The following is a 67,146-nucleotide window of genomic DNA, read 5'->3' on the forward strand; positions in this document are numbered from 1 at the left end:
CTCTTTATTGAAAACACTCACACATATACTCCCCAGACATTTCAGAGCAACTCATTTTCAAATTGCTAATTAAAGCATTCTCACATAGATATTAATGGCTGGTCATGACCCTTTGGTATGCACTTACTCATGCAGATGTTAAGGTCGAACAGCTGCCACTTCTACACTCACCAGGCCAGATTCTCACATATTCAATAGTACCCTGACAAGTTGTTCTTATGAAGAGCTTTGGATACATTTTGGACTAAAGTCACATGCAAATTTAGGGGCCAAACCTGAATCACGGTTACCAACTGTGCAGATAACAGGCACAAAAAACAATTTTAAACCACATCATCCTGATTTATATCAGTCTCTGTTTTCCAGTTGTTTCAGGAGCAGAGGTCTTCCTAACTCTGGAGTAGTGAATTCAGGGTTCTCTGCCAGCACCTTTGACAATGGTGAGAGTAGTGAGGTCTTGGAAGGGTCCTCTTCACTTAGCTTGCAAGGCTAAGTAACTGTCCCACCATTTAACATAGACCCAGTCTCCAGGCTGGAATAGATGGGCAGGTGTGTCCAGTCCTAACAGTCTGAATGGCACGACAAATCTCTGGAGCTTCTGTGAAGTGGAAGTTAAAACTATTAAACACCTCTGTAAGCCAATAAGTGTCTCTGTCCCTCTGGGAGCGTCTCAGGATCCCCCGGCCAGGCCCGAGTTGGCAGACACCAGGGGAGCAACCCCGACACAGCCAACTGCGGGGAGGCACTTTCTTGTGCCCCGAGGGTGCTGAGGGCAGCTAGGCCAGTTGCCTTTGCAGCAGAGGAGACACTAGAGACATCGGTGGAAGAAAGGGGCTGACTCTTAGCAGGGGTTAATCCAAGGTTTTATTCAGGAGCTCTGGGGAGCTCCTGCACCTCAGGGGGCCTCCTGCCGAGAGCCCTAGGAGATGTGCCAAGGTTACATTTAAAGGGAGGAGGAAACCAAAAGTAGATAACATTTTACCAACCAATAAATGACCCAAACGGATGGGTACTAAGGGATAGACACTTAGGACAGCGTATAAAACAAGTCTCGGGGGGCTGACCCCTGGCGTCTGGCTAATTGCTCGACATCTTGAACTGAAGCTTCTACATGAAGGGGATGGGATGCTGAGTGATTGACAGCGAGCCAGGGTGGGGATTTGGGGATGATCTCATCAAGGGAGAGGAATTCCATAGGTAAAGGGAAAGGGGTACAGTCTGGGGTAAACTATTTGGGAAAACTACGGGGATACAAAGAACAAAACTACTTCAAAGTATTACAAAGCATAAAAACACCCTACAGCAAATAAGGAAAGACTAACTTCTACCTCATACAAATTTCTCCCATAATATACACAATTTGATGTGACCTGCCATGCAATATTTCATTGTCTCTCCACCTTGTTTCTATGCAGATTCTCAGTAAGGCTATAGGCAAGGTCTGAATATATGAGGCCCTTTATATTAGGGGGGGTTTTGATGGCATGGGTATTGAAACTAATGACAATGAAGTTGAATGTCTATGGGTAAGAAATAAAGGGAAGGCCAGCAAGGCTGACATCCTACTGGGAGTCTGTTATCAGCCACCGAACAAGAAAGAAGAGGTGGACAACTTATTCTATAAGCAGTTGGAGAATGTTCCAGGATCACCAGCCCTTGTTCTTGTAGGTGACTTTAACCTACCAGACATCTGCTGGGAACTTAGTTAATACAGCAGAAAAGAGGCAGTCCAGGAAGTTCTTAGAGTGTGTGGAGGACAACTTTTTGTTGCAGCTGGTGAGTGAGCCCACCAAGGGAGGGACTATGTTAGACCTGTTGATGGCAAATAGAGATGGGCTGGTGGGAGATGTGGTGGTTGGAGGCCATTTGGGGCATAGTGATCATGAAATTATAGTGTTCTCTATATTTGGTGAAATCAGGAGGAACATCAATAAGACTTTTACATTTGACTTCCAGAGAGCAGACTTTGGCCTATTTAGGAGACTTATTAAGACAGTTCCTTGGAAAGCAGCCCTTAAAAACAAAGGAGTTCAGGAAAGGTGGGTGTGCTTCAAAACCAAGATCTTGAGGGCACAGGAACAGACTGTCCCTGTGTGCCAAAAGATGAGTCGATGAGGCAAACATCCAGCCGGGATGGGCAACGAGGTTTTGGAGGAACTTAGGAATAAAAAGAGGATGTATCATCTTTGGAAGGAGGGTCAGGTCTCTCAGGAAGTATTTATGGGGGTTGCTAGGGCATGCAGGAAAAAAAATTAGGGAGGCCAAAGCTCAGTTTGAACCTAACCTAATTTGGCAACTTTTGAGAAGGATAATAAAAAATGTTTTTACAAATATATTAATGGAAAAAGGAAGGGTAAGACCAACCTTTGTTCTCTATTGGATGAGGGAGGGAACTTAGGAACTGCAGATGAGGAGAAGGCAGAAGTGCTTAATGCCTTCCTTGCCTCAGTCTTTACTGGGAAGATGACTTGTCCTCAAGGCAACTGTCCTCCTGGGTTGGTAGATGGTGTTAGGGAGCAGAATGGTCCCCCTGTTATCTAGGAGGAGGGAGTCAGAGACCTGCTGACCTGCTTGGATGTTCATAAATCTATATCAGATAGGATCCATCCCAGGGTAATGAGAGAGCTGGCAGATGAGCTTGCAAAGCCGCTCTCCATCATTTACCAACAGTCCTGGCTCACTGGTGAGGTTCCAGATGACTGGAAGCTGGCCAGTGTGACGCCCATTTACAAAAAGGGTGGGAAGGAGGATCCTGGTAATTATAGGCCAGTTAGCCTGACCTCAGTAACTGTTCCACAGTTTATACTGAGTGTCATCACGCAGGACTTACAGGGTGGCCAGGGTATCTGACCCCGCCCGCATGGGTTTAGGAGGGGTAGGTGGTGTTTGACAAACCTGGTCTCTTTTTATGACCAGGTCACCTGCCTGGTGGATGTGGGAAAGGCCATGGATGTTGTCTATTTGGACTTCAGCAAGGCCCTTGACACTGTCTCCCACATCACACTCCTGGAAAAGCTGGCAGCCCATGGCTTGGTCAGGAGCACTCTTTGCTGAATTAAAAACTGGCTGGATGGCCAGGCCCAGAGAATGGTGGTGAACGGTGCTGCATCCAGTTGGCGACCAGTCACTAGTGGTGTCCCTCAGGGGTCTGTGCTGGGGCCATTTCTGTTCAATATTTTTATTGACGACATGGATGAGGGTATTGAGTCTTTCATGAGTAAATTTGCAGATGACACTAAGCTAAGAGTGTGTGTCAATCTGTTGGAAGGTAGGATGGCTCTGCAGAGAGATGTGGAACGGTTGGATGGATAGGCAGAGTCCATTAAGATGTTGTTTATTAAGTCCAAGTGCCAAGTCCTGCATTTTGGCCACAAAAACCCCCTGCAACACTATAGGCTGGGGATGGTGTGGCTGGATGGTGCCCAGGTGGAAAGGGACCTGGGGGTACTGGTTGACAGCTGACTGAACATGAGCCAGCAGTGTGCCTTGGTGGCCAAGAAGGCCAACGGCATCCTGGTCTGTATAGTGTGGCCAGCAGGAGCAGGGAGGGCATTTTTGCCCTGTACTTGGCAGTGGTGAGGCTGCACCTTGAGTACTGTGTCCAGTTCTGGGCCCCTCATTTTAAGAAGGATGTTGACATGCTTGAATGTGTCCAGAGGAAGGCAACAAGGCTGGTGAGGGGCTTGGAACTCAAGCCCTATGAGGAACAACTGAGGGAGCTGGGGTTGTTTAGCCTGGAGAAAAGGAGACTCAGAGGCGACCTTATCACTCTCTGCAACTTCCTGAAAGGTGGCTGTAGTCAGGTAGGGGTTGGTGTCTTTCTCCAGGCAGCAACTGACAGAATGAGAAGACACAGTCTTAAGCTGTGCCAAACAAAATATAGGTTGGATATTAGGAAAAAGTTTTCTATGGAAAGAGTGATAATCTACTGGAATGGTCTACCCGGGGAGGTGGTGGAGTCACCATCCCTGGATGTGTTTAAAAAAAGATTGGATGTGGCAATAGGTGCCATGGTTTAGTGGAGGTGTTAGGGCATGGGTTGGACTCGATGATCTTTAAGGTCTCTTTCAACCTAGTGGTTCTGTGATTCTGTGTGATTCTGTGAACCTATGTCATGGATGCTTTTGACAAATTTTACTCATCTGTGTTTTGAGGGTTCCATTCACATGTTCAGCCTTACCACTTGTCTGGGTGTGAGAGTCTGTCCGAAATATCATCCAATCTGCCTCACAACTGTCATTGAGAGACCGCTCAGAAGACCCCCTTTGTCCCACTCCTAGTTAGAGTGGAAAGTTACCTGCCAAGCCAGGGGGCTTCATGACCTGAGAGCGTTGCTAAGTTGCTGTTTCCACAGGTGCACTCTCCTGCATGCTACACCGAGCTCAATGAGAAGAAGGGACACTGTGCCCTTTTTGCAACAATAGCCTTGGAAGCTGTCCCATCTCTTGGCCTGGCTGGACTTCTCCTGAGCTTTTGGGTGGTCTCCCACAGAAGACCCCTCTCATTCATCTACAACCACTGTGACAGACGAGATGACAGAAGCCTCTCCACCAGAGAAAACCCCGAGAAATCCCCATGTGAAAAAGGCCTCCCTCACACTTTCCAAGGAGCCCCCAGCCCGGGGGAGGTGCGCAGGGGGAGGCGAGCTGACCAAAGCAAGATGAATGATTGCAGGTGCAGGCATTGGACCACGAAAACAATGGCCCTCGCCCGCTGTGAGGTGGACTGTGTGTACCCCTTTTCCAAATACCATTCTTTTTACCAGAAGATACAATAGATTCGGTTTCGAAATAATCCCCTTCCTCCTCATCAAGAAAAGTATAAGTAGGGTCCAGAATGGACTGCATCTCCAAGATCTCCCCAGACGTGACCTGGTGAACCTCTTCGGCTGGACACCGAAGGACCTCTGCCATTCTCACGTTTGGTAGCTATATACCCTTTTCCTTTTCCTCCCTTATTTTCCTTATTCTTCCCTTTTTCCCCTAATTCCTCCCCAACGCATTTTGCTGTGGTTGTTTCAATAAAGTCCATTTGTGCTGATTAATCTGCAAAACCCCCTTGTACCGTGTCGGTTTTTTGCACCCTGAAATCAATCTAAAGAACCACTACTAAGCCCGTCTGCAGGGACGGCTCGTAACACTGGGGTATGCATGGAATTTTCAGATCCCAAACAATTCCCAACATTTGACTAACGTCCCCAATCACTGGGGGACCAACACAGTGACCGGCTAGTTAGGGGAGGATCCTGAGGAAGGAGGAACTGAAGGAATGACCCAGGGAGACTGACCAAACGGGAGAGAGAATTGCTGCTGTGAGAGATCTGCTGTGAGGTCAGTCTGGGTCTGCAGTTGGATTCTGCAGTCTGAGTCTAGCTAGGTAAAAGCCTGCAGTCAGAGTCTGCAAGGAAAGCCTACAGTGGGAGTTTGCTGTAGTTAGTGAGTAGTTGGAGTCAGGATGGTTGAGCTGTGAGGAAGAATAAACCGGGACCCTTTTCACACAGATAAACAAGAATGTGTGTCTTGGCTCATTTCTATCCCTAATGTGAGGTCTGCTGCCACAAGACCACACCTGAAAACCAGCATGAACATGTACATCACAGTGAGACAACTCATTCTTTATGAAAACACAGATCTTTTCAGGGCAAAAAAAATTATGCTGGACCCAACAAGTTTAGGCATCTGTTATAATCTCTATCTCCTTTACATATAGGTATATGAGGCCAGATTTTTCATACAATATTATTTGTATATATTTCAATCCTTCTGCAGCTTCTTTACTTCTCTAGAAGACTGTTATTATCCAAACATCTATGATAGTATAGGGATAAAATGTTTCTAAAATCATGGGATATTCAGGGGGGTTGGAAAGAAAGGTCAGGCCTGGTAGACCCTGGGAAAATGTTAGTCTTTACTGGATCATGTGAAACTGCACCTGTAAAATCATTTAATGACTATGATAAATTATATGATTGTTACATGCGATGATTGTTTGGTAATTGGATATAACTGTTGTTTAATCATAACAAGAATCATGAGAAACTATGTTGGGGGGTTTGATGGAAATTACAAAAATCCATGCTTGGATGAAATCAATGTATACAATAGAATAATATAAGTTTAATAATTAATATGTAGTTATATAGGCCATTGTGAGTCAGTGAGGAGCAGGGGGTGGAGCTTTCTGTGTTGCTGCTGAGTGGCTGATTATAAGAGGTCTCTGGGGAGCACGGTGAGCAGGAGTGGGCAAACAGGGGTGTAGCGAGTCTCTGGGGCATATACAAGGCAGTTTGCATGGGCAAACAGGGGTGTAGTGAGTCTCTGGGGCGTATACAAGGCAGTTTGCGTGGGCAAACAGGGGTGTAGTGAGTCTCTGGGGCATATACAAGGCAGTTTGCGCGGCAGTTCGCACAGGCAGGGCAAGCAGGCAGGGTTGCCAGCTTTCTTGCTAGTAAATAGTCCTCTGTGTTCCTTGAGGTCTTTCTGCTGCCCGGTTGTGTCTGAGGTGTCTGTTAGTAATGGTTTCCACATGGTCAAAAACTGTGGCTGGTATAAGTGTAAGTGATCAAGTCGAGCCCTCCAAAAAGGATGTGTCTGTACAGAGCCATCTGTGCCCAGAGTGCTTGAGCTTATCGGTGGCTTCAGGGAGTGTTGTGGAGGAGACCTGCCTGCGGTGTGAACAAGTGAACAACCTCCTTTCACTGGTGACTGAGCTTAGGGAGGAAGTTGAAAGGTTAAGGAGTATCAGGGTAAGTGAAAGGGAAATAGATTGGTGGAGCTCAGCCCTTCCATCATTAAGGGAGGCCTCTGATCAAGAGACTGAGGACTTGTATGGCTCCCACTCTCAGGCAATAGAAGGGCACCTAGTAGATGAAGAGGAGTGGAAATGGGTCCCCACTCGGGGAGGTAATAACAGAAACTCCTCCCCATCCCCATCATCCAGCCAGGTACCACTTCAGAATAGGTATGAGGTCCTGGATCTAGAGACCCAACTAGATGATTTAGGAGAAAATTGTCTGCCTAGTGAACCCCGCAATTATGATTCATCTGTAAGATGGATCACTACCTCTAACATTAAAAAGAAAAGAAGGGTAATCGTAGTAGGTGATTCCCTTCTGAAGGGAACTGAGGGCCCCATATGTCGACCAGACCCATCCCACAGGGAGGTCTGTTGCCTCCCTGGGGCCCGGGTGCAAAATATCACTGAGAGACTTCCTGGGCTGATTCAGCCCTCTGATTATTACCCACTGCTGATACTCCAGGCTGGCAGTGATGAGATTGAAAAGAGGAGTGTCAAGACAATTAGAAAGGACTTCAGGGTATTGGGTCAGGTCATTGGTAGGGCAGGAGCACAGGTAGTATTCTGCTCAGTTCCTTTGGTGGCGGAGGAAAATGATGAAAGAAACAGGAGAATCCGTATCATCAACAAGTCGCTTAAGGGTTGGTGTCATCGGCAAAATTTTGGATTCTTTGATCATGGGGAAGCTTTTACAGCATCCGCTCTGCTAGAATCAGATGGGGTACATCTCTCTGTTAAGGGCAAAAGGTTTTTAGCTCATGAACTGGCAGACCTCATTGAGAGGGCTTTAAACAAGGTTTGAAGGGGGAAGGGGAAGCAGCTGAGCTATCTGGAAGCAGGCCCAAGGGTTGCAAGGCTAAGTTAGGGGTGAAGTCAGTAGCCCAGCTGAGGTGCGTGTATACCAATGCACACAGCTTGGGCAACAAACAAGAAGAGCTGGAGGCCATGGTGCAACTGCAGAGCTATGATGCAGTTGACATCACGGAAACATGGTGAGATGACTCACATAGCTGGAGTACTGCACTGGATGGATACAAGCTCTTCAGAAGAGATAGGAAAGGAAGAAGAGGAGGAGGGGTGGCCCTTTATATTAAGCAGACTTTTGATGCCATAGAAATTGAAACTAATGCCAATGAAGTTGAATGTCTATGGGTAAGAATTAAGGGAAAGGCCAGCAAGGCTGACACCCTACTGGGAGTCTGTTATCGTCCACCCAACCAGGAAGAAGCGGTAGATGACTTACTCTATAAGCAGCTAGGTAATGTTTCAAGATCATCAGCCCTTGTTCTTGTGGGTGACTTCAACCTACCAGATATCTGCTGGGAACTTAATACAGCAGTAAAGAGGTAGTCCAGGAAATTCTTAGAATGTATGGAGGACAACTTTTTGTCGCAGCTGGTGGGTGAACCCACCAGGGGAGGGGCTGTGTTAGATCTGCTGTTTGCAAATAGAGATGGGCTGGTGGGAGATGTGGTGGTTGGAGGTCGCTTGGGGCAGAGTGATCATGAAATAATAGAGTTCTCAATATTTGGTGAAGTCAGGAGGAGCACCTGTAAGACTCTTAAATTGAACTTCCAGAGGACAGACTTTGGCCTGTTTAGGAGACTTATTCAGAGCGTCCCTTGGGAAACAGCCCTTAAAAACAAAGGAGTTCAGGAAAGGTGGGCATGCCTCAAAACAGAGATCTTGAGGGCACAGGAACAGACTGTCCCTGTGTGCCAAAAGATCAGTCAGTGGGGTAAACGTCCAGCCTGGCTGGGCAAGGAGGTTTTGGAAGAACTTAGGAATAAAAAGAGGATGTATCAGTGTTGGAAGGAGGGTCAGGTCTCTAAGGAAGTATTTAAGAAGGCTGCTGGAGCATGCAGAAAAAAATTAGGGAGGCCAAAGCTCATTTTGAACTTAGAATGGCGACTTCTGTAAAGGATAATAAAAAACGTCTTTACAAATACATTAATGCTAGAAGGAAGGGTAAGACCAGCCTTTGTTCTTTGTTGGACAAGGGAGGGAACTTAGGAACTGCAGATGAGGAGAAGGCAGAAGTGCTTAATGCCTACTTTGCCTCAGTTTTTAGTGGGAAGATGACCTGCCCTCAAGACACCTGCCCGCTTGGAGTGGGTGATGGTGTCAGGGAGCAGAATGGTCCCCCCATTATCCAAGAGGAGGCAGTCAAAGAACTACTGAAATGCTTGAATATTCATAAATCTATGGGACCAGATGGGATCCACCCCAAGGTAATGAGAGAGCTGGCAAATGAGCTTGCAAAGCCACTCTCCATCATTTACCAACAGTCCTGGTGCACTGGTGAGGTTCCAGATGACTGGAAGCTGGCCAATGTGATACCCATTCAGAAAAAGGGTGCAAAGGAGGATCCTGGTAATTATAGACGAGTCAGCCTGACTTCAGTACCTGGCAAAATAATGGAACAGTTTATATTAAGTGCCATCACACAGAATTTACAGGATGGCCAGGGTATCAGACCCAGTCAGCATGGGTTTAGGAGGGGTAGGTCATGTTTAACCAACCTGATCACCTTTTATGACCAGGTAACCCGCCTAGTGGATGCAGGGAAGGCTGTAGACGTTGTTTATTTGGATATCAGCAAGGCCTTTGACACTGTCTCCCACAGCATACTCCTAGATAAGCTGGAAGCCCATGGCTTGGACAGGAGCACTCTTTGCTGGGTTAAAAACTGGCTGGATGGCCGGGCCCAGAGAGTGGTGGTGAATGGTGCTGCATCCAGCTGGCGGCCAGTCACTAGTGGTGTCCCTCAGGGGTCTGTGCTAGGGCCAGTTCTGTTTAATATTGTTATTGATGATATGGATGAGTGTTTAGAGTCTTTCATTAGCAAATTTGCAGATGACACTAAGCTGGGAGTGTGTGTCGATCTGTTAGAGGGACAGAGGGCTTTGCAGTGGGACCTGGAATGGTTGGATTGATGGGCAGAATCTAACGGGATGAAGTTCAATAAGTCCAAGTGCCGAGGCCTGCACTCTGGCCACAATGACCCCCTGCAACGTTATAGGCTGGGGACGGTGTGGCTGGACAGTGCTCAGGAGAAAGGGGACTTGGGGGTGCTGGTTGACAGTCGACTGAACATGAGCCAGCAGTGTGCCTTGGTGGCCAAGAAGGCCAATGGCATCCTGGCTAGTATCAGGAATAGTGTGGCCAGCAGGAGCAGGGAGGTCATTCTTCCCCTGTACTCGGTACTGGTGAGGCCACACCTTGAGTATTGTGTCCAGTTCTGGGCCCCTCAGTTGAGGAGGGACGTCGAGATGCTTGAGCGTGTCCAGAGCAGAGCAACGAGGCTGGTGAGGGGCTTGGAACACAAGCCGTATGAAGAACGACTGAGGGAGCTGGGGTTGTTTAGCCTGGAGAAAAGGAGACTCAGAGGTGACCTTATCACTCTCTTCAACTTCCTGAAGGGTGGTTGTGGTGAGCTGGGGGTTAGTCTCTTTCTCCGGGCAACAACAGACAGAATAAGAGGACGCAGTCTCAAGCTGTGTCAAGGGAGATACTGGCTAGAATTAAGGAGGAAGTTTTTCACAGAAAGAGTGGTCAGATCTGCCCAGGGAGGTGGTGGAGTCACCATCCCTGGATGTGTTTAAAAAAAGACTGGGTGTGGTGCTTGGTGCCATGTTCTAGTTGAGGTGTTGGAGCGTGGGTTGGACTCGATGATCTTAAAGGTCTCTTCCAACCTAGAAATTCTGTGATTCTGTGATTCTATGTAACAATAAGGGTATAAAAATGTGTTCATCCTGAACCCATGTCGGAGTCATATTTGGGTCTGTACCCCTGACACCCAGAGCTCTTCAATAAAAGCACCTGCATATAATCATTCAGTGATTATGTGTTTCTGAACGCTAACATGTGGATCTGGTCTTTTCTCTATAATCTAATGGGCAATATATTATGGACTGTACATGTCTGATGTTGTGTGCACTGTATTGAAGGTAAAAGTGAAAAGGAGTTATATCTCTATTAGCCAGGAATCTTGTGGTCCCTTGAACTTTGAAAAGAGCTGTGCTTTAGTTAGCTAAGGATATTATGCTTTTTGGACTTTGTTTTGTTAGCTGTTCTCAGTTTAAATCTATGTTTGACTTAGTGTCAATAGAATAAGATAGAAACCTTGAGAAAATTAAGGAGTAACTGAGTCTGCACCTGTAGGGAGTAACTCCAGAGGCCTATACACCCCAGAAAACTTAATCAATAAAAGATTGTTTAGCTAGTGGAGAAAATTCACTAAAGTATTGTTTAGCTAAGAGGAGGTATGGGTTATATTTTAACTTAAGATAAATTTTCTTAGTAGTAACTTAGAACAATAAGATAAAAAGTAGAAGTCAGCAGAAATGAGTTATGCATGTGCTGGGAGCTGAGTGTCATCCAGAGGACAAGGTAATGAAGACGATTTTGAGGAAGAAAGGAAGCCCCCCTCGAAATGATATCAAGAAAAGGACACTAGATGACAATCTTGCTCCTTGAAAGAGCAGCAAGACCAACTCAGAGAAGCCATTCATGACATAACAGACTGGGGCGGGACTGGGAGTGGTCTATGAAAAATCCTGAATGTTACAATGTATTTAAGCCCCTGGAAATCGAGTCTTGTCAGATGTGTTTAAGGTGAAAATTTCCCAGCATATCTCCAGCTCTGTCAGTGCTACAATAAAGGAATGTTTGATCTAATGGTCTCTTGCTGTTGGATTTAAATTCTTTATTTCAAAAGAGCAAAAGATACTGCTTATGTTCTTTATACCTGATTATGTTTTATGTTTCTCATGATGAAGAGCAGTACCAGCATATTGTAAAGGCTTTTTAAAAAACTACTCACCTCATGATCTAAACTACTTGCAATAACAGATAATCTGATTAAAGTCTCCTCTATCATAAGTAGATAAATTTATATTGCTTACTGACAAATGAGAGTGCATCTCCGGACTTAGAATAATGTTTATCTATTGGTCTCTTTCACAGCTCAATAACACATTAAAAAAGCATTTTAAATTCATCTGCCTTTTGTACTTCAGAGGAGCGAGGGAAGAGAAGGAAAAAATGAAAACATTTCCAGTTTTCATGTAAGCTAACAGTTCAAAAGGGGTCTATTACATTACACTTGGCTCTGATGGAACTTCTCGAGAACATGTCATATGTAATGCCAAGTTCTTTTAAGCAGTTTGAAAGGGTTTATTATTACAAAGTGCAACAAATCTTGGTAAACCTACCACTCAAGAAGAGGAACGGTAGAACAGATGTGTTTAGAATCCAAAAGCTCAAAGCTGCTCATTTCTATTTACAAGGCACCTTTAATCTTTTCAACCAACCTTTCAAACTATATTTAACCCAGAGTCTTTTGTATTTAGTGAGATAGAAAGATGGAAATGTAATGAGACAACTCACCCACTTTTCTATTATGGCAATTAGTCTTATGGTAAATGTAACTAAAGACAAGCTAAAATAACTAAATGCTGCTGGGCAGTAAAAGTACAGTGCACAGATATACGATATTTTAGTTGATGCCCATTGCAGCACTGTCTGGAGGATGTACGTAAACATACATGCTGTCGTGGTTTGACACTGTCAAAGGCTAGGCATCCACGAAAAACTATTCCCTTTTTTTCCTCTGCTATAGCTGAGCAGAGGAGGGGAAAAAAATGAAGTGCTCATGAGTTGAGATAAGGATTAGGAGAAAACACTCTAAGGGCAAAACAGGCTTAAACTTAAAGGTGTAAAGTAAATTTATTATTAACAGTCAGAGGAGGACAATGAGGAATAAAATAAGCCTTTAAAACACCTTTCCCCATCCCCTCCCTCCTTCCCACCGACAGCACAGGGAGACAGGGCGTGGGAGTTTTGGTCAGTTTTTCCCTTGAAATCTTTCTTCAGTTCACTTAGGGAGAGGAGTCTTTTCTGCTATGCCATGGGGTCATTCTCACAGGAGGCAGTTCTCTGTGAACTTCTCCAACATGGTTTTAATTTCACAAGTAGCAGTCCTGCCCAACCTGCTGTAACTTGAGTCCCTCCCATGGGCAAAACCGTCTTCCCAAAACTGTTGTGCATGGGTCATTAGTTCATGGGGTGTAGTCTTTTAAGGATAAGCTGTTCTAGTTTGGAAGCAAGGGCCCTCTTTATCTCTGGAAGCAAGGGCCTTCTCTCTCTGTTCAGGTCTTCCACTAGATTACAGTTTTTTTAGCATCCACCTGCTCCAGCAGAAGCACCTTTTCTCATGGGCTGCAAGTGGATCTTTGTATCCCCCATGAACTTCATGGATTACAGGGAGATTGTTTTATTATAGTCCTCGCTATGGCTTGCAGAGAAATCTCGACTCTGACACTTGGAGCACCTCCTTCCCCTCTTTCTTTTCACTGATCTTGATGTTGCTATGTTGGTTTTCTCCACGTCCTCACTTCCTCCTCTTTCTACAATTAGGAAGGAAAAAACCTGCTGCTCATAAGTACTATTGCCAACCAATTCCACCAGTTCAAAGATTTCCAAAAGATCTCGCAGTGCCGATAAATTGATTTCATCTAGGTTCCATGTCAGGGAATCGCTTGCTATGCTTTCACCACTGGCCATGTGCCCCCCCCCCCTCCCCCCATGGTGGTGGCAGCCACCGTCGCGCTGGTGCCATTCAACACTTCTCTTCATGCGGGGCACCAACAAGGAGAAGCTGCTTCCACCACCCTTGCTCTTCTGCCCACAGCACAGCTGGCTAAAAATGGCCAAGCAAGTAAAGTTTGCTGTGGGCTGTGCTGAGATGGTGGTGGCCACGCAGATGAGGAGCCATTGCTGCTGCCCCTGCCTTTCTGCCTGTGAAACAGCTGGCTAGAGGCGGCCAGGCAGGAAAAGCTGAGATGGTGGCAGCCACATGGCCCCTTGCGGCACCGGGATGGCCCCAACCTTGGCGCCTCACCACCCCTTAGAAGAGCTGTGCACAGTTTTGATTTCCTTTTTAAATATGTCATCACAGAGGTGTTACTTGTCACTGAAGGTATAGGGGACAGTAAAGAAAGCGACATATGGACTCCATCATTCAGAAGGCATAAAAGGCAAAAAGCCTCTCCTTTATTCAGATGTCTTCTTTTATATCTTCCTTAGCTACAGGTGGACCTAATTGGTCATTTAATTAATATATTTCACATGATTGACTAATTACCAAGACACCCATTTGGTAAATAACCTTACTGTAAACATCACATAAGACACGTTAACGTGGTCATAGCTGCAGAGATTAAGGATTGTTTATAATTCTCTTCTCTGAGCTTCTCACAGCTTTTCCCAGAACGATCCCTGGGAAACTATCTGTTTTTCTCTGTGACCAGAAAGCTGCTACCACAGTTACTAACTTCTCTAATTGGGCCAGCAGCATGTCCATCTTCAGAGCCATTGGAGATTGACTCTGTCGAACATAGTGGAAGTTTCTAGCAGCTTTTCACAGAAGCCACCTCTGTGGCTTCCCCCCCACCACCACAAAAAAATCAGGCTATGTTAAATCAACACACATGCACATATCCAGGATATTTTTGAAGGATCTTTCCTGTCATCCCCACTCTCCCTTTTCATCTGTCTACCAGAAAACATCTGTAATGACAAAACTATCATGTTAAAAGTGGCCACGATGCCACTGATACTGATAAAGCAATCAGCAATAGAGTTTCAAAATGTTACAATCCTTAATTTTCAGATGGTCATGTAATGGTTATGACAGTAACATTTATTAAACTCTATGTTTTGGGTTAGGTTTTTCCTGGGTTTTTTTTGTTGTTTGGGTTGTGGGGTTTTTTTGGAGGAGGGGTGTTTGGGGTTTTTTAAGAGTTTCTGACTTCCAAAATTGAAACAGAAGCAGTTTAAGAAAGAAAATTAAACCCAAATATTCTAAGCATAATTCTTCAGCAAAACATGAGAGGGCTAGCAAATTCAGGAGATAAGTAATCAGAGCAAAAAAGGTTTTTCATAAAAGCCATTATGTTATTTAAAATTTAATATTTCCATTTATCTCTCTGACCAATACATGTGATGTAAATGGTTCAGAAATATTAATTCAGTGTTTTTAGATGTTATATTGCTGTAGTTATCAAAGTTACAGACTGTATGGATATAACAGAGTACCCTCATGCAAATGCTGGCAGTAAGCAGGAAAGTTGGAATGTTCCTTTAGGCAAATGAGTTGAGTGTTGGTGAAAAGTTACAAATCTTCTCAATTAGTTTTAAACAACAAAGTCTAGAAAATGGGAGTGTGAAGCATCTTTCTACCATTTCAGCATTGATGGATTAAACCAGGATGGTAGCAAGAACTGGTTGCTGCGTTATTGTGTCTAGCATGGTAACCTAATTTCAGCACATTATGTAGGTATCTACTTCCTTTGCACAAACCAAGATGAGTTACTCAAATCTGGATGACCTTATGGAAATAAGCATCATATAGTTGTTGCTCTCAACAGCTTATGTACACCTATTCTCATCTTAATGATGTAAATCAGCACTTGGAAAGATCACCTGCTGATGGGAAGTAGAGAGTAAAATCTTTTGTTTTCCTTTGCTTCTGTGCATGACCTTTGCTTTTCCTTTATTAACCTGCCTTTATCTTGGCCTGTAAGTTTTTTCATCTTATTTTCTTCCCCCCATCCCATCCTGCTGAGGAGAGGCATGATAGAGTGCCTTGGTGAGCACCCAGCATTCAGTCAAGGTCAACCCACCATATGGTGCATATAGGAGTAGTCAAATTTTCAAGTCAGCTCTATTCTTCATTAGTTTATACTAAAAATATAAACAAGTTCTGAATAGCCAGCCTAAAAACAGGTGAAAATGGTTAAAGCAATTTGTTAACTTCAAAGATAATTAAACAAGAAAAAATTACCAGAAAAGTTGTAATTGCAAACTCATTTGTAAAAGAAATTGATGCTGTGATGATTTTTTGCCTTTTTATATACCTTTTATGTATCCTTAGTATTCTTAGCATACATACTTGTAATTCTTTAACCTGATATCTTAGCTTAAGTCCCGGTATTCTGCTGGGCACAAAGACCAAATATCCTAAAGGCCTCACAGTTGGGGGACGGAAAGCCTTACACTATTGTGAGAAACCAAGGGTCTCTTAAGAACATATTTTGTAAGCTAGGCTCAAGCCCCATCTGGGGGTAATACTTTAGAATAGAGAGCTGTCACGCCATTCCTTTAAGCAACTCATTGGGGAATCTTTGTCAGATATGCCAATTCGCAAGGTCTATAAAATTGTATACATGGTATAACGGGTGTGTGCCACCTTGACAAGTTTTGCACCTAAGGATCTGTAAGAGCTGTAACAAGAGATGCAGGGCTTCAGGTGGCTCTTCAAAATGTAGTTTACTGTATCCAAGATGTTACAGCAGTCCAGGGTCATGAGTGACAGAGCCTGCGCCTACAGCTATCAGCTCCAGCTGTAGACAAGCCTGAAGACCCTTTAGTTTTGGTTATATTGCATTTTATACTTTGCTGAGCATCTTAATACATAAGAACCAATCTATACCTTTACTTTTACCTATGGCCTGTCACAACTGCTCTCATTACCATATTATGGGTAATACTATCCAATCAAATGCGTTAGTATGTTACAGTTTAGGCTTAAAGTTGTTTTTCAGTTTTCTTGCAGTGGAAAATTCTTAGACTTTTTTTTCTGCTCGCCACATGGATGTCTTTTGTTTGCCTGTGGTATCATTCTGCTTGGTAAAAACATCTTTTTGTTTGTGGACAGCTTATCCTTTGGTCTAAGTCATAAAACTTCTTTCCAACTCCACATAACCTTTGCCTTCTTAGTTGTCCAGCAAGACTGGCTCAGCAAACCTCAATCTACACTTCTATTATTCTTCTATATCAAAACTTGCTTTCATCTCTATTGCATTCTCCAATTCTACATTCAGAGTTGTTTCTGCCAAGCATATGTATCTATTAAATGTTCTTATCAAATGTCCTAGATTGCAAGGCAATGTATATTCTATTTGCCATCTGTTAGAGGTGTGGCAGTTATCTTCCCTTAATTGGGCAGTTTTCTTTATCTCTTCCACAAACCAATCCTCCCTCCAGGGAGACATATGCTGTTAATAGGCCATTGAATGTCACTGCATGACTGATAAAAATTACAGCATCCCATTGTGAGATGCTCCGCCCAGAGGGAGGAGCCAAGCATTCCTAAATGGATTTTTTCGACACCAGCATAGCCTTTCCACTCGATTCCCAGAGGAGCAGCTGCCTCTTCCACTGGATCTTCAGAGGAAGACTACACCCTTCTACAGGATCACTGCTTCAACAGAAACACATCTGCTACTCCAGGAGGACTGCAGCCACCATTTCCATTGGACTGTTACCAACAGCCTGACCCACAGGGTGTCACGTGGTATTCTGACCCTGTCAGTGTTGTTGTTTTACTGCATTGTTTCTATTATTTTTTATTTTTCTTCCCTAAAAAATAACTGTTATTCCTGCTCCTATATCTTTGCCTTAGAGCCCCCCCTTAATTTCAAATTTATAGCAATTCGGAGGGAGGGGGTTTACATTTTCCATTTTAGGGGAGACTCCTGCCTTCCTTAGCACACACCTGTCTTTTCAAACCAAGACATCAAACTTTCATCCTTCCCAACAAGGATCCTTATTAAATACCAAGGTAAAAACCCTTTTATCTCTTAGCCATGTCTGGCTCATAATTCTAGGACCAAGAAAAAAAGCATCAGTTTCTGGTGACCCAGATGGGACAGGAAGGACTCCCAAAACCTACAGTTATTGGATTGAGAAACATCCTTGTTTCACCCTCCCTCTGCTGGCACACTATAGGGGCTGCTGAGGCAGCGGTCCAGGACTGCGTGATCAGGGGCTCCAGGACCTAACACTGGAGTATGGAAAGGAGGTGAGATAAAAGGGAATGGTATTGTGCTAGCATTATTTAGGGGAGTTCTCCAAGGAAGTGTCAGGAAAGGAGTGTGGCCAGGGAGCCCCATAAAAGGGGGGATTTAATCCCTGATCCCGCAATGAAGCTGTGGAGATGGGGGGGATGCCCTCCATTCAATCCACAGAGCCTGAAGGCAGCAACTGTGCAGCTGCAGAGTGGTTCAGAGGCTTAAGGTGCTAATTGAATTGCTGAGAGGTCAGTGGTTTGGATCCTGGTGAGGGAAGGCTTTTTTTCATGCACGAGTGCACTTTCACTTTCTTTATAGTCCACTTCTTGTGCTGGAAGTTATGGCTAAGTACTGTGGCCTGTACTGTAGATAGTTTGCCTGGGCAGTGGGAATTCCAGGTTTGGCTCCCAGATTGAGCTCTGGGGCTAATAACTCATTTTCCAGTGGGTTTTTCCTGTTTATAAATAAGACATGGGGTGCGCATCTTCGGCTGAAAGTGCACAGATGCCCCATGATTCCCAGTTAGATTTAACATTGGCAGTTTCTAATGGAGAGAAGAGCCCCCCTAGACACAGGAGAATTGATTGGGCTTTTCACGTGCGTCTAGCCAATTTTAGAACTTAGAGGGGGGAAAGGTGGCCTTGCTTCGGCAGTCTAGAGAATGAATTAATCACAGGGTTATTATTAGAACTTCAGTCCCTGGGCAGATTTGATGAGTTGAAATATGCAGAACTTTTTTTATATTTCTAAATAGGGACTAGGCATACAAACTGGAAAAAAGCTGTCTGGAAATGGTTTTATGAGGGAGGAAAAGGGAGAGAGCTAGGGTGAAACAGCTGTTGGCTGATCCAGTTGGGACAGGGGAGACGAACACGATGGACTTGGATATGGTGGCACCCATGTTACGCTGCGGGGGGGGGGGGGGGGTCACCCCTCTTGCCACTACAAGTGCCACACATACCACTGGGGGTGGGGGACGGCAGAGGAAACCCAGTGGTGGCAGGAAAACAGCCAGGCAGAATCTCAGCAGCCTGAGCCATGGCCCAGCCCAGCCCACCCCAGAGCTGCTCCTGGGGCCCAGCAGACTCTGACTCAGCCTGCCTGGTGGCAGGGTGGGACTTAGTGGTGACAAGATGTTAGCAGCCACAGCCCGGCCTAGCCTCCGCTGGGGCCCCATGGCCTCCCCTCCCCCACCCAGCCACCACGCTGGCGGCGGGGGGGGGGGGGGGGGGAGGGGGGGGGAGAGGAGGGGAATCTTCTCTCTTCAAAAGCCAGAAGCAAGAGAGAGCTTTTCCTGCTCCTCTTTTCTTAAATAGATGGATTCGTAGGGTGATTCTAGCTGGTTATTGGTTCTGTCAGTCACAGAGGAAGTTGTACTACTTCTACAGGGAAGGTCACTTTATTTTCCTTACCAAAAAGACTAAATTGAGGCAAACCCAGGACAGGAAACCAGATAGCCAAGGAATTGGAGGATTGGAGAAGGCAAGAACCAGGAGGGGTTATTCTTCAATATGTTGATGACATCTTAATAGAAGCCAAAACATGAGATGACTGCATTCAACTCACTAAGTCTGTTGAACTTTTTGGGCCTAAGTGGATATAGAGTCTCAAAAGAGAAGACACAGATTACCAGGGAAACAGTAGTCTACTTGGGGCCAGAAACTGTCCATGGACATCGAAAACTCAGCAGAGAATAGAAAGAAGCCATCAGCTGTCTTCCAGAGCCCCACACTTTGAGAGAGATGCAAGCCTTCCTGGAAATAGTAGGTTGGTGTCGCTTATGGATATCAAACTATGGACTACTGGTAAAACCTCTGTATGGAGCCCTTAAAGCAGCCAAAAAGGGAATCATCATGTGGACAGAGAACACAAGGTTTTCATTTCAACAACTGAAACATTCCTTGATGTCAGCTAGAGCTTTGGGGCTGCCGGACTTAACCAAGCCTTTTGAACTCTTTACGTATGAGTGACTAGGTGTTGCTCTGGGGGTACTGCTGCAGCACCTTGGAGACCAGCAAAGGGCTGTGGCCTACTTTTTAAAAGTGCTAAATAATGTTAGTCAAGGACGGCCTGGGTATTTGAAAGCTGTGGCGACAACTGTCATCCTAATACAGAAGGCCTGTAAATTCACCCTTGGGCAGCATATTGTTGTGTCTGCCCCAAGCAGTAATAACTGTACTAGAACAGAAGGGGAGACATTGGCTATGCCCTAGCAGAATGCTTAAATGTCAATCTGTGTTGTTGGAACAGAATGATGTTACCCTAAAAACAACTGTCTTGGTTTGAGAAGACAGGTGTCTGCTAAGGAAGGCAGGACCCTCTCTTGAAATGGAAAATGTAAAACCCTTCCCTCCTAATTATTGTAATTTTGAAATTAAGGGGCTCTCAGGCAAAGATATAGAAGTAGGAATAACAGTTCTTTACCAGGAAAAATAAAAATAAAAATGCAGTAATACGAAACAACATTGACAGAGTCAGAATACAACCTGACACCCTGTTGGTCAGGGTGTTGGTAGCAGTCAGATTAAATGGTGACTGCAGTCCTACTGCAGTGACAAATGTGGTTCTGTTGAAGCAGTGATCTTGTAGAAGGGTGTAGTTTTCCTCTGAAGGTCCAGTGATGGTGCAGATGGGCCTGGTCTTCCTCTGGGAATCCAGTGGAAAAGAAAGCTGCTCCTCTGGGAATCCAGTGGGAAAAGGCTGCCTGTGGTGTTCCAAATTTCAGATTATATCCAGGTAGGAATGCTTGGCTCCTCCCCCTGGGCAGAGCATTTCACAATGGGATGATGTAATTTTATCAGTCATGCAGTGAGACTTGATGGCCCATTAACAGAAGATAAATGCCCCACCTATAATAGATGGCAATAGAATACACACCCCCAGCCACATCTTGCATTTGCAACCCAAGACAGCAACATCTGTGGTTAACCCTGCAATGTTTTTGTCATCCACATTACTTGACAACATGCCTGAGCATGACTGTTTACAGACAATAGAGGAGACTTATTCCAGCAGACCAGACCTGAAGAACGTGCCTTTGGAAAACCCAGACTAAAAATTGTATACCAATGGAAGCAGCTTCATGAAAAATGGTAAGAGAACACAGGCTACACCATCACCACCACAGATAAAGTCATTGAGGCAAAAGCCTTGCCATCAGATGTATCTTCACAGAAAGCCAAACTCATTGCGCTGACAAGAGCTCTAGAAATGAGCGAGGGAAAGATGGTGAACTTCTGGACTGACTCCAAATATGCCTTCAGTGTTGTTCATGCCCACTGAGCTATTTGGAAGGAATGTGGCCTGCTAACTGCTAAAGGTAATGAGGTTAAGCATGCTGAACACATTCTTGCACTCCTGCAGAGTATTTGCAAGCCTACAGAAGTAGCTGTCATGCACTGAAGAGGTAATGAAATGGAGAAAACAACCCCCAGACTGGGAGATTGCTTTGCTGATGAAACAGCAAGAGGAGTTGCAGAAAAGGGCATTCTTGCAGTGGTACCACAGAAAAAAAAAAGATTTGGCAGAGTTTACCCCAAAATATGATCAGAGGGACCACAAATAATAAAGTTTCCTAAGGCTGAGATTAAAGAAGGTGGGTGGGCTGTTACCCTGGTAGGACAGGTTCTAGTTCCATCCCTGCTCCTTCAAGAAATAGGGCAGCAGAATGTCCTGATTTGGCACAGCCTGGTTTTTGGTAGCGGGGGGGGGGGGGGCACAGGATAGCTTCTGTGAGAAGCTGCTAGAAGCTCCCACCATGTCCAATAGAACCAATCTCCTAATGGCTCTGAAGATGGACGTCCTGCTGGCTAAATTAGAGAAGTTGGTAAGGCCTCTGTGATGATATATTTAAGAAGAAAATCAAAAAAGCACACATGCAGGATTTTTCCCAGAGGAGTTGAGAGGTTGCGTGGCTGCCACTGTGGCTGCCACCATCTCAGCCCAGCCTGCACTGAGCTTTGTCTGCCTCTAGCTAGCCGTGCCACGGGCAGAAGGGCAGGGGTGATGGTGACAGCTTCTCCTTCCCAGAAGGATGCATGAAGAGAGGCATTAGATAGCAGCAGCACTGCAGTGGCCGCCACTTCCTTCATGGCCAATGGCAAAAACATGGCGGGCAACTCTCCAATGTGGAACCTGGACAAGATCAACCTCTTGGTGCTGAGGGATTCTGCACGAATCTTTGAACTAGTGGAACTTGTTAGCAATGGTACCTACAAGCAACAGTTTTTCTTCTAGTCAGGTAAGAGGAGGAAGTGAGGACACGTGAGGGATAACAACATGGTGGCACCAAGGTCAGTGGAAAAGAAAGAGGATGAGGAGGTGCTCCAAGTGTCAGAGCCAAGAGTCTTCTGCAAGCCAAAGAGTGGACTATGGTGAAACAAACTGTCCCCCTGTAATGCATGAAGTCTATGGGGGATGCAGAGAGCCATTTGCAGCCCATGAGAAAAGTGCTCACACTGGAGCGAGTGGATGCCAGAGAAATCTGTAATCTAGTGGGAGACCTGAATAGAGGAAGAGGACATCTGCTTCCAGAAATAGAGAGAAAAGTGTTGCAGTACAAGCTGACTTGTACAGAACATTAATTTGGCTATGGATGAGAAATCCAGCCCAGCTCCATGAACCAGCCTCTGGGTTGACTGACAGAGGTTTCAGCCAATAACAACTGTCCTAAAATGCAAGCATTTGAATGGTCCAGAGTCTGAGAGGCGTAGAGACTAGACCAATGACTGTGTAGCACTGGGAGTTTTTGAATTGCCTATAAAAGCTGTTCAGGAAAAATAAAACAGGCTAGTTGACTGATGAAGCTACGGGGGTCTGTACACCAACATACCAAAAAGGCCCTTACTTCCAAACTAGAGCAGCCTAGCCTTTCAAGACTGCATCTCATGGACAAGTGACCCATACCAGAACAGTTTTGGGAAGACTGTTTGCCTGCCCGTGGAAGGGACCTCATGTCATAGCAGAGAAAAGACTCCTCTCCCTGAGTGAAGAGAAAAAGATCTTTAATGACAAACTGACTAAGATCCCCATACCCTGTCTCCCTGTGCTGTCTGTGGGGAAGAGAGAGGGGCTGGGGGAAAAAAAGGTGTTTTAAAAGATTATTTTACTTCTCATTATCCTTCTCTGACTCTGTTAATAATAAATTTACTTTATAACTTTCAATTTGAACCTGTTTTCTCCCAGTCCTTATCTCAACTCATGAGCCCTTTGTTAATTTTTTTCCCCTCTCCTCTGCTCAACTGTAGCGGAAAAAGGTAAGCAAACGACTTTTGTGGGTGCCTGGCATTTGGCCAATGTCAAACCACAACACAGGAGCATGAGAGTACCCACTGGGGAACACAAAATCTTTTAAAACATCTGAGGAAGGTAGCAATAGGGAGAGGGATGACTGATATCGTACAATCTATAACAAGCAAGTGTGAAACCTGTTGTAGAAACAACCCTGACACTAGCAAGAGAGTTGTGTTAGTGGTAACAAAAACAGGTGATCTCCCGGGAGAATTTTGGCAAATAAATTTTGCTGAGATGCCACGTAAGGAGGAATACAGTTATGTACTGGTACTGGTTGATATCTTCAGTGGATGGCCTGCAGCTTTCCCCTGTCTCACCAACACAGCAAAGGAGGTGGTAAAAGCTTTGCCCAATCATATAATTCCAAGGTTTGGGGTCCCTTTGGGAATGTCATCAGATAGGGGACCACATTCTGTTGCGATGGGGATTGGAGAAGTTAGCAGGATTCTGGGACTCACCTGGGACCTGCACACACCATACAGCCCCCAGGCAAGTAGCAAAGTTGAATGCATGAATAGAACCCTTAAAACCCAGATTAGTAAGATCTGTCAAGAAACACCCATGACATGAGTTCAGGCCTTGCCTATAGCCTTACTGAGAATCTGCATGCAACCAAGGCAGAGAGACAACATAAGTGCCTATGAAATATTATATGGCAGGCCATATCAGGTTCCACATATCCTGGGTGAAATTCATATGAAGGGTAGAAATGATTGACAAAAGTACATAATTGTTGCAGGCAAGTAAAATACATTATAAAAGAAAGGCCTTATAAAATATGAATTAGGCCATGTTAGCTAAGTTAACAATAGCTTGCAAATTCCCATGCAAAACAATCTTAGGTATGAAAAGTTCATTAACAGAACAACCTATTCTTGGGAGAGAAAAATGAGTCTGAACCTGCATAAACAGTAGATCTGTTCCATGAGAACCCACAAAGGAAAATGGTAGACACCTGAATCTTAACTCATACACACAAATCACCTTCTGACCAATGAATGAAGTAGTAAGAAAACTACTAGCCAACTGGTGTTGCACACAAGGTCTGTGAGAACTGTATAAAATGAGTTATGAGAATAAAGAATGGGCTTTTTCTGCATGAAGAAAATGAAGTCCCAGTTGATTTATTACAACACTTAATGGCTTTAAGTTCCACTTTGCAGAAGCTTCAGAGATTCGTCGTGTTATCCAAACCCATAGGGTTGGAATCACCTGCTCATCTGTTCCAGCCTGGAGAATGGGTCTATATCAAGTGGTGGGACAGTGACCCCTTGCAAGCTAAGTGGAAGGGACCATTCCAAGTTTTGCTGACCACCCTTACTGTGGTCAAAGTTGCTGGCAAGGTACTGTGGATCCACTACTCCAGAGTAAGGAAGGCTTCTGCTCCTGAAACCACCGAGAAAACAGACTGATACAAATCAGGATGTTGTGGTTTATACTGTTCTTTTAATGTCTGTTTTCTGCACAATTGGTAACCATGACTCAGGGTTGGCCCCACAATTTGCATGGGACTTTAATGCAAAATGTATCCAAAGTTCTCAGTAAAAACAATTGCTGGATTTTCACCCAGTTACCACCTCTAGATGGGGGTGGTAACTGACCATTGATTGGTATTTTAATGGAAGAGAACCTTACTCAAAGGTGGGAATCAATCAATAGTACTGTAAAAAATTACCAGATAATATTGGCTTTCGCATTTATGTATTAGCTTATGCTTGTTGTTAATGATTATAAGTATTTAGATATAGTACAAATTCTAACTCTTTTTAGCTGCTTGTTAATATAATCCATCATCTTAAGTATGCACTGTATTGCTCATAGAAATAGTAGTGTAATGAATATACTATCTATGTATCACTTAGAGAAATCATAGTGTGATGAACATATTGTACTACAGACATTAGCAAAACATAAGATGTGAAAAGGCTTTTGTGTAACTAAGAAGAACAGTGTAAGGCCATCCACTGACTGACCTGTCCAAGTGATAAGATAACCATGACACAAACCAGAGCACCGGAGGACAATTAGAGAATACCATGTTAAATTTAAGGAGGGCATACAAAATGCTTATCAGAGGATGTGAAACAGCAGGATAGAGAGACAAGAAGAAATGAAATATATTGACCTGACACACAGGATGCCATGCAGGTAAGCTGGAGTGTGAAGAAGCCAAACAAAGGAGTTCCCAAAACATCAGAAAGTTCACAAGAATGTTTGACTAATGTATGAAACACATGAATATGCATGTATCTCAGCAATGTAACCTATAAAGATAACACTGTCTGTATGTACTGGTGTGTTCTTTGGCTGTTAGCCAGGAGCACCCCAGCACTGAATTTTTGTCTCTTGTTTTATCCCTTATTAAACTTTACAAAAATTCTTTATCTTGAACTCTGCTTTTTACAGTAACCTTCTGCCTCCTATACCCCTGAGCGGTCTAATAGAATGTGGGAATTATACAGTTCCCTCCGCAGTTATAAATGTAACAAGAAAGGCCATTCTTCCTTCATATTGCCATAAGACCAGCTTTAGGAAAATAATAAGCCCAAAAGTTGTGACAAAGATGAAATTGACAGGATGGAGACTAGCTCCACCACTTGGGACAGGGTTGTATTGGATGTATGTATGTGACGATAAAGCCTGGAAAGTCCTGCCCATAAATAAAGATCAGGCTTGTGCCCTTGGGGCTGTGGTTCCAAATATAACAATATTTGATCATATTGAAAAAACAGACGGGAGGAAGAAAAGATCTCTTTATCCCCTCATTGAACATCCCACACTTTTCCACAGTATAGTCAGAGCTCTTACGGAGTAGTTGAACTGGAGAGGGCAGTTGTAAACATCTCAGCCGTCATTAAACATATTGTACAGCATACTGCATATGCAATTTCAGCCTTATAGGAGGAAGTCAACAGTCTGTCTCATGCAGTTATGCAGAACAGGATAGATCTCAATTTCATACTTGCCGCACTGTATTGCTCATAGAAATAGTAGTGTAATTAATATAATATCTATGTATCACTTATGGAAATAATAGTGTGATGGATGTATTGTGATATAGACCTTAGCAAAGCATAAGTAAAAAAAGGGCTTTTGTGTAACTAAAAACAGTGTAAGGCCATCCACTGACCAACCTGTCCAAGTGATAACTGACACAAACCAGAGCACCAGAGGACAATTAAATACCATGTTAAACTTAAGGAGGACATACTAAATCCTTATCAAAGGATGTGAAACAGGAAGATAGAGACATAAGAAGAACACCAAGCCCGTGGCGAAGCCTCTTCAACCCCCCTGATAACCATTGTCTGTATATACTGGTGTGTTCTTTGGCTATTGGCCAAGAGCACCCCAGCACTAGAAATATTGTCCTTTTTTTTTATCCTATTATTATTAAACTTTTTAAAAATTCTAAGTAGTGAATTCTGTTTTTTATAGTCCCGCAAACGAGCTTGTCATTGAGATGACCTCATGTTTTGCTGCCTCCCTGACGGAGCAGGCGCTGCCACAGCCAGCCACCCCCGTCGTGCTTCCCAAGCATAGCCGCTGCCAGCCTGCACTCAGCCAAGCCCGCAGTTGCAGCCACAGCCGTCGTCTGCAGCACGAGCCCGCTTGCACCTAACTGCAACCGCTGCCGTGTTTCCTGCGCTGCCCACCTGCACGAACTTGCCATAGCACCAGCCCGTAGTGACCAGCCTGTCACCGCTGCCTGCACTCAGTTGTGCCCGCAGCTGGGGCGCCCCAACCCTGAGAACCTGCAGCTGTTCCAGGATTGAGCCCTTGGCCACGACAGCCTGCTCTCCGCCAAGAGAAGGAGCACACATAGCCTGCTATTGTTTGGAAATCGCGCCCAGCCTGCCACGGGAGCTATGCAAATGCACCTCGGTTCACAGCACGCACACTCAGTCTGCCAAGCTGACACTGACAGAGCACAAGGGTTCTTGTGGTAACGCTGTCCCTGTGTTCTATTCCTTTCTCCCTCTCTCCCCTCTCTGCTCCTTTTCCTATCCCCCTTTAGGAGGAACACTTACCCTTTTTTATCAATAAAGGGTTCTCAGATATATTGCCACGTTTGCGCTTTACTTTCGTCCAAGAAATCTATCAAAAAGAACTCTTCCCGACTCCCCTTTTTATAGCGGTACAGGACATTAAATTAGTGTCAGAACTGGGATTTTTTCTGATGAAAAATATTATATCTGCTTTGAATCATTTAGTGTGTGAGTTTTAGGGAGAGATTTACTTGGGCATTAAAAGAACGGTGTGACCCTCCCTGAAGTCTAGTGCCTGTAAATGAGTCACTGTGTTCTCTCAGAGAGTGCTTTTTGGATACTTTGAAGTTTTTTACAGTGTGACCATCTCTGAGAGGCATTCCACACCCTTTATGTAATTCTTTGTGTAATTGCCTTTGTGCCTGACAGTGTGTTCTCTTGGGTGGTGTTTTTAGGGGCACTTGGAAACTTTACAGCAAGACCCTACTCGAGAAAACATTTTGCCCCCTTTTGCAGCTTGTTAGGTTGCTTCTGATGATGCCTTAAGTTTTAGCTTTCATATTTTTCAGATTCTGTACTGCCTTAGTGTGTGACTCTGAACTTCATATAAAGCTCTACCCAAGATGGACAGCTGAAACACTCTCTCCAGCACTGGGACTGCCAGATTTAACTATACCTTTTGAACTTTTCACATATGAAAGACTGAATGTCACTTTGTGGGTACTAGCACAGCGCCTCAGGAACCAACAGAGGGCTGTGGCCTGCTTTTCTAAACAGCTAGACAGTGTTGCCCAAGGCTGGCCAGGGTGCCTGAAGGCTGTGGCAACCACTGTCATCTTGATCCAGGAGGTCCAAAAATTCACTCTTGGGCGACACATTGTAGTGTATGTACCCCATGCAGTCACAGCTATACTTGAACAAAAGGGGGAACATTGGCTGTCCGGCAACCGGATGCTTAAACACCAGTCACTGTTATTAGAGCAGGATGATGTTACCCTGAAAACAACTTCTGTTGTTAACCCTGCCATGTTTCTGTCCTCCACCTTAATTGATGATGTGCCTGAGCATGACTGTTTGCAGACAATTGAAGAGGTCTATTCCAGCTGACCAGACCTGAAAGACGTGCCCCTGGAAAATCCAGACTGGGAACTTTTTACACATGGGAGCAGCTTCATGAAAAATGGCAAAAGAATGATGGGCTCTGCAGTGACCACGCAGGATAAGGTGATCCAGGCAAAGGCCCTGCCAGCAGATGTGTCATCACAGAAAGCTGAACAGATTGCACTGACAAGAGCCCTAGAGCTGAGCGAAGGAAAAAAGGTAAATATATGGACTGACTCTAAATATGCATTTAGTGTTGTCCACGCCATCTGTGTGAAATACAAAGCTGTGTTTCGCATCAGGTACATACAGGCAACATGTGTATTTGATTGTAATATGTGTGGAAACCGACCATGGGACAGTTATAACGATGAATTCTAATAATAACTGAGAAAAATAAAGCATGGAAGAAGGCCTTTGAACCTATCTTTTGTTTGCAATTAACCTTTATAAGCCTTAAGTTGATTTAGGAGCATTTGAATAAAGCTTTAAGGATGTTGCTTTTTGACAGGAACTTTCTGCTTGTAGTTAAGCCTTAAACAGTTTTGCACTAATAACCTTTTGAAGTATAATGTTAGAATATTGCTTGTAGTAAGGATCTTTTGAAACTATAGCTTTAGAATATATAAAAAGGAAACATTCAGCTTGAGAAAGGAAGATGGACATCAACTTAAGAACTAATAGTGTTGACCAAGGGAAGCTGGACATCACTGTTATGAGATTTACAGTCCTTGCAATCAAAAGGTGGACCCACATCTGGAAGCTGGACTTCACCAGATGAAATACTCCTGCCTTCTTTCGGAAACTGGACCACCACCACCTGGGATACTACTGTTGGGATGTACATCCTGAGAAAAACTAAATCACAATAGTGTATAGAATTGTGACGTAAAAATTTGGAATAGAAACTGCTGATGAGTAAAAATTGGGAATAGAAACTGCTGAGAAAGCTTATGAGTACCCCTATAAATACCTGTAAGCCCCAACTATCGGTGTGCAGTTGGAGGGAAAACTTCCCCCACTGTACTCAGCGCTGTATTGCTCATACTTTACCATATTAATTAATAAATTGATTGTTGCTTGAATATTGGCCTAGTCAAGCTTCTTATTTATAACATGTAGAAGGAGAGAGGACTTCTGAATGCTCAAGGTAATCAAATCAAACATTCTGAACAATGTTTCACTAAGGTAGAAAAATCATAAAGAAAGGCTTCATAAAATCAAGCCTGCTCTCCTGGAATCAGTGGCTGGCCTTGTCAAAGCTAGCATTTTGTAGGTTCCCATGTGAAAGCAATCCTGTTGTGAGCAATTTGTTAATATAACAAGTTATTCCTGGGTAAAAAGAAACTTGCACCTGTATAAACTGTTTTTACACTGTTAGATAGGAAAATGAAAACTATCTTTCACAAACATCTTCCCTGCACATATACACGGAGAGTTTGAGTGACCAATCAATACAGAAAAACAACTTATTACTAACCAATAAAAGTAATTGGCAAGAAAACTACTAACCAATTGGAGTCTCACACGAGGTCTGTAAAACTGTATAAAAAGGAGTTATGTGAATTAATAATGGTCTTTTTCCACTGTGAAGAAAATGGAGTCCCGTGTGATTTATTCCCATAGAACAAATACTTGTCCTCTTAGAGAGCATTAAAAAACCCTGCAGAAGTAGCTATCATGCATTGTAGAGGTCACCAAAAAGAGAAAACCACTCCCAAATTGGGAAATTGCTTTGCTGATAAAGCAGCAAGAGGAATGCCAGAAAAAAGGTATTCTCCCAGTAATTCCACAAAAAGATTGATTTGTCAGGGTTCACCCCAAAATATGAACAAGCAGACCACAAACTAATTAAGTTTCTTAAAGCTGAGATCACAGAAAGTGGATGAGCTGTTACACTGGCAAATCAGGTGGTAGTCCCATCCCTGATCGTTCAGGAGAGAGCTCAGAGTGAGACAGAGTGGAAATTATCCAGAGTAGAAATCCATTTTGATTTAGGTAAAATGTATATCTTTGAATTAGAGATAAGGGGGGTGGGGGCTTGAACTTTGAAGTCTGTGGCTTGCAAACATAGCTGTTTGGTCTGACTGCCTGTTCTCGCAAAAACCTATGCTCAAACTGCTTCAGCCGAAGGACAAACAGACAAGGAGACTGCGGGAGGCAGGGCAGGGTGATCCAGGAGTTCCTTCTGTACTTTCTGATAAAAAAGTAGCTGCAAGGGTGTCCTGGTTTAGGGCAAATTTGGGAGAAAACCTCCAAAAGGGGGCTCCTCCAGAAAGCAAACCCACATGGCCCCTCCCCCCAACCGGTTTGGGAAGGATTCTTCAGAGAGAAGTGGAAAGAACCTGTTTATTTGACAAGCACAGCACCCCCCAGTGTTGCAGTGTGTTTTTATTTTGCAGGTTTATTGTTCGATTTGTGCTTTGGTAGTCCTTTTGGGTTTTTTTCTCCCCCTGTTTTAGAGGGACACAGATCTGCCTTTGTTATTCAATTGAGCCAGGTGTGGGTTTATCTGTTGTTACTTAGCTACTTTCCTGCCAAGTTTCAAACCCCTTCCTCCCACATCCAGTTGTTAACCCCTCCTGTCCCAAGCAGTTTTCCTCCCTTGTATTCCCTGCCTTGTGTTCCACCCCCAGTTTTCCGGATTAGTTGAACATTGTATCCTCCCTTGAGACCTGCCCCCCTTTATAAGCTGTTGTTTGCCCCCACTTTGTTGCCTGGGACCCCGGCACTCGGGGAGTTTAACATCAAATAAAGTAACCCAGTGCCCTCCAGGCCCGTGCTGCGGCCCTTTTTTGTTCCGCGTTGTGCCTCCACTGGTAGCTGGGATTCTGCGGAGCTCCGAAAAAGGGGGACTGTCGCCCCCCCACTGTCACCATCTGTCTGGGACGTGCAACACCCCAGCATACAAAATGAACAATACCGGATGACAAAACTCTTTCACCGCTCTGGAGAGATTACAAATTCAGAGAGTCTCTCCTGGGAATGGTTGCTCTGTTATCAGTCCCTCTGGCACTGGGAATGGCTGCTGCAGGCTACAAAGTGCAAACTCTCAGTGTTTCCCAGGTCCCAGTCTGGAGCAGGTTTGAATGGTTCCAAGAAAAGGGAAAGAAAAACAGTCCAGGTGTGAAAAATGCAAATTCTATGATTGGCTTTTCACAAATATTAAAATGAAAATGGTATGTGTTGTGTTAGAAAGTAACACTGTATTAATTCTCTTAAGTAGTGTGAAAAATGCCAATCACTTGTTTTTAAAATTTTAAAGGTTTAATAGTAATAAAATGGTTATAAAAATAGTAATACAATGAGAGTAATATTAATTTGGACAATTTGAATTAATACAATATGAAACAATAGAAACAAAGAGTTACAGACATCCAGGTACCTTTTTCTGGGCAGCACAAGCCCAGAAAAGGACACCCGTTAACAAAGGATTAACCCTTAAAAAAACAGCCTGTTGCATATTCATACACCTCATACATGATGCATCAATTCCATTCAAACACAGGATTCTGTCTGGTCATTGTCAACTTCTTCCTCTGAATTCTAACAGTGCCTTCGAGGTGGGAAGAAGTTAGTTTCTTCTGATAAGAGGGCAATAAATTCTTTTTCTATGAAAGATTTAGGTGTCCTGTGGCTGCTATCTCGCTGCGAGTCCTTTCTTTAAAAAACGTATCCTACATAGCATAGTTTCTATTTTACCATTTTTTATAACCTAAAACTATATTTACCACACTACTTGTGAAAAATGTGTATTTGATTTGTATTTGTATGTGTATTTTATCTGTATTTGAATGGAATTTATGCATCATGTATGAAGTGTATGAATATGCAACAGGCTATTGCTTTTAAGGGTTAATCCTTTGTTAACGGGTGTCTTTTTTCGGGCTTGTGCTGCCCAGAAAAAGGTACCTGGACTTCCCTAACTCTTTGTTTCTATTGTTTTCTATTGTCCTAACTCAAATTGTCCAAATTAATATTACTCTAATTGTATTACTATTTTTATAACCATTTTATTACTATTAAACTTTTAAAATTTTAAAAACAAGTGATTGACGTTTTTCACACATGGAAAATTTGGACTGCCTAACTAAACTAACAAGCAAAAGCAAGAGCAAAAGCAGGAGCAAGAGCAAAAGCGAAAGCAAGAGGAAAAAGCAAAAGGAACCCTATGTACTGCGCCGTCTGTGTCCCACCAACTGTGGGGGAGTGAGCAGGCTGATAACAAAACAAAACTTTGCTTTTCAGAGCCAGTCTTGAAGGCACAGAACACAATACCCAGCATAAACAGAACAGACGACTGGGGATACAAGCATCATAAGGTCACCCTAGGAAAAAGGGTAACTAGCTGCAAGTGTAACTAGCTGCAGGTGTAACGTGAAATCAGTAAAATGAATATGTATGAACCTATTGTGAAATTCCATGCATATGGTTTAGTAAGGGAGATTAAAAAAGGATCTGGAGTTCCCAGAGGTAAGCATGTCTTTTAAGTGGAGCGATCCTCACATGTGTCCAGCGCTGTAATAAACATACTGGCTTTACAACTTTTACAAAGTTATGGAGTTTGTTTTCTTTTTCCACAATTCATTATGGTGAGCCGGCCAGGAGATTTTCTGTCCTGGCAGGGGCAGAGGGGAGAACGGACCCTATTGGCGCACCCCTGGGATGTTCCTTAGAGGGGCTCCGCTTTGTCTCAGCTTGCCTCCAGCGGAGACAGACAACGACCTGCTGGTGCGCAGATAAATGGTATGTATCGAGGGGCCCTGGGGGAGAGAGAGAGTGATAGGACTGCTGGGTAAGTCACTCAGAGATGTCTGAGTGGGCAGCCTCATTCCTGTGCCTGCAGGCAGCGATTGGCTGATAGAGTGGCTGGAGACAGGTTCATTGTTCGATAGGGCGACCGCTAGCGACTCTGGGGGTGAGTCGAGTGCACCCAAAGTTTGTGTGCTAGTGGTGTCCAGACATTGTATGGTTAATGTATTGTGTGGTTAATGTTAATGTGTTTGTAATCTTGTGAGTGCTGTGGTGTATGAAAGAGAGAGAGAGCGAGTGAGTGTACCCCATGGCATGAGGCGGGGATGTTCTACCCGCGTCTGAAGTGGCCAGGTGAGGCCCGGGGCACCAGCTGAGGCAGGCTGTGGGGGCAGGGAGCGGAGAAGTGGAACAAGTGGAGAAACGTGGGTGAGGACATTTATTGTGTTTAAAGGTGGTGATTTGTGTAGACTGTGCACATTTTAACCCTGGCAAGACGAACTCAGGGGGTTCCTCTGCCCCAGTAGTTTGGACTTGATCCCTGGAATTTTACTGTGTGCTGTTATTTTGATTGTGTCCAGAGTGTGTGAAGACCAGAGGAAGCTGATGTGGGTAGATGCTGAAGTATTGTATGTTGTGTTGTGTTGAGAAAAGCGGGCACTCTAAGAGATACCCCTTTCCCAGTAAGTTTGTGTGGTTCCTCCCCCGCACTGTGGTAATTTGATTCTTGGGATTGTAGGGTTGTGTTTGTGGAGATTTTAGGATTTTGTTTGCAACAAGTTGTCCTAGGGTGACTGTTACCCCCATTCATGTGTGTAATTTATGCTGGATATTATGTTCTGTGCCTTTAAGACTGGCAGAGTGAAAGTTTTGTTTTGGGCCTCTTATCAGCCACTCAGCGGGACATACAGATAGCACCAGTACATAGTGCTGCTTTTTTTGCTTTTTGCGCTGCGTTTTGCTTTTGCTCTTGCTTCTGCTTTGCTTTTGCTTGCTCTTGCTCTTTTCCCTCTTCTCATTAGTTAATTTAGCTAAACAGTCCAAATTCCTTCCTGGACTGTTTCACCTCTCCTGTTTGGACCTACTGACCTGCTCCGGACTGGGACTTGGGAAATACCGAGAGAGAGTTTACACCTTGTGACTGCAGCAGCTGCCTAAGCGCGGGAGGGACTGATAACAGCGACCACCCCCAGGAGAGACTTTCTGAATTTGCCATCTTTTTCAGAGCGGTGAAAGAGTGGTGTCATCCGGTATTTTTCATTTTGTGTGTTGGGGGGTGCTGTGTTTGTCAAATAAACAGGTTCTTTCCACTTCTCTCCGAGGAATTCTTCCCGAACCAGTTGGGGGGAGGGGCCATTTGGGTTTGTTTTCTGGAGAAGCCCTTTTTGGGGATTCTCTCCCAAATTTGCCCTAAACCAGGACAAATTTTGGCGCCCAGAGCGCGGGGCTCGAGAGAGAGTCTAAAAACCCTGTTTTGAGTGCATTTTGATTGCCATTACTCTGTGTCAGTATAAAGCAGTTAATAGCCATGCTTTTTGAATTCATAATGTCTATTGGAGTAAAGGCTTGCATGCATTTCTGGTCCCTAGGGTTTTTTGAGATTTAATACCTCTATGGTCCCTTGGTTTATTTTCTTATCCAGAAATAGCTGTGGTATTGTCCCTAATACGTAGCTTTTACAGCAGAGGGGCAGTGACCAGAATAGCTATCCTGCTGGGATTGGTGGTAATAGCTTGTAAGAAGTTTATAAACATGTTGGGGTCTGCTCCAGTTGTGAATGGTTCATGGTTATGGTTATGCATCCAGTTTGTTAGAAGAGGAGCAGGGGATGAGGCTTTTCAGCCTTTGCTTTCCTTCTTCTCCTCTGAATCTGTTACATCACTATTGGAGAATGTTCAGTTTCCCCTGAATGTTAAAGAGACCATCTTTCTGGTATTCAATCTGGTAAGCTTCTTCTACACAGTCTGCTGCATCTCTAGAATGAGGGCTGAGATTTCTAGACAGGCTGATGAGACCCCTGACTCAGGAGTAGACCCAGGTGTGGAAAATCCTAAGTGGTGTGGGAAATGGGAGAATATGGGCCAAATCCTGAAGGAATTTTCTGACCCTATAGTCTGGGATTTTCTCCATGAACAAATTCAGAACCCAGCTGAGGTGGGGAAATACCTGAAAGAGAAGTACCAGGATGACCCTAAGGAGAAAAAGATCATTGCAGTGAGCTGGGCCTTGGCATATGCTTATCGCACATTTCTAGATACTGTCGGGCAGCAGACAGAGGCAGGGGGGCAGGGAGATAAATCAGCAGCTATCCCAGTCACTCAGGCTGCAGCCAACATCCCAGGCTCAAAGCCAGCAGCCGAGCTAGATAGCGAGCCTAAGCCAGCAGCTAAACCAGTGGTTGTTGCTACTAGCTCTAGAAGTGGAAAATGCACAGACAAGACTAATCGAACAGTGGATGATGATGATGATGCAGGAGAAGGATCCTCAGCGCCTCCTGATGTAAAATCAGAAGTCAAAGAAGCAGGTGCAAGATCAGAAGCCAATATGGAGACCTTTTCCCTGAAGGACCTCCGTGGCCTAAGGAAGGATTACACCCGGCGACCTGATGAATCCATAATTAGTTGGTTAGTCCGTCTCTGGGATGCTGCAGGTGAGGACACAATTCTGGATGGCACTGAAGAGAGGCATTTGGGATCCCTGTCACATGATCCTGTCATCGACCAAGGAATGATGAGGGGGGTTAATCCTCACAGCTTCTGGGCACGGGTCTTGGATAGTGTTGCACAAAGATACCTGTGTGCAGATGGTCTTTATATGCAGCAAACCCAGGGGAAGACCATAGAGCAAGGGATCCAACGCTTGAGAGAAATGGCAGTGGCAGAGATTGTCTTCTCAGGTGACGTAACAACTAGGAACCCAGACTTGGTACCATGCACGTCTGTGATGTGGCGGAAACTTGTACCACTCAGGCCACATGAATATGCTTCTGCCTTAGCCATAATGAAGCGGGATGAGAGGGATGAGACCATGCTGGATATGGCAAAGAAGCTCCGAGCATATGCAGACGCTGTGCATGGCCCAACACATGCCAGATTTGCAGCAGTGGAAACACGTCTGCAGAAGTTAGAGGACAAGATAGAGGAGAATCACAAGAAGCTCAGAGAGGAGATTAAGGAAGACCTTCTCCAAATCTCAGCAGTACAGATCAGAGGTCCTAGTGCCCAATACAGACGTTCCCCAGATGGAGAGAGAAGGTACACCCCACGAGCTGAGCTGTGGTTCTTCCTGCATGATAGTGGAGAGAACATGAGGAGATGGGATGGGAAATCTACTGCTGCTCTGGCACGACGGGTGTGTGAATTGAAGGAAGACAGGACTCAGAGAGGGAGTTCCACCAAAAGGAAACCAGCTCCAGTTGCCCATAGCCGAACTGCCAGATATGATGATGATGACGACATGTCTGACCCCCTTGAAGGAACATCCAAGACATATGCCCAATGAAAGAAGGATGACCAGGCTTAGAAGGGCCCTGCCTCTAGCCAGGTAGAGGCTAGGGAAAATCGTGTTTTGTGGTCTGTGTGGATTCGTTGGCCTAGCACATCGGAACCACAGGAGTATAAAGCTTTGGTTGACACTGGTGCTCAATGTACATTAATCCCTTCGAGACATGTGGGGACAGAGTCTGTTTCTATTGCTGGTGTGACAGGGGGATCCCAGGATTTCACTTTGGTGGAAGCGGATGTAAGCCTGACGGGAAATGAGTGGAAGAAACACCCTATTGTGACTGGCCCAGATGCCCCATGTATTTTGGGCATAGATTACCTTTGAAGTGGGTATTTCAAGGACCCAAAAGGACTCAGGTGGGCATTTGGGAGACCCGCTGTAGTGACAGAGGGCATCCAGCAATTGAGCACCTTGCCTGGACTGTCTGAGAATCCATCTGCAGTAGGACTTCTGAAGGTGGAAGAGCAACAGGTGCCAATTGCCACTTCCACAGTGCATCGACGGCAGTATAGAACCACTCAAGATGCTGTGTTCCCCATCCATAAGATGATCCAAGAGCTGGAGAGCAAAGGTGTTTTGCGGAGAAAATCAAAAACTCTACAACTTTGTAAAAGTTGTAAAGCCGGTATATTTATTGCAGCGCTGGACGCATGCCGGGATTACTCCCCGTAAAAGGCATGCGTGCTTCTGGGATCTTCAGGTCTCTTTTTATCTTTCTCTCCAAATACATATGCATACAATTTCACAATAGGTTCATACATATTCATTTTACAGACTTTGCGTGACAATTAGCGCTAGTTCTTTTGTTATCAGAAAGAATTCCTAGGTCAAGTTGACTTGTCTCCCCCCCCTTATCTCTGTCTTTCACTGAAGCAATTTCTCTGAGCTCAGACTAAACAGCTAAGATTCCAAGGCTTAACTAAAAGATGTACATTTAACTTAAATCATAATGGATTTCCACTCTGGAACCTGGAAAATTTCAACTCTGTCTCATTCCCCCCTTTCCTAGAAAATAAGTAAATTCTTTTACTTAATGCAGACTCTTATGACAATAGGTGTCTCTCAATGCTTTGTCATGTACATTTGATAGGGATGTTAACATAGCTACTCATTGTAGTATTCTCTAATTCTAAATTAGCAAGATCAGTTATAAATATATACAAAACAATTTTGCAAGCGAAAGTATGAACTACTTTCGACTGCAATATACTCATTTTTGCTCATGTAAGCTTTAGTCTCAGTTCATTGTCCCTTGATGTCACTCTCTAAGGGGGTTTCTGGGGCCTTCTTCACTCGAGAGTGATGGATCTAGGCATTCTGGTCTTTGATCTTGATTGCGGTGAAGGTGGTGAGAAGCACCTGGAACGGTCTCTCTCACTGTGGTTCTAAAGTTTTCTCTGTAAGAGATTTAACATATACATAATCTCTAGGCTGTATGTTATGTACTGGCTCATCTAGCTCTCTGCTCCGTGCTCCAGCCACATGTTTTTCAATTTCTCTGAGCTGTTTCATTTTGGAAATGAAATGTGATCTTCTATCTGAGGATATTGTGGCTGGAACTCTGAAGCGTGGTATTATTTTTTGTAGTAACACTTTGGTCGCCTCTTGAGCTTTGACAGTTCTGGTGGGGAATGCTTCTGGCTACTCTGAAAATCTATCTGTTAATACTAATAAATACTGATACCCCCCTTTCCTTGGGAGTTCTGAAAAGTCAATTTGCCACTGCTGTCCAGGCCTATGGCTTCTCTTAATCTGACCAAGTTTCGGCTTGGGAGCATTTTTGGGGTTAGTCTGGAGGCAAAGATCACACTGTCGGGTCACTTGAGTAATAGTGGCATATAAATTCTTAGCAACTATTCTTTTAATCAAGTAGGTGTATAGGGCATTTATTCTCCATTGTGCTTTCTGGTGCTCTTCTTTTACTAGTGACTACAATAAATGGGAAGGGATTACCAGCTTCTTTTCAATGGTAGCCCACTCTTCTTGGTTATACATCCTTTTTTGATTTTCAATTAATTTTCTATTTTTCTTATTATATTCTGGCTTACTTTCAAGGGAAATTTGACTATCTGGAATTAGGGCTCTTTCAATAGTTACTTCACTTTTTGCTGCTTCTTTTGCCTCTCTATCTGCCAGCTCATTTTTTTCTTCTAATTATGAGCTCACTCTTTGGTGTGCCTTGATATGCATAATTGCTACTTTTTCAGGCAGCTGAACTGCTTCTAACAGCTGGATTATCTCTTGTGCATGTTTGATGTTCTTTCTTTGTGAGGTCAGAAGTCTCCTCTCTTTCTAGATGGTTCTATGTGCATGCACGACTCTGAATGCATACTTCGAGTCTGTGTAGATGTTTACTTCTTTCTTTTTGCTATTTCTAAGGCACGGGTCAGGGCAATTATCTTGGCTTTCTGCGCAGAGGTGCCTGTTGGTAAGGGTCCGGATTCTATTACTTCTTTGTAGGTGGTCACTGCATACTCAGCATGTCGCTTTCTATTGGCAATGTAGCTACTCTTGTCAGTGAACCATGTCTCTGCATCGTCTAAAGGAGTGTCCTTTAAGTCTGGGCAGCTGGAGTAAGTAGCTTCAATGGTCTCTAGGCAATCGTGGTGCACCGCTTTTCTTTGATTTCTACTGAGAAAGGAAGCTGGGTTGACAATATTAGTCACCACTATTTCTACATCATCTTGCTCTACCATGATGGCTTGGTATTTCAGGAACTTCTGTGGTGAAAGCTAATGGCCACTCTTTACTTCTAGTACTGTGGACACTGTATGGGATACTAGCACAGTCATTCTTTGTCTCAGGGTAAACTTGCATGCTTCTTGAATATTCAGCACGACTACTGCTACAGCTCTGAGGCAACTTGGCCATCTTTTGGCTGTTGCATCTAGTTGCTTGGAGAAGTAAGCAGCTGCCCTCTGGTATGGACTTAAGTCTTGGGCCAGTATTCTCAAGGCAATTTTCTGTTTTTCATGGGAAAATAGAAAGAATGGTTTACTTACATCTGGAAGTCTCAGGGCTGGAGCTGACATGAGGGCACTCTTTAGCTGGTGAAAGGCCTGTGTGGCTTTTTTCGTCCACTGGAGGTCTCTGTTTCTATTGGCAATAAGAGCATAGAGGGGTTTGACGAGCAGTCTATAATTATAAACTCACAGCCGGCACTACTCTGCCATGCCCAAGAAGGTTCGGAGTTCTTTTATTGTCTGGGGTTTTGGGGTTTGGCATATGGCTTCTTTGCGAGTTTGCCTTAGAGTTCGTTGCTCAGCACTCATCTCATACTCCAGGTAGATTACTTTCGGTTTCACTACTTGTGCTTTTTTCTTTGATACTCTGTATCTTTGGAGTCTTAGGAGATTCAAAGGGCTTACTGTCTAGGCCACATATGCTTCTTTCATCTGAGTGGCTACTAGAGGGTCATCTACGTACTGCAACAGCTTTCTTTTTCCTTGTGGAGCTTTCTAGGACTCTAGATCTTTTGCAAGTTGCTCCTAAACCGAATGGGGGAATTTCGAAGCCTTGAGGCACATGGACTATGTGAGCTGGGTTTTGCACTGCTTTCAGGGCTTTCTCATTTGAATGCAAAAATTTTCTGGCTGGTTTTGTGGATAGGGAGGCAAAAGAAGGCATCTTTCAGATTTAAAACAGTAAATCAGGTTAGCTCAGGTGTTAAACAAGTTAGTAAAGTATATAGATTTACTACTACAGGGTATAAATTATTTGTTATCTTATTGACAGCCCTCAATCCAGTGCTATTGGTTTTTGGGCTGATTTCTTCCTTATCTTCTTTTCAGGGGGTACTGCTTAATTCTCACTGGTTGTGTTCTTTTCTTATGCTTTTTTACTATGGGGGGGGGGGTGTATTCTTCACCCTCTCTGGTACAGCAGAAGCTTATACTTCTGAAAATACTTGTTCTAATATCTCTTTACTAATTTCTTTCTTAATTTCAATGGCTGTTAATGTTAAGCTTAACATCTTTATATCATTTGCTTCTGGAGTAACCCCCCCCCATTTGGGAATGTTTAGAGAATTGGGCATATGCAAAAGCTTCTAAGTACACATGTTACTTCAAAGATTTGCAAAAGTATCCCTTCCCAGACTGGTCAGTTGTTCTCCACATTATAACATAATGGTTCTCCACAGGTACTAAAGCTTTATTTAAAACTGAATATATGGCTCCTGTATCAACTAAAATTCCACTCTTTTCTTTTTTTCTGGTCTCACTGCCTCTCGAAGAGGGGTTTGTTACTTCCTAGTTCTGGATGAACTGCCAGGAGGGGGATGGGTGCGAATGGGTATACCTTTGGAGCCTGAGCCCTCTTCCCTTTTGGGGAAGTCTTCTTTATCTTCTATTACTTTAGGAGGAGTCTTTAATAAATTATATGTACTTATTTTGCAAGTTGTAATCGGTTTGCATTTCACTATGATAAACTGTCTCTGACTTCATACATTGCTATCTTATGCTGCATGCTGAACAACACGTTTGATTTGCTTTCTCTTTGCTTTGTTTGCTTTTTCAAGGGCTAACACCAGTAGGTCAGAGGGAGCTCTGAACTTACAGTTACTCTGCCATTTTGGGTGAATTCTTAAAATAAAACTACATTAACATATGGGACTTTATTTCATTTCATTTTTTATTTTAAAACAGCATTAACTAAAATAAGGTATTATAAATCTTTTTTTTCTGAGCTGCCCCTACTGGCAGCTTTCTCTCAGTGAGCCCCTCCCAAAGGGGTTAGTTCAGGAACTTCTTTGCTCTGGTTAGTTCTCATTTTTTCTTTCTCTTTATACTATCTTGTTTCTACCCAAGCTTCACAGTGTCTTCTTTTCTCAGTTTTTTCTACACACAGATTTTCAGGTGGCAGGCATTAGATGTGATCTTCTACACATAAGCTTTACAATCTCAATTTCTGAATTGGCTTGATCAGGAACTTTAAATTTATACTTAAGGCACAGAAACTCTGCACACAACGTGCTAGCTTCTCAATGCACTAAAAGCTCTGAGGAATTGCTTGCAGGCTATTTTGTTTATCACTTCGGCGTTAATCACTTAACCTCTACAGGCGGGCTGTTTTCAGTTCAAACTGACTATATTACTAACTGAAGTCTTGTAAACTCATTAATTTCTTCTATCTAAACTCTGTTTTAGAAAATTTCAGTCTTTTCTAGTTCTCTTCTCGCACAATCTAATTCAAGCATTTTTACTGACACTCACTTTACTGCCTTGCAATAGGCTGTGCTTGTTACAGCAAAAACTTTGATATGCCCACAAACACAGACACACACTGCTCCCCCCCTTATCTCAAATTCACAAGTCAGGGCTGGAATTGCTGTGTGGGGGGTATTCTTGGAATTCCTTTAGTTCGTTTTACCACAGTTAAACATAAATCATTATACTCTAGTTCTTCTGTGTAAAATGCTACATTTGTTGCAAACAAAATCTTAAAATCTCTACAAACACCACTATACAATTCGAGCATCAAATTACCGCAATGTGGGAGAAGAACTACACAAATTCACCGGGAAAGGACATATCTCTCAAAGTGCCCACTTTTCTCAACACAACACAGAATACAATACACTTCAGCATTTACTCACACGAGCTTCCTCTGGTCTTCACACACTCTGGACACAATCAAAATAACAGCACACAGCAAAATTTGAGAGATAAAGTCTTACTGCTAGGGCAGAGGAACTCTCTGAGCTCATACTCACGGTTAAAATGTGCCCAATCTACACAAATTACTACTTTTAAACCCAGTACACATTTTGATTAACGTTTCTCTACTTGTTCTACTTCTCTGCAGAGCACTCTCTGCTCCCACAGCCTGCCCCGGCCGGTGCCTCAGGCTTCGCGCAGCTCTTTCAGTTGCGGGTAGAAACTCCCCCGCACTGTAGATATACTCTCTTTGTACATCATGCACTCACACAATTACAAACACACACCATGCATTAACTACACAACAATACAGTGTCCGGACGCTACACACATGCACGAGTTCACTCGAACTCACCCCCAGGATTGCTAGTGGCCGCTCTATCGGACAGTGAACTCCCGCCTCTCAGTCGCTCTATTGACCGGTCTGCCTGCAGGCACAGGCTGAGCACTCAGACCTCTCTGAGTGACTTATTCAGCCTTCCTATCTCCCGGGGGCCTTCTTAATACATACCGAATCCTCCGCACGCCAGCAGGTCCTTGTCTGTCTCCGCAGAAGGCAAAGTGAGACAGCGGAGCTCCTCCGGGGAGATTCCGGGGCGCGCCTAGGAGGTCCCTCTATCCCTCCTGCCCTGCGGAGACAGAGACGGAATCCCCTGCCTGCCTCACCAGAATGTTTTGCGGAGAAAATCAAAAACTCCACAACTTTGTAAAAGTTGTAAACTTGGTATGTTTATTGCAGGGCTGGACGTATGCGGGGATTACTCCCCTTAAAAGGCATGCGTGCTTCTGGGATCTTCAGGTCCCTTTTTATCTTTCTCCCCAAATACATATGCATACAATTTCACAATAGGTTCATACATATTCATTTTACAGACTTTGCGTGACATTTAGCGCTAGTTCTTTTGTTATCAGAAAGAATTCCTAGGTCAAGTTGACTTGTCTCCCCCCCCTTATCTCTGTCTTTCACTGAAGCAATTTCTCTGAGCTCAGATTAAACAGCTAAGATTCCAAGGCCTAACTAAAAGATGTACATTTAACCTAAATCAAAATGGATTTCCACTCTGGAACCTGGAAAATTTCAACTCTGTCTCAAAGGGGTGGTCAGCAAGACCCACACACCCTTCAACAGCCCCATTTGGCCTGTGCGTAAATCTGAAGGAGAATGGAGATTGACTGTGGACTACCGTGCATTGAATGAAGTGACTCCACCACTGAGCGCTGCCGTGCCAGACATATTAGAGCTCCAGTACAAGTTAGAGTCCAAGGCAGCAAAGTGATATGCCACTATTGACATCGCCAATGCATTTTTCTCCATTCCTCTGGCAGCAGAATGCAGGCCTCAGTTTGCTTTCACCTGGACGGGAGTGCAGTATACCTGGAACCAATTGCCCCAGGGGTGGAAGCACAGTCCCACTATCTGCCATGGACTGATCCAGACTGCACTGGAAAAGGGTGAGGCTCCAGAACACCAACAGTATATTGATGACATCATTGTGTGGGGGAACACAGCTGCAGAAGTGTTTGAGAAAGGACAGAAAATCATTTAAATCCTCCTGGGAGCTGGTTTCACCATTAAAAGGAGCAAAGTAAAAGGACCAGCTCGTGAGATTCAGTTCCTAGGAGTGAAGTGGCAGGATGGACGGCGTCAGATTCCTACTGATGTCATTAACAAGATCACAGCAATGTTTCCACCAACCAATAAGGAGACACAAGCTTTCCCAGGTGCCATAGGCTTTTGGAGAATGCACCTTCCTGAGTACAGTCAGATCGTAAGCCCTCTTTACCTGGTCACCTGCAAGAAGAACAATTTCCACTGGGGCCCTGAGCAACAACAAGCTTTCGCCCAGATCAAGCAGGAAATTGCCCATGCAGTAGCCCTTGGTCCGGTCAGGACAGGACCAGATGTGAAGAACATGCTCTATTCTGCAGCCGGGAACCATGGCTTGTCCTGGAGCCTTTGGCAGAAGGTGCCTGGGGAGACTTGTGGTCGACCACCAGGATTTTGGAGTCCAAGCTACAGAGGGTCCGAAGCCAACTATACTCCAACCAAGAAAGAAATCTTGGCTGCCTGTGAAGGAGTACAAGCTGCCTTAGAGGTGATTGGCACGGAAGCACAACTCCTCCTGGCACCCCGACTGCCGGTGCTGGGGTGGATGTTCAAAGGCAAGGTTCCTTCCACTCACCATGCCACTGACACTACATGGAGCAAGTGGATTGCCCTTATCACTCAGCAGGCCCGTATAGGTAAACTGAATCACCCGGGGATTTTGGAGGTAATTACAAATTGGCCCGAAGGTGAGAATTTCGGTGTCACAGATGAAGAACCAGAACCAGTGACACGGGCTGAAGAGGCTCCTCCATATAACCAACTGCCACCAGAGGAAACACGCTACGCTCTTTTCACGGATGGTTCCTGTCGCATCGTAGGGATGAACTGGAAGTGGAAAGCAGCCATATGGAGCCCCACATGACAGGTCACTCAAGCCACCGAAGGAGAAGGTGGATCGAGCCAACTCACTGAACTCAAAGCTGTTCAGCTGGCCCTGGACATTGCTGAGAGAGAGAAATGGCCAAAGCTCTACCTTTACACTGATTCATGGATAGTAGCTAATGCTCTGTGGGGATGGCTGGAGAGGTAGAAAAAGGCCAATTGGCAGCATAGGGAAAAACCAATGTGGGCTGCTGATAAGTGGAAAGACATTTCTACCAGGGTAGGGAAGCTACCTGCGAAGGTCGGCCATGTAGATGCCCATGTCCCCGAGAGCAGAGCTAATGAGGAGCACCAACACAATGAGCAGGTAGACCAGGCTGCAAAGATAGGGGTGTCAAAGATAGACCTAGATTGGCAACACAAGGGAGAGTTATTCCTAGCTTGGTGGGCCCATGATGCCTCAGGTCATCAGGGCAGGGATGCCACCTATAAGTGGGCACGAGACCAAGGGGTGGATCTAACCATGGACAGTATTTCTCAGGTTATCCATGACTGTGAGACGTGTGCTGCCATCAAGCAAGCCAAGCGAGTGAAGCCCCTGTGGTATGGTGGGCGGTGGTCCAAGTACAAGTATGGGGAGGCCTGGCAGATTGACTACATCACACTGCCCCAGACAAGCCAAGGCAAGCACTATGTGCTGACCATGGTAGAAGCCACCACTGGATAGTTGGAAACCTACCGTGTGTCTCATGCCACTGCCCGAAACACCACCCTAGGCCTTGAAAAGCAAGTCCTGTGGAGACATGGAACCCCTGAGTGGATTGAGTCAGACAATGGGACTCATTTCAAGAACAGCCTTGGGGGTTGTCTTTGCTCAGGGACCTGGTTGCACATGGTGGATAATGCAAAGAGATGGAACGACACGATGTGTACCTCAGGGAGATCGGATTGTGAGGTGAGAATGATATGCAAATATCATTGTTTGCTATGTTATTGCCATTGTCTGTACACTAAACCATATAGACATGAGATAGGAGGAAATTGTTTGACGATATGGGATAAGGGGTGGAATGTCCTAGGTTGACTGTTATCCCCATTCGTGTGTGTAATTTATGCTGGATATTATGTTCTGTGCCTTTAAGACTGGCAGAGTGAAAGTTTTGTTTTGGGCCTCTTATCAGCCACTCAGCGGGACATACAGATAGCACCAGTACATAGTGCTGCTTTTTTTGCTTTTTGCGCTGCGTTTTGCTTTTGCTCTTGCTTCTGCTTTGCTTCTGCTTTGCTTTTGCTTGCTCTTGCTCTTTTCCCTCTTCTCATTAGTTAATTTAGCTAAACAGTCCAAATTCCTTCCTGGACTGTTTCACCTCTCCTGTTTGGACCTACTGACCTGCTCCGGACTGGGACTTGGGAAATACCGAGAGAGAGTTTACACCTTGTGACTGCAGCAGCTGCCTAAGCGCGGGAGGGACTGATAACAGCGACCACCCCCAGGAGAGACTTTCTGAATTTGCCATCTTTTTCAGAGCGGTGAAAGAGTGGTGTCATCCGGTATTTTTCATTTTGTGTGTTGGGGGGTGCTGTGTTTGTCAAATAAACAGGTTCTTTCCACTTCTCTCCGAGGAATTCTTCCCGAACCAGTTGGGGGGAGGGGCCGTGTGGGTTTGTTTTCTGGAGAAGCCCTTTTTGGGGATTCTCTCCCAAATTTGCCCTAAACCAGGACACAAGTGTAGCATTTTACGCAGAAAAACTGCAGTATGGTGATTTATGTCTAACTGTGGTAAAATGAATTAAAGGAATTCCAGGAATTCCCCTCCCACAGCAACTTAAGCCCTGACTCTCTTGAATTTGAGATAGGAGGTGGGGTAGGGTGGGGGGGGTCCTGTTTTTGTAGGCATATCAGAGTTTTTGCTGTAACAAGCACAGCCTTTTGCAAGGCAGAAAAGTGAGTGTCAGTGGAAACAATGCTCTAATTAGATTGTGCAGGAAGAGAACTGGAAAAGACTGAGATTTTGTAAAACAGAGTTTAGGTGGAGGAGACCAAGACAGGCATTTTGTCATTTGCGTTATTCTAAGGAAACAAAGGCTACTCAGAGAGGTATAAGGATTTTAGTAGCAACCTTTTGTGAGAAGCAAAGAAGTAAGAGGGTGTTTGAATTATTAGAAAAGAGAGTTTCAAGTAATTTAAGAAACCCAACAGAAATAATTAAAGCTGAGTGTGATCAGCCTATTTTGTACCCCAGGACTTTGAATTGAGGCAAAGAGTTGGGATGGGGTAGAAAGATGGGAACTAAAAGAGTAGAGTTTTTAGTAGACATGGGAGCAGCATACTCAGTGTTAAATAAAGCCTTGATGCCTATAACAGATGATTATGTTATGGTAAGGAGGCAACTGGCCAATCTGAAAAAGCATACTTTGCAAGCCATCAAAATATTAATAGGTTTTTGTATATGCCCAACTCTCCAAAGGTCCTGTTGGGTAGGGACTTGTGGGAGCAGCTGGAAGCAAAGATCAGATTTAAAGATGTGGAGATTATTCTGGAGTTAAAGGATCAACATTATGTAGACATACTAGGCTTAACTGTAACAATTAGTGCAACTGAAATTGAAAATAAGGATGAAATTAACAAGAAAATAATGGATCCAGTATTTCCTGGAGTATGGGCTTCTAACATACCAGGGAGGGCATCGAATGCACCTTCTGTGCAAGTTAAGGAAAACAACCAGTTAGGGTCAGGCCGTAAAAGCCTGATCTGCACCTGGTGGTGGCAAACTCATACATCTTGCTAACATGTTTAGCACCTGAGCTAACCTGGTTTACCATTTCAGTTCTGAAAGATGCCTTCTTTTGCCTCCCTATCCATGAAGCCAGACAGAAAATTTTTGCATTCAAATGGGAAAGCCCTAAAAGTGGGAACAAAACCCAGCTCACATGGATTGTGTGCTTCAAGGCCTTCAAGGCTTCAAAATTCCCCCACTCTGTTTGGGGAACAACTTGCAAAAGATCCAGAGTCCTGGGAAGCTCCACAGGAAGAAGGAAGAAGCCTTTTAAATTTCCTAGGACTCCAAGGATACAGAGTATTAAAGAAAAAGGCACAGGTAGTGACCTGGGGAACAAGGTTACTGCTGGGCGACAGACTTTAGGGCAGGCACGCAAGGAAGCCATATGCCAAATCCCGAAACCCCAGACGATAAAGGAACTCCAAACCTTCTTAGGCATGGCAGGGTGGTACTGGCTGTGGGTTTATAATAAGGGACTGTTGGTCAGATAGAGATCTCCAGTGGACAAAGGAAGCCACATGGACCTTTCACCAGCTAAAGAGTGCCCTCATGTCAGCTCCAGCTTTGGGACTTCTGGATGTAAGTAAACTATTCTTTCTATTTGGGTCCATATCGGAGAGCAGTTGCTTACTTTTCCAAGCAACTAGATGCAACGCCCAAAGGATGGCCAGGTTGCCTCACAGCTGTAGCCGCAGTCAAGCAGAATGTGCAGAATATTCAAGAGGCGCGCAAGTTTACCCTGGGACAGAAAATGACTGTGCTAGTGTCCCACACAGTGTCTGCAGTACTGGAAATGAAGGGTGGCCACTGGCTTTCACCACAGAGGTTCCTAGAATACAAGGCAATCATGATGGAAGAACTAATATTGACAACCCAGCTTCTTTTCTCAGTGGAAATCAATTAGAAGCAGTACACCACGATTGCCTGGAGACCGTTGAAGCTACCTACTCCAGCCGCCCAGACCTAAAAGGACACTCCTTTGGACGATGCAGAGACCTGGTTCGCTGATGGGAGTAGCTATGTTGCCAGTGGAAAGCGACATGCTGTATACGCAGTGACTACATGCAGAGAGGTAATAGAATCCGGACCTTTACCAACAGGCACCTCTGCGCAGAAGGCCGAGATAATTGCACTGACTCGTGCCTTAGAAATGGCAAAAGGAAAGAGAATAAACATCTATACAGACTCGAGGTATGCATTTGGAGTTGTGCATGCACATGGAGCCATCTGGAAAGAGAGGGGACTGTGGACTTCACAAGGAAAGAACATCAAATATGTGCAAGAGATAATCCAGGTGCTGGAAGCAGTTCAGCTGCCTGAAAAGGTAGCAGTTATGCATATTAAGGCACACCAGAGAGTGAGCTCATAATTGGAAGAAGGAAATGAGCTGGCGGATAGAGAGGCAAAGGAAGCAGCAAAAGGTGAGGTAACTATTGAAAGAGCCCTAATTCCAGATGGACAAATTTCCCTTGAAGGCAAGCCAGAATATAATAAGAAAGGTAGAAAACTAATCAAAGCTCAAAAATGGACATGCAACCAAGAAAGGTAGGCTACCATTGAAGGGAAGCTGGTAATCCCTTCCCGTTTGTTATGGTCACTAGTAAGGGAGGAGAACCAAAAAAACACACTGGGGAATAGATGCCCTTAACACCTATTTGATTGTAACAATCATTTCCAGGTATGTATATGCTACTATTACTCAAGTGACTCGACAGTGTGATCTTTGCCTCCAGACTAACCCCAAAAATACCCCCAGACCAAAACTTAGTCAGACTGGGAGGAGCCATGGGCCTGAACAGCAGTGGCAAATTGACTTTTCAGAACTCCCAAGGAAAGGCAGGTACCAGTATTTACTAGTATTGACAGATACATTTTTCAGGGTGGCCAAAGCGTTCCCCACCAGAACTGTCAAGGCTTGAGAGGTGAGCAGGGTATTATTACAAGAAACAATACCACACTTCGGAGTTCCAGCCACAGTATCCTAGGATAGAGGATCACATTTCATTTCCAAAATAGTGCAACAGATTAGTAGCCACCTGGGCATAGATTGGGAACTTCACCCTCCATACAGCCCCCAATCGAGCGGCCAAGTGGAGAAAATTAATTATTTGATTAAGCAGCAGATTGTAAGACTGGGGCAAGAAGTTAATCTACCCTGGCCCCAAGCTCTTCCACTGGCACTGTTGTGAATTCAAACTAATTCTAGAACTAAAGAAAGGCTGAGTCCCTTTGAAATGCTTTATGGAAGACCATATGGAATACAAAAGGGAATGGCCACCCATATTGCAAGGTAACATTGGCCACCTACACAGTGGCTTTAAGCAAACAGCTCAGAGAAATTGAGAAACGTGGCTGGAACTCAGAGCAGAGAGCTAGATGGACCAGTACATAACATACAGCCTGAGGATTATGTATATGTTAAGTCTCTTACAGAAAAGACTTTGGAACCACAGCGGGAAGGACGATTCCAGGTGCTTACCACCTTCACCGCAATCATGATCAAGGAGCAGAATGCCTGGATCCACCACTCTCGAGTGAAGAAGGCCCCAGAAGGCCCTTGGAGAGTGACACCAGGAGACAATGAACTGAGACTAAAACTTACTCAGGCAAAGTGAGTATATTGTGGCCGGGGGTAGTTTGTAATTTCATTTACAGAATTGTTTTGTATATAATTATAATTGGAGTCTTAGAATTAGAGAGTACCTCTATCCAAAGTGATACTGAATGGCCTTGGTCCCAGGCTTTTAATCAGTATACTGGATCCATGGGAGAACCTTCTGAGATAAAAGATTTAAACCTATCCACTGTAGTAATCCACGGGAATCAGGTATATGAGGAGCAGGAGTGGCAGGAACGAGAACTATGGACAGTTAAAGGGAATTGCTAATGCAAATTAACATCTCAAAAATCCAACCAGCCTGCTCCTCTTTCCTAAGAACATCCTTTGAGGACTGGACAACATGGTTACAAAGACAAGTACACCTCAGGAGTAGAATAAGAAGGGATCTAACTGGGATATTAGGGACAGGATTGGGAGTTTTAAATGGAATTGATTCAGAAATACTAATGAACAAGCTGGTCACTGCAGCAGATGGTCTAGCAAAATTGAAACAGCCTTTACAGTCATCTCTATTGACATTAGGAACTAGCCAGTGGCAGATTTCAAAAGTACTGCCAAAGTGGGAGAAGGCCAGGGACCAAGACCACAAGTTAAGAGTAGAAGCGCTTAGTACAGTTCAAGATAATGTGTCTTTAGCTTTCAGTTGTATACAAGCACAGTTATGGATGCAGGCAACAGCAGCTTTGATCATATGGGAAGGGGGTGAAGGTGATTTTCCAGCTGAAATTCAGAGGGTTTTCTGGGATACTGCGTTTGATTTTGAAAGGAAGTTTTAATCCTGGTGGACTATGGTATATTTCACCTATGATCCTGCTTCTAATGTGGCCACTGCCTTTGTGCTTACTATACATAATGCCACTGTTTACGTTATCCACCCCATCATTGCACTAGGATTAAATAATGAGAAAACGGTGCTCTACCCTTCAGAACATAGAGTGTAGGCACGAAAGGTGAATGAAAAATGGCAAACAGTAAACTTAGAATTATGTGCTACTAGGGAACAACTAGGATTCATTTGTGAAAGCAATACTATTAATGCTCAAGATGTGTGTCTTGACAATGAACAAAGTATTTGCCACTTAGAGATTCATCCAGTCACTGATCAGAAAACTGTACTTGTATATCCTGGTAAAGGTTGCGTATGCTTGAGATGTTCTTGTGCTAATGTAAAAATTGATAACAACAATGTTATTTTGCCTGGTAGAAATCATTCTAATTTTTGTATTTGTAATTTTGTTAAGATTATCTGGTGTGATTTTTTTGTATTTGGCCCCAGTGACATCCCACCAGCTGATTAAAACCAATTACACAATGCATCACAGACTATCACTTACTCTTATTGGAATGGACCTCACATTGGTAAAACAATTACCTATTAGAGATCTTGATGAAAATCCAAAAATAGCAGATTAAAAATCCTAATTACTGTCCGACATGATACAAAAGAAATAACCTGAATTCTCAAAAAAAATAAAACAAAATGCAGATCATCACTGGTGGTCTGTAATCTTTGGGTGGTCACTAACTGCAAATGGGATCTGTAATAAGTTGTCACCCCATTGTAGTTTTGTTAATATTAGTTGGAGCAAGTTTAGGGTTATCCTTTATATTGCTAATTTGGAATTGGAGAATACTGCAACGAGTGGCTATGTTAACCTCCTTATCAAATGTACATGGTAAAGCATTAAGAGACACTTATCATAGGGATTTGCATTAACTAAAAGAATTTACTTATTTTTTTAGGAAAGGGAGAGAATGAGACAGAGTGGAAATTATCCAGAGTAGAAATCCATTTTGATTTAGGTAAAATGTACATCTTTGAATTAGAGATAAGGGGGGGGGGCTTGAACTTTGAAGTCTATGGCTTGAAAACATAGCTGTTTGGTCTGACTGCCTGTTCTCGCAAAAACCTATGCTCAAAGAAACTGCTTCAGCCGAAGGATAAACAGACGAAGAGACTGCATGAGGCAGGGCAGGGTGACCCAGGAATTCTTTCTGTACTTTCTGATAAAAAACTAGCTGCAAGTGTAACACAAAATCAGTAAAATGTGTATGTATGAACCTATTGTGAAATTCCATGCATATGGATTAGTAAGGGAGATAAAAAAGGGATCTGGAGTTCCCAGAGGTAAGCATGTCTTTTAAGAGGAGTGATCCCCACATGCGTTCAGCGCTATAATAGACATACCAGCTTTACAACTTTTACAAAGTTATGGAGTTTGTTTTCATTTTCCGCAATTCAAGAGAGAACATGAAAACACACATTTTGGGGCTGAAAATCTTTTGAAACATCTAAAAAAGGCAGCAATAGGAAAGGGAATGACTGATATTGTACAATCAGCACAATATCAGTAAAAAAAATCTGCTGTAAAAACAACTCTTACACAAAGAAAAGAGTTCTGCTAGGAGTAACAAATGTAGGGGATCTTCCTGGAGATTACTGTCAAATAGATTTTGTGGAGTTACCACGCAAAGAGTGATACTGGTACATATTGATATTAATTGACACCTTCAGTGGATGGCCGGAAGCCTACCCCTGTTGCACTAACACAGCCAAGGAAGTAGTAAAAATTTTGCTCAATCATATAATTCCATGGTTTGGGGTACCCTTGGGGATGTCATCCAACACCACACTTTGTTGCAACTGTGGTTAAGGAAGTTAGCTGGATTTTGGGAATGACTTGGGATCTGCAAACACCTTATAGACCCCAAGCGAGTGATAAAGTTGAACATAGGAATGGAACCCTTAAAACACAAATTAGTAAAATTTGTCAGGAAACATCCATGACATAGGTTCAAGCATTGCCTATAGCTTTACTGAGAATCTGCATACAACCAAGGCGGAGGGATAACATCAGTCCCTATGAAATACTGTATGGCAGACCGTATCAGATTCCTCACATTCCAGGTGAAATTCACATGAAGGGGAAACTTGATTTGCAGAAATATCTAATGGCTTTGGGTTCCACTTTGCAGAAGGTCCAGAATTACATGGTGCTATCCAGACCCATAGGACTGGACACACCTGCACATCCCTTCCAACCTCGAGATTAAATCTGTATTAAGTGGTGGGACAGTGATCCTCTACAAGCCAAGTGGAGAGGACCATTCCAGATTCTGATGGCCACCCTCACCACAGTCAAAGTTGCTGGCAGAGGACCCTGGATTCACTACTCCAGAGTTAAGAAAGCTTCTGCTCCTGAAACAACTGTAAAAACAGACTGATGCAGATGAAAACGTTTTAACTGATTCCTCTTCTGTGCCCAAAGAACTGTTCGCAATAATCATTATTCTTCTTTGCATGATACCCAACTGTGCATTACTGTTGTTAGATGTTTATTATTATTTATTATTAATATTATTATATATTTATCTATTATTACACATTTACTGTTAGATATTTACTGTTATTAGATATTTATTCAGTATTAGATGTTTATTTACTATTATTTATCTGTTATTATATGTTTATTATTACATGTTTATATTGATCATTGGTTACTATTGTTAGATACTTATCTTTTTTTAAATACCTATTATTAGTAGATATTTAGAATGGAGATTTGGCAAGTTGAAGTCCTTGTCAAGCCTCTAAGGGGGGAAATGATGCCTCAGGTTTTAGCTTTTATATTTTTCAGCTTCTGTACTGCTTTAGTGTGTAGTTCTGAGCTTCATATTAGGGGATAATAAGCTCTCTCCACAGAATAGGCAGACAAAACAATTCCTTCTCTAGCTGGGGACTAAGAACAAATGATCCAAATTTCAGGCCAAAGAGTGTAAACAATGTGGACTGAAGATAGAAAACCAAGAAGGATCGGACTTCATAAGCGAAAGCTATAGTTGGACAATTAACTCCAATATGCTAATGGACCAGAACTTATAAAAGTGTGAGACCCTGTGACCAGTCGTCCATTTTGTGACCAATTTGGGTTCATTTTAGGTGCAGCCCTGACTGGGCTCTTGTACTGCCCAAGGTGTATCCATTGAGGCCTTCTAATAAACACCTACTTTATTCTTTAACTCCATTTAGTCTCTGTTCTAGGTCAGCCTTCACTCTGAACTCTCCAAAGGCACTGTTGGGTAGGGATTTGTTGGAGCAGCTGGAAGCAAAGATCACATTTAAGAATGGGCAGATTATTTTGGAGGTAAAAATCAACAATATGTGGAGATGCTAAGCTTAATGTTAACAACTGGTAAAACCAAAACTGAGGATGAAGAAGAGATTAACAAGAAAATAATAGATCAGCTATTTCCTGGGATATGGGTCTCTAACATACCAGGAAGAGCAAAGAATGCACCTTCTGTGCAAGTCAAACTTAAGGAAGGAAAACAACCAGTTAGGATCAAACAGTACCCTTTGAAAAAGGAAGATAGAGAAGGGATTAGGCTGGAAATGGAGAACTTTCTGCAGCTGGGACTATTAAAAGAGTGTCAATCTGATTTTAATACTCCCATTTTACCTGTTAAAAATGTGATCATATTGAGTAGTACAGGACCTACCTAAGAGCTGTTAACAAGATTACTGAGTATCTGCACCCAGTGGTGGCAAACCTATACTTGCTGACATGTTTGACACCTGAACTAACCTGGTTTACCATTTTACATATGAAAAATGCCTTCTTTTGCCTCTGTCTCCGTGAAGCCAGCCAGAAAATTTTTGCCTTCGAATGGGAGAATCCCAAGAGTGCACATTACGACTCAGCTCACATGGACAGTATTGCCCTAAGGTTTTAAAAACAGCCCCATGATATTTGGAGAACAACTTGCAAGAGATCTAGAGTCCTGGGATGCTCCATCAGAAGGACAGCTGTTGCAGTATGTAGACAACCTCCTGATACCTACCTGAAACCAAGAGGCATGCGTAGACTGGATGGTAAGCCTCCTGAACTTTTGGGGTTTACAAGGGTACAGAGTATCTCAGAAAAAGGCTCAGGTGGTAAAGCAAACAGTCATCTACCTGGGTTATGAGGTCAATGCTGGACAAAGGACTCTAGGGCGAGACTGCAAAGAAGCAATATGTCAGACCCCCAAAACCCCAGACACTAAAAGAACTGAGGACCTTTTTGGGGATGACCGGGTGGTGTAGGCTGTGGATTTACAATTATGGACTGTTGGTTAAACCCCTGTATGCCCTGATCATGGAGGGAAACAGAGATCTCCAATGGACAAAAGAAGCTACGCACGCCTTCGACCAGTTAAAGAAGACCCTCATGTCAGCTCCAGCTCTAGGACTCCCGGATGCGAGTAAACCATTTTTTCTGTTTTCTCATGAGAAGCAGGGGATTGCCCTGGGGATACTAGCACAAGAGCACAAGACTTGGGCCCGTATCAGAGAGCAGTTGCCTACTTTTCCAAGCAATTGGATGTGGCAGCTAAAGGATGGCCAGAGTGTCTCAGAGCTGTTGCTGCAGTGGTGCTGAATATCCAAGAAGCATGCAAGTTCACCCTGGGCCAGAAGATGACTGTGCTAGTGTCCCATACAGTGTCTGCAGTGCTGGAAGTAAAAGGCGGACACTGGCTTTCCCCACAAAGGTTCCTGAAGTACCAAGCCATAATGGTGGAATAAGAGGATGTAGAAATTGTAGTCACTAACCTTGTGAACCCAGCTTCTTTTCTCAGAGGGATACAGAAGAACCAGTGATCCATGATTGCCTGGAAACTATCAAGGCCACCTAATCCAGTCATCCAGATTTGAAGGACACCCCCCTTGATAATACAGAGACCTGGTTCACTGATGGGAGCAGTTGTCATCAGTGGAAAGAGATATGCTGGGTATGCTGTCACCACTTGCAGAGAGGTAATAGAGTCTGGACTGCTACCAACAAACACTTCTGCACAACAGGCTGAAATAATTGCTTTAACCTGTGCTTTAGAATTGGCAAAAGGAAGATAGATCAACATTTATACAGACTCAAGGTATGCATTTGGGGTTGTGCATGCAAGCGGAGCGATTTGGAAAGAACAGACTGCTGAATTCACAAGGGAAAAGTATTAAACATGCACAAGAGATAATAAAGAATGAGAAAGCAAGCTATAACCAGGAAGGGTGGGCTGTTATAAAGGAAGGAAAAAGAAAACTTGTTATTCCCTCTCATTTACTATGGTCACTTGTAAAAGAGGAACATCAGAAAACACGAAAACACACTGGGGAGTTGATGCTTTGTATAACTATTTAAAAGACAGGATTCTAGCCAGAAATTTACAAAGTACAATTATTCAAGTGACCCGAAATTGTGATCTTTGCCTCCAGACTAACCCCAAAAATATCCCCAAACCAAAGCTTGGACAAATTAGGAAAGGCTATAGGCCTGGACGACAAGGGCAAATTGATTTTTCAGAACTCCCCAGAAAAGGGGGTATTGATATTTATAAGTATTAACAGATACCTTTTCAGGATGGCCAGAAGGCTTTCCTACCAGAACTGGCAAAGTGTGAGAGGTAACCAAAGCATTGTTGCAAGAAATAATGCCATACTTTGGAGTCCCAGACACACTATCCTCAGATAGAAGACCACACTTTATTTCAAAAATTGTGCAGCAAATTAGCCGCCACTTAGGCATAGACTGGGAGCTTCACACTCCATATCACCCTCAGTCAAGTGGCCAAGTGAAGAAAATGAATTATTTGACCAAGCAACAAATTATAAGGTTAGGGGGCAAGAAGCAAAATGACCTTGGCCCCAGGCTCTTCCATTAGCATTACTGTGAATTCGGTCTAAACCTAGGACAAAAGAGAAATTAAGTCCTTTTGAGATACTGTATGGAAGGCCATATGGGGTGCAAGATGGAACACCTACCCAAGTAGGGGAAGAAACCCTACACAGATACATGGTGGCCCTAAACAAACAACTCAGAGAAATCGAAAATCATGTGTCTGGGTCTTGAAGCAGAGAATTAGATGGGCCAGTAGATGACGTACAGCCTGGAGATTATGTGTATGTTAAGTCTTTTGCAGAAAAAACTTTGGAGCCACAGTGGGAAGGACCATTCCAGGTGCTCCTCCCCACCTTTATTGCAATCAAAGTCAAGGAACAAAATACCTGGATTCACCATAGTGAGTGAAAAAGGCTCCTGAAGAACCTTGGAGAGTGACACCAGGTGATAATGAACTGAAACTAAAGCTTACTCAAGCAAAATGAGTGTATTGCGGTTGGGAACATTAGTTTTGTTTATAGCTGTAACAATAATTCAGGAAAGTACTTCTACTCAGAACAACGTTGAATGGCCTTGGTTCAAAGCTTTTAATTGGGTCACTGGCTATATGGGAGGTTATTCTGTTATCAAAGATCTGAACCTATCAACTGTAGTCATGCACGGGGACTGGGTGTATGAAAAGCATGAGTGGCAGTATGAAAAGTCAAGGTGGCAGGTAGGATGGACACTTCGAAGAATTATAGGAGAGGTCATGAAAGTAGGATGCTGAATGATCAATGGGACTACCCATGAGAAAGCAAGAGAAATTTATGTTTCATCTGCACCGGCAGATGGAATATGTAACAATGATCCCAACAAACTGGAGTGTTGGCATAATTTTACCCTAACACAAACTGCTACAGTAGTGTACATTTGGGGCCAGAGTAGTATGGGACTTTCATTCAAATTTACAATAGATGCCATGCCTACCACAACCACAACAACCAAATTGGCCACAAGCACCCAAGCCTCAACCATGCCACCTAAGCTTGAAACCAAAGTCTATGAAATTGGACTGTACGTAATCAGAAACGTGGGACAGCAACAATTATTGTTTAACCCAGAATGGTCCCTCAAGCGTGTTGAACTGTTGATGTAGATGAACATTTCAAAGATTCAGTCAGCTTGTTCTCCTTTTCTAAAAACATCCTTTGAAGTTTGGACAACATGATTGCAGAAGCAAGCTCATTTTAGAGGCAGAATACGAAGGGATTTGACTGGAATGATAGGTACAGGGCTAGGGGTTTTGAACAGAATTGATTCAGAAATATTAATGAACAAACTGGCCACTGCAACTAGTGATTTGGCAAAAATAAGGCAGCCTTTGCAATCATCTTTGTTGGCATTAGGAGCTAACCAATGGCAAGTTTTGAAAGTCCTACCAAATTTAAAGGAAGCTGAAGACCAAGATCACAAATTAATAGTAAAGGCACTTAGTATGGCTCAAGATAATGTATCTTTAGGTCTTAGTTGTATACAAGCACAGTTGTGGATGCAGTCAACAGTCTTTAGTTATAAGAGAAGGAAGTGAAGGCATTTTCCCAATTGAAATCCGAAAAGTTGTTTGGGATAATGCCTCGAGTTCAGTAAGAAGACTGCAGTCTTGGTGGACCATGGTAAATTTTACTTATGACCCCATTACTAACGTAGCCAGTGCCTTTGTACTTACCATATGTACGGCTACAATCAATGTTATCCACCCTATCATTGCATTAGGATTAAATTGTGAGAAGGCAGTACTTTACCCCTCTGAACATCGGGTATGGGCCAGGATGGTAGAGAAGAAATGGCAAACTGTAAACGTAGAATCCTGTATTACTCGAGAACAGTAGGGATTCGTCTGTGAAAGTAATACCATTGATGTTCAAGACATATGTTTAGATACTGAACAGGGTGTATGCCACTTTGAGATCCATCCAGACACCATTCAGAAAACTGTGCTTATATACATTGGTCGGGGCTGTGTATGCTTGAAAACTGCCTGTGCCTCAGTAAAAATAGAAAATGAAGACAGATACTTGCCTGTAAAAAATCACTCCAACTTTTGCATTAACATTGTAGGGTGCGATTTTATATACTCAGTACCAGTTGTCTCCCACCAATTGATAAAGGCCAACTACACAACGTATTACCATTTATCACCTGCACATATTGGCATGAACCTTACCTTGGTAAAGCAGTTAATAAAACATCAAGATCTGAGTAAGATCTTGAGAGAAATTAAAGAGAATGGAGAAAAGGTTTTAATAACTGTTCATCATGATGCAAAGGAAATTAGCAGGGTTTTGCAGTGAATAAAACAAGAAGCAAGTCATCATTGGTGGGATGTACTTTTTGGATGGTCACTGAAAGCAGCAGGCATACTTAATACCCTAATCCATCCAATTATCGTTTTGCTCATTCGAGTTGGCATAAGCTTAATTTTGTCCATTGCAATACTTATGCAGAATTGGAGGATACTACAACTGTCGATGGCTGCAGGGATTGCGACCCCGACTTGTGTTAAAAGTCTCTGTTTCAGCCCGCGTGTTCAAAGGATGAGTCAAAGCTCTTCAGTTTTTCGGTCTCAAGGTTGTTTATTGTATCTTATCTATAAAATTTTCTCTCTGCCCAGCCGAGGTCCGTTCAGCAGGACAGACAGAGGCACTCTGCCTGCCCCCAGGGCAGTGTTATCTTTATATACTACAAACTACATATAACATGTTTACAATTACTTTCCAATACCTATCACCTATGTTAAACAGTGAGCTTCTACTCTAAACCAATCTGAAAGTGCCAACATCACCAGTGAAGATGGAGGTAGAGAAGAAGAAGAAGAAAGGCTAGACATGCCCAAAACCCTCCATCTTGTCCCCAAAAACCCCTATACCAAAAATCCTAAAACCTACATTTACACCCTGTGATTACTTTATTCTTACACTATTTAAACTGCCGTGGCTTTTATCTCTTCATGTAAAGGTGGCAATTTGCTCCAGGGTTCGTAATCAAACCCACTGGTGTTCTGGGCTGTGTGCCAGGGTCTCTGAGCCCCCTGGCAGAGGTCCCGGCAACTCCGGACTCCCAAAGGGATGTCCTGAGTTCTGACATACGAGTAGCAGTTTTGACTTCATTGTCAAGAGCATATGGTATAGCCTTGAAAGATACTTACCATATGACTTGGTTAGATGAGGAAGAATCTTTGTATTAGTAAAAGAATTTACTAACCCTATAGAAAAAGGGGGAAAATTAATCAAGGGTTTAAAGAAATTGAAAGAGTTAAGAGTTTAGCTAGATTTAGTTAGGAGGATAGAAACAATTTATAATGATTAAAAGTATACCAAGAAGAATAGAAGTAATGAGGAATAGTTAATTATTAGCAGATGGAGTAGTTAAGGCTAGGGTAATATATCACTGGTTTGTCTTTACTGTGTTTGAAGAAGCAGGATAAGAATGCAGATTTAATTGTGAAAAAGAAGAGGACTGTGACTACACCTGTGCCCCAAAGCCAACTAAGACCAAGTTGGGGAGCTTGGACTATAGCCCAGGGGTCAGAAAGCCTGCCAACACACAAAGGTAAAAAAGTCACCTTCAGGAAGACGCTTATTACTTCAACTTCAAAGGACCACTCGCCATTTCAAAACCCACTGACCCATTTGAAGTGAAGGATTGCTCAAGCGTGAAGGAACTTTGAACTCATTATAATAGATTTTAATACAAAGCAGATGTAGGCGGGGTTATGTAATGAATATGTATAAGCGTTCTGTGAAATTATATGAATATGTAAGACTTTTTTTGATAAATAAGGGAGCTGGGGGCTTTGTGATTCTACATATGTCTTTGGGAGGTTATTCCCCAAGTGTCCAGCGCTGTCAATAAACATATCACTTTCTGACTTTAATTGGTTGTAGAATTCTATTGCGCACTTCAATTCAGCCAAATAAACATGAAGAAAATGTTTGAGTTGTTTGTGAATACACAGTCTAGTCACAATGACTTGACAACTTGTGTATCATATGAAATCTGTTTCGATGTGTAGATGAATCTTGTTTCTTGTGAGTATCTTAAATGTAAAGATTCAGATATCTTAAACCTTTTAGGATTTATCAAGTTTTTACTTAAATATTAGTGAAGAAATGTATTATATTCTTAGTATCATTTAAAACTGCACACTTACTGACTTCTAGCTTCAACCCAAGTATCTCAACTATGAGTGAAATGTTGCAGCTAAGGAGACCAAACTGAGTGCTGCCGTGGCAACTTTCCAGACACCTGGAGGCTGCAACCAATTTGCATTTTGATTTACATAAACCCCAATGTCTCCACCTCCTCTTTCCTGACAAATATAGCATTTCTTTTGCTTAAATGCTTGGTTTAGGGCAAATTTGGGATAAAACTTCTAAAGGGGTTTCCTCTAGAAAGCAAATTCAAGTGGCTCTTCCCCCAACCGGTTCGGGAAAAAAATATTTCTTTGGAGAAAAGTGGCAAAAAACTGTTTATTTAATAGGCAAAGCATTCACTAGCACAAAAAAAATGGACAATATTAAAGAATGAAACTTCCTGCTGCTCTAAAAGAGATGACAAACTCAGAAAGTCCCCTTCGTGGGCTGTAGCTCAGCTTACTCAGTCTCTTATCAGTTCTTCTGGTGCTGGAAATGTTGCGGCTCAGGCCTGGCCTGGTGGGCCACAGGTGCAAGCTGCTGGTGCTCTTCTGGGTATTCAGTCCAGAGCAGGTTTAAATAGGTCTAAAGAAAAACTACAGTCCAGGGAACTTTTCTGCCTCAGCTAGCTAAAAACTAACTAAAAGTAAAGGAGAGATCTGTCTAGCTATCTGTCCATCCATCTGCAGACAACACAGGAGCAGGCATGTGGAGGAGTGAGTGCAGTTTTTGATAAGAAACTGCATGCTTCTTCCCCCCCTCCCCCCTCACTCTCAGAACCAATCTTAAAGGTGCAAAACTTATTTCTGGGCTAAACAGATGAATAGGGATATGAGCATCATAAAGTCACCCCAGGACATTCCACCCCTTATCCCCGTATGGTCAGCTTACTACTAAAACTAATATATATTCTAACTCTACAAACACATACATTTTACATACAGTATGCAGCTATATATAGACAATGGCAGTAACATTTAGCAAACTGTGATATTTACACATAGTTTTTACTTAACAATTAGATCTCCCTGAGGTACACATGTCCACCATGTGCAACCTGGTCCCTGAGCAAAGACAACTCTACAGATGGGTTTGTTGGTACTTGAGACAGAATTGATCTAAACTGTTTTTCTTAACAAACCTCTGACATATACTATTGGGACTTTGTCTACCGTATGCAGGGGCTTTGACTGGGCAGGGCCTGCTTGGTTGGTAGAACCTTGGGTGTTAACTAACCAGGTGGCCTTTGTTGGATGCTTTTCCTAATTTTTGAAAGATCCCCTACCCAATGATTTTAAGGTGGTTTTTAATAGTCTATTGTGCTTTTCTACTTTGCCTACAGCTGGTGCATGGTAGGAGATATGGTACACCCACTTAATGCTATGTTCCGTAGCCCAGGTGTTGATAAGGCTGTTCTTGAAATGAGTCCCATTGTTTGACTCAATCTTCTCAGGGGTACCATGTCTCCAAAGGACTTGCTTTTTAAGGCTTAGGATGGTGTTATGGGCTGTAGCATGAGGCACAGGGTAGATCTCCAATTATCCTGTGGTGGCTTCTACTATTGTGAGTACATAGCACTTACTTTGGCGTGTCTGGGGCAGTGTAATGTAATCAATCTGTTAGGCCTTTTCATACTTATATTTGGACTACCACTTGCCATATTATAGGGGTTTTACCTGCTTGGCTTGCTTGATGGCAGCACACATCTTACAGTTATGGATAACTTGGGAAATACTGTCCATGGTTAGATTTACCTTTCGATCTTGTGCCTACTTATAGGTGGCATCTCTACCCTGTTGACTTGAGGCATTTTGGGCCTATTGAGCTAGGAATAACTCTTCTTTGTGTTGCCAATCTAGTCTATCTTTGACACCTCTATCTTTGCAGCCTGATCTACCTGCTGATTGTTTTGGTGCTCTTCATTGGCTCTACTTTTGGGGACATGGGCATCTACATGGCGGACTTTCACAGGTAGTTTTTCTACTTTGGTAGCGATGTCTTTCCACTTATCAGCAGCCTAATTTGGTTTTTCTCTTCACTGCCAATTAGCCTTTTTCCACTTCTCTAATCATCTCTACAGAGCATTGGCCATTATGAATCAGTGTAGAGGTAGAGCTTTGGCTACTTCTCTCTTTCGGCAATGTTTAGGGCCAGTTGAACAGATTTGAGTTTAACCAGTTGCCTTGATATTCCTTCTCCTTTGGTAGCTTCTGCAACCTGTTGTGTGGGGTTCTATATGGCTGCTTTCCTCTTTTGTTTCATCCTTAAATGTGGCAAGAACTATCAGTAAAAAGAGCGTAACGTGTTTTTTCTGTTGGCAGTTGGTTGTATGGTGGAGCTTCTTTAGCATGTGTTCCTTCTTGTTCTTCTTTGTCAGGGAGACTAAATTTTCACTTTCAGGCTAATTTGTAATTATCTCCAAAATCCTAGGGTGATTTAGTTTTTCAATATGGGGGCGTTGTGTGATGAGGGCAACTTATTTGCTCCATGTGGCATTGGTGGCATGGTGGGTAGAGGGAACCTTTGCTTTGAACATCTACCCTAGCACCGGTAGTTGGGGTGCTAGGAGGAGTTGTGTTTTAGTGCGGATTACTTCTGAGGCAGCTTGGACTCCTTCATAGGCTGCCAAGATTTCTTTCTCTGTTGGAGTATAGTTGGCTTCAGACCCTCTGTAGCTTTGACTCTAAAATCTTAGTGGGCAGTCTTGAGTCTCACCAGGCACCTTCTGCCAAAGGCTCCAGGACAGACCACGGCTCCCAGCTGCAGAGTAGAGCATGTTTTTCACATCTGGTCCTGTCCTGACTGGGCCAAGGGCTACTGCATGAGCAATCTCCTGCTTAATCTGGGCAAAGAATTGTTGTTGTTTTGGGCCTCAGTGGAAATTGTTCTTCTTGAGGGTGACTAGGTAGAGAGGGCTTACAATTTGGCTGTACTCAGAAATATGCATACTCCAAAAGCCTATGGCACTTAGGAAAGCTTGTGTTTCCTTCTTATTGGTTGGTGGAGACATTGCTGTGATTTTGTTGATGACATCAGTGGGAATCTGACGCTGTCCATCTTGCCACTTTACTCCCAGGGACTGGATTTCTTGAGCAGGTCTCTTAACTGTTCTTCTTGATGGCAAAACTGGCTTTTAGGAGATTATTTTTTTCTCCTTTCTCAGACACTTCTGCTGTCATGTTTCCCCACACAATGATGTCATCAATGTATTGTGGATGTTCTGGAGCCTCACCTTTTTTTAGTGCAGTCTGGATCAGCCCACGGCAGATGGTAGGACTGTGCTTCCACCCCTGGGGCAGTCGGTTCTAGATGTACTGTACTCCCTTTCATGTGAAGGCAAATTGAGGCCTGCATTCTGCTGCAAGAGGAATGGAGAAAAATGCAATGGGAATCTCAATAGTGGCATACTACTTTGCTGCCTTGGACTCCAGCTCGTACTGGTGCTTTAATATGCTTGGCACAGCAGTGCTCAGTGGTGGAGTCACTTCATTCAAGGCACAATAGTCTACAGTTAATCTCCATTTTCTTTTAGATTTGTGCACAGGTCAAATGGGGCTGTTGAAGGATGAGTGGGTTTTGCTGACCACCCCTTGGCTCTCTAACTCACGGATCATTTTGTGGATGGGCATCACAGCATCTTGAGTTGTTCTGCATTGTTGGCAGTGCACGGTTGAGGTGGCAATTGGTACTTGTTGCTCTTTCACCTTCAGGAGTCCTACTGCAGTGTAGCAGACACGGGGCTAGCAAGAGCCCCGTGGAGGACGAAGGCTTAGAGATAAGAAAATGCCAAGTCATAGTAACTAAGCCAGAAGCCCTCTCTCCGGTCCTCCAGGTCAGCTTATCTCTCTGTGACCCCATAGGCTATTTTCCCTAACCCTTACAATTGGTCAGTTCCTGAGCCCTTCTACCCCTATATAAGGTGCTACTTTAGCCCATTCTGGTCAGAAGAGCTGTCGCCAGAACCCTTCGTGGACCCCTCAATAAACCATCGCCACGGAACCACCGAGGCTGCCTCTTCTCCTCTCTCGTCGTCTGCTTTCCCGAGAAGCCATCACTAGCCAAAGCGCCTTTAGCAAGCGGAGAGCTGAAAACTATAAAAGAGCTGAGATCACTAAGAGCTAATATCACTTAAGCTTGCTAAAGTAGCTGTGGCTATAGAGCAGTTAGGGTTTCTGGACACCCAGCCTCCGAAAGGCTGGAGTATCTGGCCCAAGCCTGCCTGCTCCCTGGGGCAAACTGACCCTGTGAGAATCCAGCTATCCGTCTAGAAACAGCCCCTGTGGCTTTTCACTGCAGATGGGTTCTCTGATAGTCTAGGCAAGGTGTTTAATTGCTTGATGCCCTCTGTCTCTACAGCTCCTATCCCACATCCCCAGTTGAGTCTCTTTGGGCCTTTGAAACTTGGGAGGAAGTCTATGCTTAAAATGCATGGGGCCTCTCGGCCAGTCACAATAGGTTGTTTCCTCCACTCATTTCCAGTCAGGCTCACATCAGCTTCCACTGAAGTCAAATCCTCTGATCCCGCTGTCACACTGGCAATAGAAACAGATTCTGCCCCCACGTCTTCATGGGATTAATGTGCACTGCACACTAGTGTCGACCAAGGCCTCATATTTTTGTGGTTTTGATGTGCCAGGCCAACGAATCCACACAGTTTAAAAAACACGGTTTTCCTTAGCCTCTACCTGGCTAGAGGCAGGGCCCCTCTAAGCCTGGTTATCTGTGGCTATTGAGTAAGAAAGCAGCACAGACTCCAAGAAGGCTGGTTTGCACAGCAGCAGCTTTAATACGAAAAACTCTCTTTATTATAGACTGTTCCAATACATTTCACCATATTGGCTAATTAACAAAAACACCTTTCTTATAAACAATCCTTGAGAAGAACAGGAAAACAGAGAGTAGGAAAACACCACCTGCAGGTTGTTTATAATAACAAGCTATCATCGTTTCTCTACAACTTCCTAAAAGTCTCACAAGTCCACCGTGAGAACACTTATCTGGTGTGGAGGCAGCAGGCCAGGGGTCTGATGGCTCGACCTGGATGCCGCAACCTTCCCAGAGAGAGGTCCCGCAAGAGTCAACTTTCTAGGAGTCTTAGGCAGTCCTTCAGCTGCAGGGTAACCTCAGCAAGGGGTAGACACCTCAGGTCTTAGCAGTGGTTTCAGCTCTTATTGATTTCAGTACTGCCTTGCAAGGTGTATCCTGGCCAACACAGGGACAAAGAGACAGGAGCACTGTGTGGTTGTTCCGCAGAGGTAGCCTTTATTCCAGCACCCTGCAAAGGATGCCAGTGATGGTAGCTCCCTCCTGAACAGGGCAGAAACTTGGGGTTTTATGGGGAAAAGCGGGGATGGTGCAAAGAGGAAAAACCAATCGGTCCCAACAAATCTACATGGGGTTCCAAAGCATGCTGGGAACTCACCATGACCAAGGTATGATTGCTGATACAATGGAAAAGGTTTGACAGGGTTTTGCAGGGATTTGGATCCTTTAGCTCTCAGGCTTCTGTGGATGCACAGAGTTCCCAGGCAGACCCTTCCGTCTTGAACATGGACGGGGAGGTTGAGGAGGACGCTGGAGTCCTTTCGGGGCCGAGGTGGATTTCGAGTTTCTGCGCGAGGCAGAGCCCTCCCTTCCCCCCTATGACGTTGCGCTGGGAGACGTTTCCGTCTCGGATTGTGACTTTTGTTCCCCCGGGGTGGACTGGGTTCCCGGCCAGCTGGTTCCACACGGCCAGCGAATGGGCGGAGCCCCGTGGGCTTCTGGGGGTCCCGTGGAGTCGGCTATGCCTGCTCTGCCCCTCCCTGCACCGTGGAGGCGGCAGTGCAGGGGGAGAACCGCCCTCCCTTTGTGCCTTCCCGGCACTCGGGGGCTGCGGGGAGCCCCTGGCTCAGCCTCCGCCTCTGCTTGAGCCTGATTCAGTGATAACACTCTGTCTGAATTGCGGCGTCTCCACGACATACCCCCTGGCTGCAGCGGGAGCGGAGCCACCCGCTTCGCTGCTGGTCTCGACCCTGGGGGGGGGGGGGGGCGGCAACGACCACCTCTGTCTCTGCGCAGCCTGCCGGGTGTGTGCAGGCTGTGGAAGCCGCCGGAGGCGGGGCACTGATCAATTTTCTGTTGGGCCCTGGCTAGACATGCCCAAAACCCTCCATCTTGTCCCCAAAAACCCCTATACTAAAAATCCCAAAACCTACATTTACACCCTGTGATTACTTTATTCTTACACTATTTAAACTGTTGTGGCTTTTAGGTCTTCATACAAAGCTGGCAATTTGCTCCATGGTTCGTAATCGAACCCACTGGTGTCCTGGGCTGTGTGCCAGGGTCTCTGAGCCCCTTGGCAGGGGTCCCAGCAACTCCGGACTCCCAAAGGGATGTCCTGAGTTCCGACAGCCCCTCCCTCAAGACAAATTAGTCACCCTTCGAAACTTAGTGCAGGAGCAGTTGGACCAGGGTCATCTGGAGCCTTCTACCAGTCCCTGGAACACTCCTGTCTTCTGCATCAAGAAAAAATCTGGGAAATGGACGTTGTTACAAG

The 67,146-nt window shown here is 44.0% G+C and overlaps 1 protein-coding gene across 3 annotated transcripts; it reads left to right on the forward strand.

The window, feature by feature from the left end:
- Nucleotides 1-34,338: 34,338 nt before the first annotated feature.
- LOC132341438 (uncharacterized) lies at nucleotides 34,339-60,346 on the forward strand. Of its 3 annotated transcripts, none has more exons than XM_059873019.1 (3): nucleotides 34,339-45,928; nucleotides 49,581-49,768; nucleotides 52,754-53,797. In XM_059873019.1, exon 1 carries the CDS (start codon nucleotides 34,538-34,540, stop codon nucleotides 36,284-36,286), a length of 1,749 nt encoding a protein of 582 aa, XP_059729002.1. In that variant the 5' UTR covers nucleotides 34,339-34,537; the 3' UTR covers nucleotides 36,287-45,928; nucleotides 49,581-49,768; nucleotides 52,754-53,797. The 3 variants fall into 3 exon arrangements, 2 of the variants coding, with proteins under 2 accessions (XP_059729002.1, XP_059729003.1); XM_059873020.1 differs by having other exon boundaries at nucleotides 34,339-45,332; XR_009490211.1 differs by lacking the exon at nucleotides 34,339-45,928 and adding an exon at nucleotides 47,530-48,578 and having other exon boundaries at nucleotides 52,754-60,346.
- Nucleotides 60,347-67,146: the final 6,800 nt, after the last annotated feature.

Source organism: Haemorhous mexicanus, chromosome W, assembly GCF_027477595.1.
Source record: "Haemorhous mexicanus isolate bHaeMex1 chromosome W, bHaeMex1.pri, whole genome shotgun sequence".
Taxonomy (NCBI): Eukaryota; Metazoa; Chordata; class Aves; order Passeriformes; family Fringillidae; genus Haemorhous; species Haemorhous mexicanus.

Bases quoted from the DNA above. Each gene is read 5' to 3' on its own strand.
- LOC132341438 (XM_059873019.1), top strand. From the start codon at position 34,538: ATGTTGGGGTCTGCTCCAGTTGTGAATGGTTCATGGTTATGGTTATGC.